The 72,089-nt window shown below is 25.7% G+C and overlaps 3 protein-coding genes across 3 annotated transcripts; 1 reads left to right on the top strand and 2 right to left on the bottom strand.

Moving 5' to 3' along the window:
- Nucleotides 1–7,445: 7,445 nt before the first annotated feature.
- On the bottom strand, nt 7,446–18,994 carry LOC145838635 (SAGA-associated factor 11 homolog). Its single transcript, XM_082946259.1, has 4 exons — nt 18,886–18,994; nt 13,965–14,102; nt 10,232–10,347; nt 7,446–8,179 (listed from the first exon to the last, which is right to left on the bottom strand). The coding sequence occupies exons 1-4, from the start codon at nt 18,964–18,966 to the stop codon at nt 7,768–7,770; spliced, it is 747 nt and encodes a 248-aa protein (XP_082802385.1). The 5' UTR covers nt 18,967–18,994; the 3' UTR covers nt 7,446–7,767.
- An 18,128-nt stretch (nt 18,995–37,122) lies between these two features.
- LOC145838882 (tudor domain-containing protein 5-like) lies at nt 37,123–46,359 on the bottom strand. Its single transcript, XM_082946503.1, has 8 exons — nt 46,199–46,359; nt 45,664–45,839; nt 45,079–45,261; nt 44,139–44,293; nt 43,789–43,919; nt 43,356–43,452; nt 37,405–37,636; nt 37,123–37,244 (listed from the first exon to the last, which is right to left on the bottom strand). Exons 1-8 carry the CDS (start codon nt 46,357–46,359, stop codon nt 37,123–37,125), a joined length of 1,257 nt encoding a protein of 418 aa, XP_082802629.1.
- A 15,618-nt stretch (nt 46,360–61,977) lies between these two features.
- On the top strand, nt 61,978–71,316 carry LOC145839388 (ankyrin repeat domain-containing protein 45-like). Its single transcript, XM_082946964.1, has 5 exons — nt 61,978–62,048; nt 63,772–63,948; nt 64,279–64,376; nt 64,664–64,826; nt 70,945–71,316. The coding sequence occupies exons 1-5, from the start codon at nt 61,994–61,996 to the stop codon at nt 71,049–71,051; spliced, it is 600 nt and encodes a 199-aa protein (XP_082803090.1). The 5' UTR covers nt 61,978–61,993; the 3' UTR covers nt 71,052–71,316.
- The last annotated feature ends 773 nt before the right edge of the window (nt 71,317–72,089 follow it).

Raw genomic sequence — 72,089 nt, 5'->3', positions numbered from 1 at the left:
GTTCTTTTGATTTTCCTTTATGCAGGTGAAAAATCGACCCAGATCGAAAGAAACATAGAGAAAATAAAGAAAAAACTATACCGTGCAGCCAAAACGAGATTTATTTTTAAATGCTCTTAAACGTTTGAATGCTGTTGCTCAAACAGCTATATTGGTCAAACATCTAGACACCTTGTAGCGAGAATAAAAGAGCACGTTCCAAAGTGTGTAAAAAACATATTAAAATCAGCCCAAGGACAATTATTATTGCAACTTAAAATACTATGAAAAGATAATCAATATCAGAACATTTATTTAAAAGTTTAATAAGTGGAAAAAATTATAGTTAAATTAAGATTCAAAGAATTAAAAAGTTTTAACAATATTTTTCACCTAACAAAAATTGAAGCCATCTACATTCATTTAAATAAACCAAAGTTAGGTAAGCAGAAAGAATTTGATTATTCATTTTTCTTGTTTAGTTAAACTATTTTATATTAGGTACCTTCATGTTGTATTTAATTATGTTTGTTATAAATTTTAATTACTTTTATGTTTTTTGCTTGATAAATAAATTTCTGATGTACTTACAAGGCTATATAAGTTTAAAGATTTTTTTAAATTTGTTAAAACTGTATCACTGATGAAAATTGATGAAAAATGTTTGTGTTAAATAAAATGACTTGTTTGTTTTATTGTTTTCTTTTAAAGTTTAGTTCTAAAATATTAAAAAAAAATCTTTACCGTTACTTGTTTAAAAATAATTTTAAAACCTAATTACAACTTTTATAGTTTTTAAAAAAGATAAGAAACAGTACTTGTTATATTTGAACAAAAATACTCTTTGTAGAAAATCGTTTGATTTTAGCTTTTACGATTGTTTACTATAATGCTTTAAGCTATTTAGATACTAATTAAACTTGTTTAAATTTCAGCAGTTTTATATAGTAAATGTGTAGTTTATTGAAGACGATATACTTAAAAATATCCAAACAGAGTCAAATAAAAACATACTTTTAAACATAACAAACTTAAATTTCAAAATAAAAATTAAGAATAAAGCAACATTAAAAAAATGTCTAACGTATGTTAAATCAACATGAGTAAGTTATTGTTTTAAAAGAACTCTACGGCAATTTTTGCCCTTATAATTGATAGAACTTTGTCTTATTTCAAGCAAACCTTCTTTAAACTGAAACCAAAATTATAATTTCTTAAACTAATTAATTCTATTATCAATAAACCTACTATTTGATTGATTCTATTTTGCAATAGTTCTCCATAATCCCTACTAAAACTTAGTATTGCTTGATTTATAAGCTTGATCAAATCCCAACTATGTGCTTATTTTAACTTTATGAACTTTTTTATTTGGTGACAACAAATACAGTAACCTCTCGGGAATCTACGCACTCGTTTGGTTACGACTCGTTTGGCTACGCACTTGTTTGGTTACGCACTCTTGTTTAGCTACAAAGTTTAGAATTCTCAAAAAATACAAAAAAATAATTTGAAAAACCTTTAATTTGTAAATTTTTTGTATGCATTGGGTTAGAAATATACTTAATTTTATATATCTAAGTTTAAGTGGTAACTCACCACTATATTTGGATAGACTTTGTAACATTGTATTTTGTAATGTTATTTTTGCATTTTTATTTTGTACCTTCCATAAGCAACCTACTAAACTTTATTACTTTGCTCTTTATATTTTAGGTGTCTTGCTCCCCCCCCTTTATACTTTTTAATCAAACAAGATACAGTTTATCTTAATATTTATGGCATAAAACTTAATTTCAAATCAATAAATATTTTATTTTTAGCTATTTTGTTCCTTGTCATGTAATTTTTGTCGTGTTTTTTTCTTTTTAAACTATGCAAGACAAGTTTGATTTTATTAGTGCAAGGAACAAAGTAGAAAAAAACAACTTTGTATACACTTAAACAATCTTTATAAAAAAAACTTTTCACATACATATATGTACAACTTGAATGAAAACTATTTTTGTTAACAAAAAAGCTGGAAAGTCTCCAAACTGTATTTAATCAAATGCTTTACAAGAGAATCGCCAATATAGTAGCTACAACTGCTATCTCTCGTTTAGTCACGCTCTCTCGTTTAGTCACGCACGTTTGCTGGGACACAGTGTGCGTAGATTCGCGAAAGGTGACTGTAGTTTATATTTGTGCTTAACAAATATTTCGAAATGAAAAAGCAATATAAAATTATAAAAAAAGCTAAATCCGTTGAAAACACTATATCATTTGGTCTTCTTCAAAAAATTTTTTGGTGCCCAAATCTGTGTGATCATGCTGATATAGTTTTGCTGATTGTATATTTTAAATGTTTAGTGTCAGATAACTGCTTTTCGAAAAATAACAAGTTTTAAATTAGTTTAAACTATGTATTTGAAAACTTTCGTAAATTTTTTTTACAACTCTAGTAGTTAAACGAAAAAGTATTAACAACAAAGATATTAAAATTGTTAAATTTTCCACATTACTATTGATGTATTTCAATCGTTTTATGGTTCGTTGCTTCCCTATAAGATTTAATTTCGAACTTTTTTTTACCTTAAAAATTGTTAGTTAGCACTATTGCTTGACCGTGCTTTGGTTTGTTGCATCACAGAAATGAGTTAAACTGCGTTTTACTTTTTATAGCACATCTGTAGACACGTTTGGAAAATAGACGTCAAAGAAATGAGGTTGTTTTAAATACTAAGCAACTGTAATGATTCCTATAGAAGACAAACGTTTAGTATACCTTCACTATATTAAACAGCCACAGTAAAGTAGTTTTCTGACTCTGCAAGAAATAAAGCTCCGTTATCAGCCAGAAGTTTATACAAATTCTAGGCTGAACTCATCAAAAGTATCACTTTGTTAGCGAAATTAGAAATATCCTTAGATGTATGACGACGTTAAGAAAACTATAGGACCAGTGCAACAAAAGACCTCTGTTCTAAAAGCGTCTACTGGTGTGATATTCACGGAGAAAATCAACGGAACGGACAGAAGGGTGTTGCATTAAAGAAACCTTTACTTTTATCAGGTCACCGTGTCTACAGAAACTTTTGGTTCTAAAGAGTGCCTTTAACTGTGTATAAGTTAGATTACGTCCTATTCGTCGTATTAGTCAATATAATCATTGATTGTAAATCCAATGGCAAGTCAACAGTAACTAATAACATACTAAGTTGATGAATTTATGTGAGTCCGCCCCGCTACTAGAATTGCATGAAGTTTTACTATATCACTAGAACTTTCTCTGTCATTGTTGTCAGGAAAGGAAAATCCCACAGGTGCCAAAATATTCCCTTTGCATAAAAACAAAAGGGAGAACGAAGTGAATGAAAAGGAAATTAAGGCTTTTTTTTTAAGCACAGTGGATGATGTTTTTACGCGTGTTTTACTTTCCTGATTAACCAACTTGCAAAAAGTAGATATCCAGAAACACAATGTGGGTTTCGCTTAGGCCGATCAACGGTTGATATGATTTTTTTAGTCCTTCAGCTGCAGGAAAAAAAGCAGAGAACAATTTATACTCTTATATATGTTATTTATTAATATCACAAAAGTTGATATAGTAAATAGAGATAGTTTGCCAAGATTCTTACCAAGATAAGATAAACTTTCTAATAAAAACTATTGTAGAATTTTTCTAAAACTTTATTTTGGTTGTTTTCCAGTACGATTGTAATGCGTTTGAGCTTATTAATATTCAAAATAATGTCAAACAAAACTTTGTACTAGTTCAAAACCTCCTTAAAAATTTTTTTGCTGCTTCTCAAGCTTTCTTTTGCCACAGCGGAAGAAGGTACATAACTTTTCTAATTAAGATTTGCAGACAACTTTAAATACTCTGGATACATACTTAATAACGATAGATAAGTTAATAGTACAAATACTACTTATGCTTGAAGACATGGAATACGTGTATGGATAAACACTGACAGATAAATAAGGCCAAGGTGTGTATTTTTGCGTTCTTAGTACGGAAACAAATCGTGGTAATCATATGCCTCTCAGGAATAAAAATGTACCCCCACCCTTTTGCACTCATTAAGAAAGCTGCTTGGGGTATATTGGATAGGGAGCCAGGTCAATTCTAACTTGCAATATTTTCAAACTTGTTAATTTTAAAATTCTACTTTTCTGAAAATTTCGTTCATTCATTAACAACAGTAAATTTAAATTAGTTATTCTTTCCATTAACGTGAGTGCTTTGTTAATACTATGATTTGTTGTGTATTTTAGTTTACTTTACTTGTTTTAGACTTAATTATTACAAACATTATATAGATTTATAACAGTCGGATTTAACATTAAGTATTTTACCTATTATTAACTATTATCTGTAGAAATTATTTTATTTTATAGAAAAACATGCATACACCCACTTTATTCTATGCTTCTATTCTTTCATTACAGTAATTGTTTTTTTACAGAACCCAGTTGAAGTGTGTTGATTCGTTAACACACAGAAACATATGTTGGTACAATAAAGGAAGATTACTGTACAATTTGTTTTTATATATTAGTATAGTTATATATCCTAAGTAAAATATATTCATTTATTATTTGTATATTTATTTCACACATGTCACTTTCTATTCTCCGATATTTCATATATTCACGTTACCCTCAGACTATAATTCTTCACATCTTTATGTGTTAAGTTCCAAGTTGAACTGGAAGCCTGTATTTAAATCACAGATAAACCGTGCTATTTACCTACTACGCCCAATAGAGCTAGAGGTTTTTTACTGCAGGTTTATACTTAGCATATGACCACCTTGTTGTTTTATGTTTTAACTAGTGATGTACCGGACCCACAATTTTGGGTCCGGCCAGACCCGGATTCGGACTTTTTTTCAAGTTCCGGCCGGACCCGGATAGTTTTTAAAATTAGAATCCGGCCGGAACCGGATCTTTTTTTCATATTAAGATCCGGCCGGATCCGGACCTTGAAACTAACCTGAGTTTTTATAAAAAACTAAACTAGCCTGGGGCAGCCTGAGATTTTCAAAAAATCCCAAAAATTTTCAAACTAGTAGGGCTGCCACTGTTTAAGTCAAAAAAAAACTAGCTAGAGTGAGTATAAACTAGCCTTTGTCAGAATGAGGTTTTTAAAAACTGAAAAAATTACTTTAATCTAATAATCAGTAGAACAGCTAGCCATAAGGTTGACAATTTGGTAGTAAAGTTTTCAAATTTACAACATAGGTAAAGAGTTGCATTTCTGAAATGTTTATTTCATAGTTTAAATGTAAACAAATGTAAATTAGTCACGTGTACAAAATGAGCCAATCACGGTAGGTGTTTAATTTTAACTGACGAAAATGACTCTTTTTAATTTACAAAGGGTTTGTTTTTGAAAAAATACTTTTTTGTATGCTCTATTTTACTAACTAGATCCGAATCGGCCGGATCTCTGTTAGGATCCGAACCTTTTTTTAAAATGAAGATCCGGCCGGATATTTTTTTAAATCGAGATCCGGCTGGAACATATCTGTATGGGATCTTTAATTTAAACACCCGACTGCTCCTTTATAAAACAACAATCAATTATTTTAATAATTATTATATACAATGTATATGTAATTTAAGTCATTGTGATTTTATGTATGTCGTTGTAACTTAATTATCGGTCAGTGCTTTGTAAGATTAATAACAAGTTTGTTTGTTTTTGTGCTTTGTTTTCTTAAATTTTTACATTTAAACTAAATCTGCTTCCTAATTGTATCTAACTTTGATTTTGTTACAATTTTAGATTTAATCATTACAAACATTGAATATATAAAACACACGTTATACCCTTTTATTGTCTTTACCGTTGTTAAATTTTATTGATTCACTTATTAATAGTTGCTATTTCATTTTTATTCATAATAGATTATAGACTATTTTTCATATTAAAACGCTTTACTGCTGTCCTAAACATAAAGACTAAATTTTAACTAACTTGACAATACAAATTAAATAGCTGCGTTAATGTTTATATATATTGTGACGTAATTATTGGAAGTATTTTGTTCAATCATAGGCAACGGTAAAATAAATTTGAATTAGTTATTCTTTTCATTATAGTTAGTGGTTTGTTTATATTATGATTTGTTGTGTATTTTAGTTTGTATACTTATTTTAGACTTAATAATTACAAATACTATATAATTTTATAACAGTCGGATTTAACATTAAGTATTTTACCTATTATTAAGTTTTCACGTGTAAAAATCTGTAGAAATTATTTTATTTTAATGTAAATATGTATACACCCACTTTATTCTATGCTTCTATTCTTTCATTACAGTAATTATTTTTTTACAGAACCCAGTTATTCGTTAACACACAGAAACATATGTTGGTACAATAAAGGAAGATTACCGTATAAATTGTTTTTAATTATACTCCAGTGAACTTGTTTTACTAGGATCTTTTGTTAGCAAACGATTAAATCTATATTTTGAACAGTTATATGTAGAATTACTTAACTTTTAACAATTTACAGAAATTTAAATAACAATATTTGTTTATACTGAAGTAAAAGCTCTTTCTTATAACAAAAATAATTATTAAAAGTGATAACTTTAAGTTGATTTTTTTAGGGTTAAAAATTTATATCAACATCGTAATTTCGTTATGGATCTAGCTACTAAAAAACAAAATTTTCTATTTCAACTATAACTAATTTTCGTATTCGTACTTCTTTATCTTTTGGAATAACAAATACTTCAGTAAAAAAAAAGTTCATAAAAGTTAAGTACTTTGAAATTCCAAAATAATCAGAATAATTTCAGATTGAATGAAAAAAAAAGTAATATACACAGTTTAATTTGCTATGAAGTCTTTTTTTGCAGAAACCAAACATCTAATATGAAAGTTTGAAGTGTTACATTAAATAACTTGAAAATTTTATATGTAGTTGTAAAACAAACTTAAGTACAATTTTTAAACTTGTACAGTGAAAAATTGTTAAAATAAATATTGTCTCCTTATTTTTCATTATTTTACAAAAAAAACTATTAACTTCAAAAAAAATTTATACGGAGTTAAAAAATACTCTGAATGTTTAAAAGTAATTTTAATAAAAAAACTCATAAAAAACAAAATTTACAAATATTATACCTTTTTAATCAAGTGGTATATAATTTTTATTTATCAAATACTTATTTTATTTTTACTTTATTTATACATTTTTGATTTAGCACAACTGTTTACTTACACTAGACCATTTTTGTTTTCATAACAACATAACTTTTTTGTTCTTTAAATTATCTACAATAATATCTTATTATTACTTTCAATTTATGGTTTCTGGAAACTAAAAGGAATTTTTTTTTCAGTTTTAAAGTTATACTTTTTTAAGTTATAAAATGTTATAAATGTTTATGTTTTTTATAAAATCATAAATTTTTAAAGATCATAAAAAGCTTCTTTTGGCAGAAACATCTCTTAACAAGGTAAGAATTTAAAATGTACAGAGTATTTGTTTTTCAAAATTAATAAAACAGTAACTTAACTATTTTTACTGGTCAAAAATGTTTTTAAACAATTTATTTCAATAATGAAAACATTACGAAGCGACTCGAATATTACTGCAGTTAATTTCCTAGTAATTACAAACAAACACTTTGCTTAAAAACGGTGGTACAACTACGTTAAGTGCAACATGAGATAGATAAAAATTCTTCAAAATGAAAAATTACAACTGCCTTACACAAAACATCCACTAAATCGACTTTCTATTCGCTTCCATTTCAACTGATACCACAAATTAAACGTTCAGTCATAACCAGATTTTTGTTGCTTTTTCTTGTTCTTTTTCAAAGACGACGAAGACTTTCCAGGTTTTTTCCCACTTCGCTTTGACACGCTTAATTTTGAGTCTATGTAGTTTTTGCTCAGACTCTCGCTCGCAACGCTGTTCCAATGCATCTCCTCGCCCTGCTTCGATTGCGAAATTTCCGCGATGCTCTTCACCGCCGAGTTTTTGCTTGAAGGTTGCACTCTCGGTGAATTCCCGTTGTTGGAACTGTTAGTGACGTTCTTGCGCTTCTTGTTCTTGTGCTTGGACGAGTTCTGGTTCGGCTCGTTCCTCCAGTCGAGGTCGTCGTCGAAGCCGTCGAGAGAGCCTCCGTCTCCCAGCTGGCCGAAGTCGGAGGAATTTTGAGAGGAAGGCATCAGGTTGGCTTTGCTGTGAAAAACAAAGTCAGGTTATTTTTATGAAAAGTATTGTTTTTTGATTGTAATTTTTGTTTGATCAAAAAAGTTGTGGCAAAAGCTAGTCTCAAAAAATGCATAAAAATCAGATAGAGATTATATGTTTTTTAAACATTGTACTTTTTATTTCAGTTTAGAATAATAAACGTAATTAAAAAAAGCATTCAAGGAACTATGGAAAACTTTCAGTACATTTGTAAGTTTATTATAAGTTTTAAGAATATATATTAAGCTTGTTTTTTATAATTTAAAAGTATAACATGGTTTTTTGAAAATTAAGTAATTTCAAAGATCAAAAGTTTCAAGTTTGTCATATGTATAAGTAAATAAAAAAACTAGTTACGTTTATAGTTTTGAGAAAAAAAAAAGTAGGTAATTTCATAGCAAAAATTCATAAATAAATTTTTATTATAAAATCATGGATTGAATTAGTTGTTTGTAATTTAAAAATATATGTTTTAACTTCTACTAATCCATAAAACTAAACTATTATGAATGCTAGTTACAAACTATTAAAAAGTAAGTTACACATATATCAATGAACATCTCGCATATAGCATATAGTACATTTATAAGATATATTTAAACACTTATAGTTTAAACACTTAACAAATATTGCAGGGTTGCCACTCATTGAGTCAAAAAAATTGCTCTGAGTGACCATAAACTGCCCTGAGTATCCTGAGTTTTTTGTCGAATCCATGAAAAAAAAAATTTGCCTCTGGCGCAAACTACTATAATTCATGTTCAATTTTTTTCTTAATAATTAAAAAGAAGGTTATATGTGTAATGTGTATGCTTCTGCATTAGGTATTAACTAAATTTATGGGAAATACTGTTTTCAAAGATTCTACGTTTAAGTTTAAATCAATGGAGATTAAAAATCAAAATTTGTGGATAGTTTTATGTAACCATGTTAATAACCTCATATATAAAGAAAAATACCTTTTTTTTGACATTTTAACTGACTTACTTTAATCTTATCACATAAAGTACTCACCTGCATGAATAAACTCAAATATGATAAATAGTATTTTAAAATTTAAATAAAAAACTACAATTTTAATTCTAAAAATAGTGGAAAACTAGCCGCAAGGCTAATAGTTTTTGAGGAAGCATTTCAAAATTTGTAAAAATCATGTTCTTGAACAAAATTAGTTGTATAAAATAATAAAATATTGAAAACTGATTAAATAAATCTAATTCTAGATCGAGAAAAAATATGTCCTGAACTTTTCTTAGATTTTATTGAATTTAAAAACATACCCTGAGTGTGCGGCAACCCTGATATTGTTCAAATTTTTACTGCTATGTTTTTCTAAGGTATTTTATAATATCAACATGTTTACAGAACTCTTCACTTTAATGTTCAGAGAAACAACGTAAGGAAAATTAAGTATATACATACTGAAAAACTTACTATATAAAAGTTACCACAGATGTTCTTGTGCTAAAACTTTATTTCAACTAACGGCGTTTCACTGCTCTCAAATAAATTTAAGAACAGATCTACGGAGTCTATAAAATATTAACACACATTAGAAAAAAAGCGGAAAAAGCATGTATAATTATGTATAGTGTTTATGTAGGTAGTAACTATAAATGAACTTTATGGTTTAAAAACAAAGTTTGGGATAAAAACATAAAATTATAAAATTGTCTACAAAAACTACAAAAAAGAACAGATCTACGGAGTCTAAAAAAGCTCTAAGAATCCGTATTTTAGACTCCGTAGATCTGTTCTTAAATTTATTTGAGAGCAGTGAAACGCCGTTAGTTGAAATAAAGTTTTAGCACAAGAACATTTGTGGTATTTATTCCGATAAGCTTAGCTTATCAGGATCTCCAGGATTTAACGCCTTTTAACGTTACATCTTATATAAAAGTTATTTCAGTATAAATATACTTATTTTCCTTACGTTGTTTCTCTGAACATTAAAGTGAAGAGTTCTATAAACATGCATATATTATAAAATAAAAAACAACAAAAATAAAATAAAAGGTCAAATAAAAGCAAACAACTCACGATGCGATTCTGGCCGATGCGGCTCTACTTGAGTTTCTTCCTCCCAGCATGCACTTGTGAAGGTGAGGCGCATACTTGGTTGCTCCAACATCCCTGCTGCACATTGGACATTTCACCTGATTTAGTTAATTTTTCTATTAAATTAGTAAGTTTTTTTAACACTGTACTATGGGCTAGTCTGCAAACATAAAGAATAAAAGTAAGCTAATAAGTTGTATTTTCTGTAGATGTCACCATGTAGGTTTTACAACAAGTTAAAAATGTAATACATTTTCATTTCATCACCAAGTAACCTGTACTATTAAAGTGTTAAATGAAACTGTTGGTATTAAATAAGTTAAGATTTTTAAAACCATGTACAAATATTTTATAAAAAGATTCAACAGTGTCAGCACTAAATTAAATTAATCTAATGGTAAGTAATAACAGAAACAATTTGCACAGTATTTTTCTTTATTTAATTAAGATATTTTTCACAGAAATTGATAGAACTGTGGTAATTATTTAACCCATAAAAACATAAGTACGGCAAAAAAGAATAGAAGACAACGAAGATGAATATGCAATTACTGTGCAAATTGTTGTAATTATTATGAATTCTAACGAGTTTGTTAGGATCTGTATTAACAAACTATTAGCTAGTAATTGTTGAGTATTTATTACTAATGGTAAGTATAACAAATCTCGAAATACACTATTTTTTCTTTTTTTAAGATACATAAACAAAAAGTACATATTAAATACGGAAAAAAATGTAAAATTCAATTTAAGTTTTATAAACTAACAAATTTACAATTAAGAGGTAAATGGTAAACATAAATTTAATTAATTATATAAAAAGATTGACACCTAACTTAGACATAAAAAGTAAACATTTATCTACTACTTCAATGACAGTTTTTATAATAAAATTTTAACTGTTTAAGTAACAATTGCACTAAAAACATGTTGTAATAAGTTTTAGCCATAAAAGATAATGCTACGCAATAAAATTAGTTAACCCTAGCAAAAACATCATATAAAATTAGGAAATACAAAAATAATAAATAGTATGACAGTGTATAAATAACCTGTAAGGAAAAGCTATTTGTTGTAGTTGTGTTTCAAAACAATTTTCTCTTAAAAAGTTTTACCTGAACTTTAAGTTTAACAAAAACGAAGTTTAAAATAATAATAGTAATCTTTCAGTTCAAGTCTGTTTTTTCTGCAGAACTTCTGGAACCAACTTCGTTTAAGTCTAAAGACTTCTAAAGATAGCAAAATAAACAACCAGTTATTTTATCAAAAACTCGCTGGTATCAATGAACTAATAAGTTTAAATACCTAAATGAAGTCAAGAAGTTTTACTCTATCATTTGAGTTAAACAACCAGTAGCTAGCATTAGTTTTAAAAACAATGTAGACAAAGGTAAATACTGAGGGAGTTTGAGGTATAATATAAACCTATTAAAAATAAAAACTTACAATGTTTTATCGTTATTGTATAAAGTACAAAAATACTTTTGTCAACTACAACAAGCATTTATTTTATTCGATTAAAACGTTTATAATATTCAATTATGAATGGTTAAAAAAAAAACCATAACTTTACAAGTAATTATTACTTACAATTACTGGAATAACATAACTACACTAGCTATTTCTTTTACTACTAATCTTAAAAAGATTTTATTATGTGTTAACTAACACATAATTTCCTACACTTTAAGCTATTATTGAGTGAAATGGTCCTGCTCCATCAGAGTTTCAATTTGCTATAATTTACATATTTTTTTAATTTTAAAAGCTTAACCAGATGGATAGCTGGTCAACTACAACAAGCTCAAGGTCTTTTTATCCAAAGTTTTATTGCAAGTTATGACTATAAAAAAGTTTTAACTTTCATGTATAAGTATTTGTAGAAAAAAACAAACTGCATAAACATTTAATAAGTGACCAATTTAATTGAATATGAAATATATAAAAAAAGTAACTGAAAACAGATAGAGAAAGAAATGAGTGATGTATTAAAAATAACTTTAAAAAAATTAAAATTGTTTTAAAAACTAAAAAGTTTTTAAATGTCTAAAGAACTAAAAATAACTTTCAAAAAGTTTAACAAGTACTACAAAACTTTTAATGATTAATTAAATTAAAAACGAACTTTACCAAATTTCTCACCAATAGGTAAAAAAATTTAGTAACTTTGAAAAACGAAATCTACTGACAGAAATTTATAAACAAATTTATCAAAAAAATCTAAATTTACAAACTTACAAAACCTACTGACAAAAACAACTTGTTATTTACAAAAAGTAGATTATGCAAATATTAGAAATAAATTTTAGGTGAAACTTAACATTCAAAACAATTGGTATTTAGAGTAAATTTTTCACATTTGTTATTTATATTAGAAAAAACTTACAATGTAAAAGTGCTGATTTTAAAGTAAGACTTTTTGTATTAATACCTCATTTTAATTTCTTTAGTACAAAAATTTTTTTTCAAACTTTGATATTCTACAATTATATAATTAACTATTTTCAGTGAGTTAGGGCATAAGGGTCAAATACTTTTTTCTAATAAAAAATAACTTTGGATTTTATATGAAAGCTTTAAGTACATACTACAAGCTATTTTTTAAAGAATTCAAAAATATTATTTAACCTTCTCGATATTTTATTTTTTGTAAAAAGTTTCTGATACAAACGTATGGACCGCAAATTTTTCGAATCAACTTTCTTGGAAATTTTAAAAATCACTAAAAATCTATCTCCTTCTTCATTTTTCAAGCAATCTTCTTCAAGTTTTCAGGAAATGATTCTTACATATAAGAAAAAAAAGTTTCTTAAAAATTTTAATAATTTAAGAAAACAAAAATTTTATGACAAAAATAAATAAAGTCTTAAAAAAAAAGTATTGTACTTAAAACTTCTTAAAGTCAAAAGTAAGTTTTTTTTGTTATTGTATAAGGATTAGACTGTAAAAGTTTGAAGAATATTGCTTGAAAAATGTGAGAAGAGATAGATTTTAAATAAAATAGTTTTTGTTTTTAGTTTTCCCTTCCCATAGAGAACCTATTATGCGGCCCGACTTTGACTGGTTATATCTCAAAAAATAATTTGAATTTTCCAAAATGGCAAAAAGCAACTTGAAGCTTAGTAAAAACTCTATAAAAAAAGATTAATTGTAAAAAAAAAGGTTTACCTCCTCTATGGCCTTAAAAAACATTAAAAAAACTGAACTATACTTGTGTTTAGTCAGTGATAAATTTTAAGGTAAAATTTATTAAAATTAAAATTTAATAACAACACATTAAGAAAAAAAAAATTTTAGGTTAATAAAATCATATAACTTATACAATATTAATATTAAGTTTTAGTTTTACTAAAAATTATAAAACTACATTAGTTATTAAAATATATTTCATTTAATTTAACTAGCTTTTAAAGGAAATATTGTCAACATTAAAATTTCAAATTATGTAAAAAGACTAACTTAAAAATTTTGAATAAATTAAAAATTAAATAGTATATTTCAAAATTTAATATCAGACTTTTGGAAAAATTAAAAAATATCTTTAAAAAAAATAAAATTAATTAATTATTTTGTAGTTTGTTGAAGATTTTTTATAAATTAAGTCTACAAAGTTCAACTAACTATTTATCATCATCAACAATTAATTTAAAACAAATTCTTATACTAAAACTAGCAGAAATTCTAACAAAAATTTTATTAGTTCAAGCAAACTAACATATTTGTTTTTCACAGAACCTAGTGGGTTACCAAATATATCTAAGCCATCTTTTTCAACAACTCGTAAATTTTCAGGTACTTTGTCCCCAACTTCATCAAACAAAAACAATGTTCCTTTTTGATATGCTCTATCAACCTTTATTAGAAAAAACATAAGAAACACTTTAGTTTTATTTTAGAACAAATAAAATTCAAAAGGGAGATGTAAAAATGTTTTTTTTCAAACATCATTTCATTATATTAAAAAAAACTTTATTAATTAAACATACCACAGATGTTCTTGTGCTAAAACTTTATTTCAACTAACGGCGTTTCACTGCTCTCAAATAAATTTAAGAACAGATCTACGGAGTCTATAAAATATTAACACACATTAGAAAAAAAGCAGAAAAAGCATGTATAATTATGTATAGTGTTTATGTAAGTAGTAACTATAAATGGACTTTATGGTTTAAAAACAAAGTTTGGGATAAAAACATAGAATTATAAAATTGTCTACAAAAAATAAAAATTTAATAAAAGTAGGCACTAACCTCAAAAAGCTCTAAGAATAGGCAAGTTTTTAAAATGAAAATTAAATTGAGTTGTGCAGAAATGTTACGTCATAATAAATTTAACAAACAACATAAAAAGTGATTATTTAATCAGTTAAGGCCATAGGGGGGTCTAACATTTTTTTTACAAAATTTAACTTTGACTTTTATTTGAAAGCTTTAAGTACAAACTACAAGCCAGTTTTTATAGAATTCAAAAATATTTTTTAATTTTTGAGATATTTAAATGTTTGTAAAAATTTTCCAATATAAACGTATGGACCACAAATTTTTTGGGGTCAATTTTCTCGGTAATTTTAAAATTCACTAAAAATCTAACTCCTCCTTCATTTTTCAAGCAATCTTCTTCAAATTTTCAGGAAACGTTCCTTATATTAAAAGAAAAAAACGTTACTTTAGAATTTTATTAGTTTAAAAAAAATAAAAATTTTATCACAAAAATAAAAAAAGTGTTTTTTTTTTTTTTAAAAAATATTTTTAATTTTTTTTTTAATTCCAAAGTAACGTTTTTTTGTTATTGTATAAATATTAGACTGTGAAAGTTTGAAGAAGATTGCTTGAAAAATGTAGGAGGAAACAGATTTTAAATGAAATAGTCTTTTTTTGCTGTTTTAGTTTTCCCTTCCCATAGAGAACCTATTATGCGGCCCGACTTTGACTGGTCATATCTCAAAAAATAATTTGAATTTTTTAAAACGATAAAAAGCATCTTGAAGGTTAGAAAAAACTCTATAAAATAAGATCAACTTGTAAAAAACATGGTTACCCCCCTATGGCCTTAATCCAGAATCATATTTCAAAATAGACTGAAACTGTGAGTAAATGTATTTACTATTTAAATTTCAATTATAATCATCTTGAAATTTAAATTATTACATAAGTAGCAGATGTGTATGGGATAGGAAAGAATTTTTCATATATAGCAAAAATGAAAAAAAAAGTAAATTATTGTAACTGTTTAAAATATAGGTTTAATCATTTGCTACAAAAGATCCTAGTGAAATAACTTCACTGGAATATAAATAAAAACAAATTGTACAGTAATCTTCCTATATTGTACCAATTTCTAAACAGTTGAAAGTTTTAATTTTATATAGAGTTTTGTTTTTTAGTTTTAAAATTATTTAGAAAAACTGTCGTTTGAAAACTTCATAACTTAAGTTGGATTTGTGTTTGTAACAAGTTTATAAAGCTTATTATATTTAGAACAAAATAATCAGACAAATTAATTTATTATACTTTAAAGAGAGGCAAAAGTTACAGTTTTTAGCCTCCATAATACAGGGCTCCAACTGAAGTTACAAAAAAAAAATTATAGGAAAATCTATAAATTATAACAAATTTATAGTGAAATTATTTTTAAAAAAAGAATTTTAAACGCTACAAACATACTTTAAAGGTACATAAAGTAAAATATGTCGTTAAGCGTTTTTAAGCACAGTCTTAATGATAAACTTACAAAAGTTCGAAGGTTTTTGAGCTCTAACTTTAGTCAATTAAACACACTTTAGATAAATTGCATTTAATATAAAGACTAAAAAAAATTACCATCTAGGTGGCACCATATAGTCACATTTTTGTACTGAATTTGGGTAGCTTCAGATTTCCACTAATGTTTTTGAGTAGCTTGAAAACCATACAAATCATTTGCATATTTGCTGAGTCACCAAAAATAACTATAAATTGTTTTTTTTTTTTTTTTTTTAATTATATACCCTTATCCCTTACCCAAACATAAAAAAATAAATCAAAGAATAAAGTTTTAATATCAAAATTAAAAACAATATAAAAATGCTAAAAATTTTGCTGACTCAGCAAATATGCAAACAATCTTCAAGCTATTCAAAAAAAAGTAGTGGAAATCTGAAGCCCTGAGATTGCAAATATTTTGATTTTAAAAAATAATTAAATTTTATTTTTACGTGTTTTTTCACCAATCTTGGCTTTCAAATTTCAATCATTAAGCAAAAAATGTAATTTCTAGGGCTTTTCACTTATTTTTTATTTTTTCTAGGGATTTATAAGGAAGTGGGAACCCTGATAGTACTATTTTAATATCTAAATTTTTGAAAATACTAAATAAACACTTTCTTTTTTTTACAGAAACTTTAAAAAGTCTCATGAACAGTGATAGAGTTGGAAAAAAAACTAATAGGCTTTAATGAAAAATGTGAGACATTATGCAATTGTTCTTTCACACTAAAATCTTATAACAGGGTTACCAAAATTTTTCTGACTTTTATAATCTGAGGTTTTATAAATTTCTTCCAGGTTTAATAAAAAAATAACTAGTTTTTTGGTCCATTTTTAGTATGAAATTAAACTTAAGATAAAAACTGTCTTAAATAGTATTAGAACATTGAAAAGATGCTGTATATTTACTTTATTATTTTTAATAAATAAAATTTTAAATGATACAAAAAATATTATTTATTGGTAAAGTTAATGCACCTAACCGAAATTCATGTAAAAATGGTTTAAATGTCCAGGTTTTTTAGTCATTTTTATTCAAAATTCATGATTTTCAAACTTTTATTCAAAATTTCTCAATTTCCATGTTTTTTTGCCTAAATATTCAAATTCTAAGTTTTTCCATGACTTGAAGTTTTTTGGCAACCCTCTTATGAGATACAGTACTTGTCAATAAAATTAAAATTTTTAAAGAGTATTATAAACAATGAACTTTACCGCAAGATCAACAACAACAGCATCCGAGACAATCCTACGACCGGTATCGTCCGTATTAGGACTCATCAGGCAGGAATAGTCGCGAGAAATCGCTATTGTGATCTTAAACAAGCGGGCTTAAGTACGAAGTACTGAAGCGATCGTTTGTGGGTAAAGTTGAAAAAATGACACAGCTAAATCATTCACAGCCCAACGTCTCAGTTTGATCAAACGAGCGCAGACTACAATCTCACAACAAGCTGACAATGTCTGAGACGTTGGGCTGTGAATGATTTAGCTGTGTCATTTTTTCAACTTTACCCACAAACGATCGCTTCAGTACTTTGTACTTAAGCCCGCTTGTTGTTGTTGATCTTGTTGTTGTTGATCTTGCGGTAAAGTTCATTGTTTATTATCGATTGCATAAAACATCTCAACTTCGTTGATGATGGCCAAAATAAATACTGGCTAAAGAGTATTATGAAATGCAAATAATTTTTATCATAGAACATTTAAATAATACTTCAATACATACACAACAATTATTTTAAAACTGTATAAACTGTACAAAACTTTGATTAATAACAAAGTTAAAGCTTTAATTTTTTAGTAAATTAACCTTAATTTATGTTGTTTTTGTGTTTATTTCTTTTTTTGGCTTTATAAACCAAGTATAACAGTAAATAATTTGTGTAGCTTAATGGTGTAGGGCAGGAGTCGGCAGGTCAAAAAGGAACGGTTTTTTATGTGATTTAAAAAACTTATTTGAAAAAAAAAAATTTGGGCAATAAATTATTCTTTAAATATAACACTAAAATTGTATTTTTGTGTTTTCGAGAATATTAGTATATTAAACTAGCCGCAGTTTGCTGACCCCTGGTGTAGGACCTAGATATGGCTTTAAAAAAATCTCTGAGTTAAACACAGCAAAACCAAAACCCAGTTGTTAACTAATACACAAGAAAATACTTTATTAAGTTTTTTTCAAGTTTACATATTAAATGTTTGAAAAATAAAAACGGACTAAAGGGACAAAAACTGTTTATAAAGTAAATAACTTACAGCAGTTAACCAATTAATAACATAGTTTATAAAAGTATTTGGTTGAAATTACGATTAGCTTTTAGTTTACTAACTTATAAAAGTTTAACTGAACAAATCATAAAACAACTGAAAGAACATTAAAGTAAAATCTCAATATATAGCTTTTCAGTTTAAGTTTAGTTTTTCACTTTACAAATAACAACCAGTAAAAAATTTTTTAGTACTTAACTTTTCAAAACTTTTAAGAAAAACTTAAGTTGATATAATTAATTTAGGCCAGGTATCAGCAAACTGCAGGCAGCAGGACAAATGTTTACTTTTCAGTTAAAACTAAATTTTCACACTTTAGCTATTAAAATAATAGTTAGTAAATGCTAGTGTTTTATATTTGCATATTTTATAATATTTTTTCTGTGAAATATTTTATTTTATTGCTATAAAAATGTTAAATAACTGCAGCCCACTAAAAATCATTTCTGTACAGTGCTGCCCAGAAGCAACTGGGAAAGCTAGCCAATTACTTGTAACAATCTATCGACCTCTGACTTAGATTAATAAAAATAAATAACTGTAAATATATTTATCACTATTTAAAAAAATTTGTTAAGAATAGCATGATTAAAACAACAGGAGTCTATAAACAAATGTACAAACTTCAAAAAAAACTCCAAGTGCAACTTCATCAATTAAGTCATCAAGTACTTCGTTTAGAGCAGCCTCCTTTAACTTGCTCATTTCTTTAATATCTATTTGTTAAAGTAAATCTGTATAAAAGTTACAAACTTGGTTATCATATTACAAACTAGTTTGTAATTTTTCAAATTTTACAAAAAATAATTTTTTTAGAATGATCAAAACTTGTAAAATGAATAACTTATTTAATTGAATACCCTTGTAACTTTTATCAGGGTTACCATTATTTAAAGCAAAAATGCCAGCCTAAGTGGACTAAAACTAGCCTCAGTCAGTCTTAGTTTATAAAAGAAATTGTAAATGTCGAAAACTCAAAAAAAAAATAGTTGAGATAAAATACTAAAAAAAATAATAATAAAACAAAAAGACTAAACATCATAAAAAAAAAGTTTTACATTAAGAAAACAAGCTAAATTTGAAGTTCTTAAAAACAGCTTGAGATCTAGGGAGTATATCAAATTGAGCCCAAATTTATAAAAAAAACTAAACAGGTCTGAGTTAGCCTGAGTTTTTCAATTAATCTGAAAAAGTTTAAAATTTGCTAAAACTTCTTTTTTTTTTAGCTTAAAACTAGCCTGAGTGTGTGACAACTTTTTTTTTGTTCTTTAAAAGTAGCATTTACCAATTCTATGAACAAAAATATAAGTTATTTTACAAGTTAAAAACTATATAGTTTTATTAGAAACATAGTATTCTTACTAACAAAAATAAGTATTTAGTCAAAAAACTCTGTAGTTTATATAAAAATAAAAATTTTCATTATGTACATTATAAATTTAAAATAGATTTAAATTAACTATATAGTGCAATAAAAATATTAAATGAAAATTTTGTGTATCTTAAGCTATTTTTGAAGGGAACTGGTCTAAATTGCACCAGGTTACTTATTTGCACAAGGGGACTAAATTGCAGAAGAAAAAAATTGCAAGAGTGCACAAAATTGCACAAAGCCAAATTTGCACAAGGGAACAAAATTTGCACAAAGACGATTTTGCACCAAGGGTAAATTTTGCACAAGTTACATTTTTGCACAACAGTAAAAAAAACAGAAAAATAAAAAATAAAAGATAAAAAAAAAATATATATATAAATTACTTACCTAGGGTAAGGGTTAGGGGTAACAGTGATAGTAAAATAACTAATAAAAATTATTATTAAAAAAAAAATATAAAAAAAGCTACCGACCGAGGGTAAGGGTTAGGGGTAATAGGGATAGTAAAAAAAAAAAACAAACTGTTTTTTTTAAGTAAATATTTTAAAAAACAAATAACAACTAGTAAAGAAAAAAAAAAAAGTATTAATTAAAAAATTTAATCAGTGCAAAAATGTCTCCGCGCAAAATTGTCTGCTTGTGCAAAAGTGTCTTTGTGCAAAAGTATCTTCGTGCAATTTTATCCCCTCCTGCAAAAGTGTCTTTGTGCAAAAATATCTTTGTGCACTTGTGCAATTTTGTCCCCTCGTGCAATTTTGTACACTCATGCAAATTTGATAGCTACCCATTTTTAAATGTTTCTATTGAAAAGTATTAAAAAATAGAATAGATGAAAACTATCCTTACAAAAACTAATGAGCTAATAAACTAAAAAACAAGTTAGGTTTAATAAACTTTTAACTTTACTCATGATATATTGATGCAAATAGTTAAAAGTATGAAAGCTGGTACTAAAACTGTACTCTTATAATAAAAATTAGTTGTTAGAAGTATGTTAATAATATGAGGCTAAAAAAGTAACAAACTGGATCTAGGATCTTAATTTGTAAAATGATTCAGGACCCAATAAATTTAAAAAAAATATTCTGGCCAGATTCTTAGTTTGTGGATCAAGTAAATCACTAAATGTTTTACATATTTATCAAAAAAAAACAACACTCATGAACACTAAATAATATTTATAAATGAAACAAAATTTATGTTGGTTGCACAAAATTTAGGACGTACCAATTTCATCATGAAGCTTACACTTAATATTCTGGAGTTTATCATGTAGAGCAAAAAAGGGTCAATGATATATTTATGGGGAATTTTTAAATTTTCCTATAGATCTTGATTTTAGAAATAAAACTGGATTTGGTCAGATCTTACTTTGTGGAGCAGGTAGATCACTAGCTTATAGAGTTAAGGTAGAGAAAATTAAAAAAAAATGTTATGGCAAACTAGAATTATCAGAAAATTTATGATTTGCTCAAAATTAAAAGTTCAAGAGTTAGTTTGTTCAAAAAAAATATCATAGTTTAAATACTAATAGAAATAATCTGCTTAGTTAAGTAACGCATAGTTCAAAAAATACAAAAAAAAAAAAAACAATATTTACAATAAAAATATTGAATTTGTTTGATTAAAGCCACGTATGTGTACAGTTATCTTTCTCTAATCCTATCTGGTGGCATAAAAAATACTCATTTATTAAGCAAAAGAAAATACTAAATTAACCCATAACAAATAGCAGATTTTTGAACATTGTTAGTTTAAATAAAAACTAATTTTCTATTATACGTAAAACCTTAAATAAAAAAATTTCCTCTATTTTAAAATAAAAAAAAATTAGGGGCAGGTGGATAGATTTTGTGGAATTTGCTTCCTTAACTTTTCAACTAGTTTAATATATTAATATTCTCAAAAAACAAAAATTAAATTTTAGTGTTATCTTTAAAGGAAAAATCTTTTTTGTTCGAAAAAATTATCTTTAAATATGTTTTTTAAAGCACATAAAAAACTTTCATTTTTTGACCTGCCGACGCCTGCTCTAGAGAGAAAATTATGTGATGTGCTGATTTTTTCATTAAAAAACAGAATACTCAATGACAATTAAGTGTTACCAGAACTTATCACTAATAAAACATAAATTTAAGTAGATATACATCACATTAAAAAATAATTATTGAGAAAATACATATAAAATATACTTTAGCTAACCCTTTTCAATAACTACTGTAAGCAACTAATTTGAAAATTAAATTTTGAGCAAGTAAACAATTTAAAGTTACATCAGTAATACACATTTAATAAAACTAAGCTGAATCAATTAGAAATGGATTAACATTTTATAATTACATTGAAAATACAACAAAAATTAATTAGTAATTTAACCAAAGATAAGCATAAGTACAAAAAGGTAATACACTCACAAAGTAGACAAACAATTTATAAAACTTTAAGAGAATATATTTATAATTATACTGTTGTTTGTATAACTTAGGTCTAAACATTTTCACAATTAAAACTTATAAAACACTTAAATGATATACATTACATACTTTACTTAAAATAAAAAAAACAACAATTACTATAAGTATTTGAACATTTATAGTTATTTAATAAGTGTTTAGCAATTGCAGATGACAAATTAGATGGTTTATTCAAACAATTATCCATCCAACTTCTAAGGGCATTTGATACATGTTGGTCTCTTCTTAAATGAAATCTTTGGGAAGCTCTGCCAATGTTATCACTTTCACAGTAGCATTTAAATTCAAAGGCAAATTCATTTTTCTCTAGATTGGTAGTGATAACTTTATAGATTCTACTCAAAGGTTTTATAGTTAAATGGTTTATTTGTAGAAGGACAGATCTAAAACTTTAAATAACTGTATTTTTTACGTTCTTCTGAAAAGCTGTTGCTTCTTTATCCAAGTATGGCAGTACTGTCCTAAATTCAAGCATAAAATGTAATACATAATAAATTTTTACAGGGTTCGTGCGCGATTTTTTTTCATTTAGCCTGACTGAGACCAATTTAGCCTGACATTTTTTTCAAAGTAAAATCCCCTCAGGGTTCGTGCGCAAAATTTTTTTCATTTAGCCTGACTGAGACCAATTTAGCCTGACACTTTTTCAAAGTAAATAAAATCCCTTTTAGAAGTCATTTTAGGTATTGGGGGGTTTTGATTGTACTATTGTAGTCTCTGACTTCAACCAGCAAATTATTTTGAACTTTAAAAATCTGCAAAAAGCAACTCATAGCTTAGTTACTACTCAATAAAATAAGACTAAACTGTGAAAAAGGTTATTGACTCCCCTCTATAACCTTAAAATAACAAATTTAGTGATAAGTTTTAAAATAAGTTTTATATCTATTCTATTACTAGTGTAAAAATTTAATATATATTACTAAACACAATTGTTCAATTTAATTAAGCACTAAGTAAAAACATTATAACAAGAAGATTTTTAATAAAACGACGTGAATTGTTGTGTTTTAATAAAATTAAAAATGAAACGCTTACACGAGTATAAAATTCAAACAAACAGCTAAATTGTTGAACTAAACTGTAATGTTTAAACTATACTTTTTTTATGAACTTTCATAATCATAACGTATATAATCTACTCAAAACAAAATAATGAAGAATAGATTCTTAAAATTATTTTAGAGATTCAAAAAAAGGTTTTCAGCATTCATTTTTATAAACACTGACTGCTTTTGTCTTTAATAACTAAATCTTCATTTAGAAATAAATTCACATCTCAGTTCGATCTTAAAAAGATTTCTCAATTTATTTTTATCAAAAATTTTCAAGCATTTGAATAGAGAAAAACTGAAATTCTCAAATTTTTAAATGAAAAACTGATTTAGCCTGAAGTTTTTCAACTTTTTTCAAAAAAACTGATTTAGCCTGACTTAGCCTGATTTAGCCTGACGCGCACGAACCCTGTTTTTAGCTCCTTTTGAGAAACTAAATAAATACAAACATTTTTTTTAAATCTACCATAAAAAAACTTTGAAAAAATAAATAGAGCTTATAGGTTATACAATGACTTACTATTAACAAAACATAAACTTTATTCTATCATTTTTCTTTATGTTATTTTAGTGCTATTCTTAAAATTAGTAAATATAACCTATTTTGCTGATATATTATATTTGAGTTAAATTGAAAATATTTGATAAAGTTTTTGAAAACCTTATTAGTAACATCAAAACTTTTCTTTATACTCATGTTACATTTAAAGGCACTATTTTTTTCGTCCTTCTAAAAACTATAACTTAAAAATTCTACAAATTTAAGTATTTAACTGTCTAAATGCATGGAAACTGTAGTACTAAACTTACTACAAAAATTTTTAGTTTGGGGACTACCCTAAAATAAAACTTTCAATATTTCAAACTTCATATAACTTTCTTTTATATTTTAAAAGCTTCATTAAAATTTATTTGAATTAATCTATACACATGAAAAAATGATAAAGGCCAGTTTTTTTTATTAAATAAAATTTTAAATATACTTAAGGCATGAGATAAAAAGTTATAAAAGCACAACCTAAATAGCTTAAGTTTATTTCTCATTCCAGGTTTTCATTTTTTTCTAAAATGAATAATTATCACTTTGTTTTAAAATAAATTATATAAAAACACTTTAATAAAGATGATATAAAAGTATCGGTACCCATAACATTATGTGCAACTAATTTTGTAACTTGCAAAATATTATAACGGAATGTAAAAATTGTCAAAACAAAATTATTACCTAAGTAAACTTAACAGTTAATAACAAAATGATACTTTTAAGTACATTTTTATCACAATAGTTATTCCCGTAAATTTTGCTACTTTTAATGAAAGAATAGAATATGTATAAGCTTCTAATCATATTTGTAAATTTTACTAAAAACAGAAGAAGTAAATTAAATGCTGTAGTAATATACTAAAATAACATGACTTCAATTTGAGCATTATATGAAATATTTTTGATTAATTAGTACAAGTGGTCTACCGAATCAACAACTTAAGATCCTGCCAGATCATGATTTTTTTTTTCATTTTAGGATCCGGATCCTTTTCAAAAATTAATACCTGGCCGATTCCGGATCGTCTTTTTAATAATAATCCGGCTGGATACGGATCAAAGCAAAAAATGGTCAAATCTGGATCACTACTTTAAACTATTGTACTTTAAAACTATTACCATTAAGTGATTAAATACACAGAGTACTTTATGCATATAAAGATTAATTAATTAAATTTTTTTTAATAACTACTAACTTTGTCAGAGATTTCTTTTTAATTGAAATTTATAAACTAATTATTTTTATATTACATAGTTTTAAAATCAAACGAGAAAACCACTTGTAAACAGAAAAAGGTGGCTTTTTAAGAGTAGAAACTAACTTAGTTAAATAGTTTCAAAAGCAATATATAAGTATAGATCTGAAAAAATTTATATACAATATACTCAAACGAAAATTTTCTGAAAAAAAAGTTGTATAACGTAGGTAATTATCAAGCATCAGTGACAAATTTAAGTTAGAAAAACTTGTAGCGTTTCTTCTACAAATTAAATATTCTTTACTAAAGAAAGCAATATTAACATGGAAGACAAGTTAAATATGACAAGTGTAAACTTTCTTATACTTCAAAATTAAAGCCATGAAAATTTCTCGTTAGAGGTAAGCAATAATTTTAATTAGCGGGCTAAACTTAAAAGAAATAAAATATAAATAATAAACCATAAAGTCATATTTCTTATGGTAAGTTTAATACTTATCCTAAAATACCTTGTGTGAGTTTGAAACTTTAAATAATTGATTTCTTGCTTTTCATTATGGATCTCAGTATATTCAGTGTAATCTAAAAAAAAATACGTGCTCGCAGTTCGGGCTTATAAAATAGCTTTAAATTTTAGCTGTCAAATTCGCACGAGCGTGCAAAATTGCTTTAGGGGACAAAAGTGCACGAATGCACAAAATTGCACGAAGATACTTTTGCACGAAGACAATTTTGCACGAGAAGACAATTTTGCATGGAGACATTTTTGCACGGGTTATTTTTTTTTTACTATCACTGTTACCCCTAACTCTTACCCTAGGTCGGTAACATATTTTTTTCTTTAAAAAAAAATTTCATTAGTTATTATAATACTTTTATTTTTACTATCACTGTTACCCCTAACCTTACCCACGGTCAGTAACTTTTTTTTTTTTTTTTTATTAATTTATATTTTAGTTTTTTTTTTATGTATATATGTATATATATATATATATATATTTGTTTATTTTTGCAAGATTGACCCTTGGTTTAAATTTGTCTTCGTGCAGTTTTATCCCCTCTTGAAAATTTTTCCCCTCGTGCAATTTTGTGCTCTGGTGCAACTTTTGCTTTGTGCCATTTAGTCCCCTCGTGCAGATTAGTAACCTCGTACAACTTTGTCTTCGTGCAGTTTTGACCCCGTTTCCCTCTAATTAATTTGATTGAAGTACAACAAGCTATTAATTTTTATTGAATTTTATCTATACAAAATATTTTTAGCATATTTGAAAAGTTATTATTATTTTTGTTATTATATTGATTTTGTTTTGAAGTTAAAGTTTTAAGTTTTTTTTTTGATTGGTAAAATACTATTTTCCATAACTGTTACATATATTTTTAGATTTTTATTTAAGCACTGACGAGGTCTTTGACCGAAACTTAGTTTGCAAAATAAATTCTTGAAAAAATAAATTTATATTTGAAAACTATTGATCGCTGAATTACTATCATTTTTCCTTTATAAAAATCTTAATGAACAACTAGAAGCTATTTTTCCTTTCAGTAAAAATTTAGTAACGCTTAATTCTCTACATTAAACATTAATTTTATTTAAGTTATATCAACTTTTGCAATCTGTTTGTAATTTTTGCTTTGATGTCTAAGATAAAATTTCCTTGCTTTAATTAACTTAAATTAACATTAACTTGTTCTAATTTAAGTAATCTTTTTGTTAAGTTTAGACGATTTTCAAGCAATTAAAACAAATTTTTTGTTTAAACAGAATAATAATAAGTTTTAAAAAACAAAAAAAAATTACTTATAAAATATTTAATCTTTTTATTTAAGATTAAAGTGTGTAGCTAAAAAACAAATGAAAGTTTTCAAAAAAATTTATAAAGTAAAAACAAGTAAATACTTATATTAAATATAAAGTAAAAAGCTAAATTATTACACATTAATATAATCTAAAAATAGCAAAATATATGGTAATAAAGAGCAAGTAAACCACAAGTGTTTAAATATTTAATTAAGACTTTTGTAAGTTCTATAGCAACTAAAAACGATTTTTAAATGTTTGCAAACATTGTATTATAATTAAAATTTGTAAAAATAAGTAATTGTTTTTGCTTGGTGGTAAACTCTTCTACTATGAGGGGCTGAAAAAAAGACGTTCTGTTTTTATAAAAGATGAGTTTTAATTTTTTTAATTATTGGATCTGGATTCAGCTAAATCTCGACTAGGATCCGGATTCATTTTTAAAATCAGAATTCGGATTATTTTTTTAAATTTGGAACCTGGATGGATCCGAATCTTTTTTTAACTAGTATCTGGATCCAAGCATAAAACGACCGGATCCGGATCTTGGATTCGGTAGACCACTAAAACAATAAAAAAATTTAACGTTTTAGATTACTAATTAAATACTCTTCAAAGGTTTAAAAAATATTCTTAATATAAACCTGGTTGTTGTACAATTATCAAAAGAAATCGTTTTTAAATTGTAAAACATCTTTAAATGTTGAGTATGGAGTTTTACATTATTTAGAAAAAAATTAACTTAATATATTGAAATTTTCAAAGTTTCTAGAAAATGGAGAACTTGTACACAACTAGACAAAACACAAATGTTTTAAACAAAAATGGGTTAATGCTCTACCTCTAACGTAACTACACACAACACAATATTTTTTTTTCATGGATTTACAGTTTTAGACGAAATCCTTGCATGAAAATAAATTTTTAAATAATATAGAATAAATTCAAAGATAAGAAAAAGGTGGTTTTCAGAATGAAAAAACAGCGAAGTTACTTCAATATTTGTTTAAGAAAAAGCACTAAACTACCTAAGTAAGACTTAGGAAATTACAACTTCTAGAAACTTTTAAAATGATATTATAAAATAATCATAATTAAGCTTAGGCTTAGATAAAACTTCAAAATCAATAATGAAAGTTTGAATAAGACTATTCTAAAAACCCCAATTCAAAATAAATTAAATACATAACGGACCTATTTAGCTATTAACAAAAAAAAAGTATAATTCGAATTATAGCAATTAGCAAGATAATAAGTCTATTTGTTCTTTTATCTTAGTATATTTAGTAATATAATGATAAACTCTTGTTAAGCATATTGCATTTCAGTAATAATCTTAAGTAAAACTTACATTTTTAGAATTAAAACTATTTGAATCAGAATCGCATTTTGATAACCTGTTCAGCGGTTAAACTTTTTAACTTACAGCGGACTACACATAGAAAATTTCTTGATTTTTCTTTTAAAATAGCGCTTTAAAAGATCATAGCGCGTTTAGAGCTTTAAACTAATTAAAAAATTTCCGTTTACAACAGAAGTTATGCCAATTTAAAATGAAGAATTTTTGCAGAGGTCAAATTACATATCTTTAAAAAGTGAAAATAAATCGTCTAAGAAAAACCCTATAAAACTTTAAATTTGAATGAAGTTTTTTTTTTTTAAGTTTACCCAAGATATTTAAAAGTTTTTTTTAATAAGTTCTATAGTGTTTTTTTCAAAAAAATACTTTAAAAACCAGTTACAAAATTAAAAAAGAAAAAAAAAATCATATTGATTACTTTACGTATTATCCTCAAAAGCTGGATATGTATATATATTTTAAAACCTTGGCTTTATTAAATCAAGTTTAAAAAATAAAAAATTCAGCTTTAGAGAATAATACGTTTGTAACAAAATATATATGTTTTATTGTTTTCTTTTAAATTACTGCCATAAGCGTTAGATGATTTTTTATGAGATCATTTTATAAAAAGTAAAAAATATATGTTTTTGTACTCTGTTCAGGCATCACTGAGCAAGAAGCACATCACAATTTAAGACTCTGTATTTAGTAAGATCTACTTTTACATTTAAGATTATGACGTCTAAAAATTGCAAGAACATTTTAACTTGTAGAATATTTGTGTTATTAGTTATTTATTTTCGTAGTTTTATTCTACCATTAGATCGGCTGTTTTGTCACTTGAATAAATTTATTTTATTAGAAATATATACATACCAATGATTTTACAAAGTATATAGTTAACGTTATGAGTCAAGAAAATTGAAGTAACATAATTCCTAATTTAGTAAGTATTATTCTAACACAGGGGTCGCCAGGTAGTTGGTGCTCGCGGGCCAAATTTCAAGTTTCCAAAATCTTCAAGAGTCGCAGTTTTAGTGACATTTAAATAATATTTTTGTTTTAGTTTTAACCACACTGAAGAAGGTTTTACTTTTATTCACTTTATTATTTTAAATGACTTTTAGCTACACATAGAATGCCTATCTAAATTATAAATATTTATTGGATTAAAACTTACATTGACTAATATACTTGAGCCTTAATAAACTATGTACTTTTTTAAACACTTAATAAGTTAAACTTAATAATTTTATTATTTTACTTACAACCTAACTCTCTATAAACACCGAGCTGCTTGAAAAATATATATGGGTCTTTTTTTTACACTTTCAATTTTATGAACCACTTTTTCATATTTAAAAAATATTAAGTTTTGAAAATAATTTTTGCGTCTTAAATAGTTTGCACTCGTTAAAAGAAATAATAATTGATTTACAAAATAAAATTAATTCCTATTTGTATTTTATAAAAGCTATAATAAGTTCTTTAACATAATTAATGCTCGAATACTTTAATAAAACACCCTATTGGTAATTAATTAGTCTTTTACATGGTTGCCACTTAACAAGCAAAAATGTCTGAGTTATACCAAATCAGCCTAAGTTTATTAAAAATAAAAAGGCTAAAAACTTGCTTAAAAAAAAAAGCTTAAATACCTAACTAAGGTATCAATTTAAGAATTTAAAAATTTACTCAAAGTGTTTGAAATAAAGGTTTCAGACACATTTGAGTTTTTATTGTCTTAGACAAGTTAAACCTAGTCTGAATTTTTAAATTAGCCTGTTTATTTGGCAAACCTGTTTAAAATAAAATCACAAATTAAAGAAATAACGAAGTTTACTAACAATGATTGAAATATATAGAAAAATAATATTATAAGTCAGCTTCATTGGACAATTAAGTTTCTTAAATATTTTTAACAACAGTATAAAAATTTATTAAGCCATCAATGAAGAAGAAAAACTTATTTTTTATTGAGCATTATAGCAATTTTTTATCTGCAACGAAAATATTGCATTTGAAAAGAGTAAATGTGAAATATAAGACGACCTATAAGAATAAGAGTTTAAAAACATTATTTAGGAGTTATTGCGAGAAACGAAAAGAAAACATAAATCGCTTAAGTCAGTTCTAACAAAGCACATGATTGTCTTCAATAACTACATACTGATCAGAAAACATTTTAATGCAAGTTATAAAACAAAGATTTATAATTACTACAAAGAAGATACCGTTTAGAATTTTTAACATTCTTAAAGAACTTGCGTTGGCGTTAGTAAAAAGTTTTTTGTATATTTCTTCAACGAGAACAAAAAGTCGTGTTTAGGAAATGTCTGAAGATTTTAAAGCCGCGTAAATCAAATTAGGACTTTAATCGGTCTGTTAAGATGAGATCACTGATACAACAAATATTGCTCATCTAAGAATTTTTATTAGAGGTGATTTTACCAACTTTGACAGAATAAGTTTTTGCTCAGCGGGCCACATTCCATTCAAAAAAAAAACGTGCTCGCGGGCATAAATTTACCCTTTGCGGGCCGCAGTTTGCCGACCCCTGTTCTAACACAGGGCTTAAAAAGGTCCTGGTGGTGTTCAGCCTAAAAGAGAGAGACAGTTAGGTATAATTCACTACCTGGTAAATTAACACATTAACAAGCCTCTACCATATAATTCTTACTAGCTTTAGCTTTCTACATACTAACAAAAAAGCGCAAACCCATAGAGATAATAACAGTAGTTTCTACCTAAGCCTCTCTAGGACTAAACGTTAATTATTTATAATTAATTAAGGGCATTGCAAGTAATATATTATTCTTTACAATTTGATCTTTTCTTTTGAGTATTTAACAAGCTACAAATTGATTTTTTTGAGATATAGCCGGTTAAAGTTGGAGAGTTGGTTTCTTATAGGATATAAGTAATAAAACGGCGAATAAATAGAAATCTATCGTTTTCTACGTTTTTTGAGATAAATACCTCTAATTTTCAGGAAATCCTCCTTGCAATGTTTATAAAACTCTGAGTAACATTTTTCTTTAATTAAAATATAAAAACAATCAGATACAAAAACAAAAGTTTGTTTTACATTTTCGTGATATTCCTTTTGCAGCTTTTATTACCAAAAAACCTAAGTTTTTTTGGTATAAAGTCTGAAACAGCTTTTTAATACTTTAAGTATGCCATAAATTACATATTAGATAAAAATAAGGTGTGTTCACATAAGTTTCTTAGGTCGTATAAGCCTATGTCTAGTAAAGCGCGATTCTAGCCCACTATGTTACTATCTAATTTTGTAATAAATAATTCTTAATATATATATATAATAAATATATCTTAAAATTTAGATAAATTCTAAAATTTTATTTCTAAAACTATAAAAAAATATTTCTGTTAATAATAACCTCAAACTGTTTTTTCTGCTTGAAATGTTAAAAATATTACTTTAAACAAACACATTATTTATTTAAAATATATAGATACTTTCGATATAAATTATTTTGTACTAATTACATAAGCTTATTTAAATTTTAAAAGTTTAGCTATAGAGAGATTTTACTATAAACCAGTCAAAGAAATAATACGAAAACAAATCTATTTATTTAAGTCTACCCATACGGCAAACAATAAGTTACAAAGATTGTAGTAAATCCAAATCTTATAATGAAAACAATTTAACTATTCGATATTGAAAGAAGAAAAAAGGAAATTTCAAGTATGATACTAAGTATGTATATTTTATAGTACTATTAAAGAACAAAAGAACTTTTTTTTTTTATCAATAGTATGTTAGTTCATATATATTCAGTATACACTGGTCTTTGAGAAATTTTTTTTCAGGTTTTCGAAAGTACACGTTTTTGTGTCTATTTTTAGTTTAAAGTTGAGTTTAAGGTAAAAAACTGTGTTAAATAGTATAACGACCTTAAAAAGATACTGTGAAGCTACTTTAAATATGTAACCTTATAAAAAGTGATGATGACCAAAAATTTTAATTTATATTATAGATTTTTCGTTTAAAATCAAAATTATACTACTTAACATGTAAAATTGTTTAAAATTCTAGGTTTTTTCAGTTATTTTTTTCAAAATTTCTCAAGTTCCAGGTTTTGTGGCAACCCTGTATATTGCTCATTTCTATAGAATTACAACAGAATTGATAATAAACTGTACTCATTTGCTCAATAAGTTTTATAAGTTGGAAAAAAAGAAAAAAAAAAGATAAAACAAGATTTACTAAACGAAAATGTTTATTAGAAATTTCCTAAAATGTTCCTACTATATTTTGATGTACTTTTGATCATCTTGGTGAACACTGAAAAAAAAAAAGATTTTTATACTAAAAATAAATGCAGTTAAGTTTTCATTTGAACATGAAAAAAGCTAACTTTTTGCATATAAGCTGCTAATCAAATAGTATAAAAAAGTTCACCTTGTTTTTAAAAGTTAATCTTATTAATGTAGAGTTTAATATTATCTACCTGAAATTTTAAATAGCTTTAGAAACTTTAAAGTAACTTTCGAAATATAAGAGATCTAAGTCGTGATCTAAGAAGTAATAATGAAAAGTGCAAATTAAAAGCGCATAAAAAGACTATTACAATAAAAAGCTATCTTCTTTATTTTTAAAGTAATTTTTATAAAAAATTTGCAGTAAGTATATTATAGTAAAATTTAAATATTTTAAATGTAGCAAAAATTTTAAAGAATCATACAAAAAAATACATTATAACGTTTCAAATAAAATTGGATAATTCTAATTAGCTTATCTTAAAAACAACTTATGAACAAGCCAACTTATTTTTTGCTTTGTTTGTTCTTGTTTTTGGTTTTATTTTATGGCTATTTTTTGTTATTTGTTAGTGGTTTTTGTTCTTTTAAAAAACATATTTTGATTGTGGAGACAGGGTTGCTGCCTTTCTTTTCTTTTATTTAATGATAAATCTTTTTTAATTTTTTCGATTTCGTACTTTTCTAGGCAACATAAATGGCATGTTTTATTGTTTTTCGGTTTTGTTTTAGTTCTGCAGAGTATTTCCCATTTTTATTATAGTCTTTGATTGCGTCTTTTAACTCCCATATATAGTTCGATAATTCGGTATTGTGTCTTTTTAATTTGTTAGTAAAGCTTGTATTATGGTTGCTATATCTGTTTTTAAATGTCGTACTAGTTGAGCCAACGTAAAATTTTGTTATATTGCCTGTTTTTATAGTAGCTCGGGAGATTATACTTTTTGATAGGCAGTTATTGTTTAAAAGGCATTTTTTTATTCCTGCAGTTGCAGGTTTTTTCTTGTTGTTTGAAGTTTAGGTTGTTTAATGTTTTGCTATTGTGTTTAAAAATTTTTGTTTTGAAATTTTACATACAGCTGTAAGAAATTTTGAGTGTGTTCCTGTTAAAAATTTTGTGGTATGGGTGGTTTGTGTCAAAGTGTTATTTACTAAGTTTAAGAATTCTTTGCCTATTTTATTTACTACAGTTAGGGAAAAAGGTGGGTTGAAAAAAATAATTTTTCTTTTTCTTTGCTTTTTTGTTGTTTTATTTGCCTTTTGGTATGTTAAATTGAATTTGTAGTTGGCGGATTTTAGTGCTGATTGATAATTATGTTTTATACGATTAAATGATTCTTCGTTACTTGATAAATTGTTTAGTCTTTCGTTAATAGTTATAGGTAATTGTTTTAATATTTGATTAGGATGGTTTGATTGGTTGCTCACATAAAAGATATCCGAATTTGGTTTTCTAAATGGGATGTATGTTCTGTTGGGTAAGTATAATTCGATATCTAAAAAGTATGTTTGGATTAGGCCTGCATCTGTTTTTATTTTAAAACTCCCTTTGTTAAAAATTTTGTGTAATTCTTTTGTTGTGTTTTCTGTGGTTCTCGGCGATTTAGATTGGATGACCGCAAGGCCATCGTCTCTTTAGATACCGAATTCTTCTTCATTAAATATATTATTTTTTTTAATTTCGCTTAGCATGAAGAGTCCGACCATGTCACACACTTCGGCTCCATTGTAGGATCCCATGTTAACGTTAAAGAGGTCAGAGGTGTTTATTTTTTTCCATGTTTTATTTTCGTGAAAGATTGTAGACTTGCAGGACTGTAATATTAAATTTTGGTCGTTGTCTGTGATTGGTGTGAATTTTTCAGCAAATTTTAATGAGTAAGTTAAAGTTGTTTTTGTTATAGATGGGTAAAATTTAGTGATATCGAATTTTATGAATCGGGTTTTAGGGGTTATTTTTAGTTTATTAAATCAGTTTATAACGCTGTCAGCGTTTTTCCATTGATTTAGTTTTGAGCCTATTATTGTTCTTTAATTTATTGTGTCTAGTTTAGCTTTTGTGAAATTGTTGAAAGGGGATTTGGAGGGGTTCAAAACTCTACAGTTTAGTTTGTTTGGAAAATCGTTCTTGTGGTCTATGATTGTAATGAATGCAGGTTTATGTTCTATTTTTTAAATTTTGCCTTTTACATTGTATTCGTTGATCAATTGGTTGGTTTATTCATTTAGTTTTTCGATTAATTCTGGGCCTGATTTTTTGTAGTCTGATGTGATATTTTCTTTCAAAAGTTTATTGTAAGTGTTTTTCTCTATTTTGTAAATGTTAGTTGATTTGTCAGAAAAAATAAATAATTTGTCGGAGGATGTTATATTTTTGATAACTTTTTTCATGGTGTTTAATAGATTGTTGTTGTATTTTACAAATTTAATGGTACTTATTAATTTATATATAAGATTTATATATTATATTATATAAGATATAATTACAAGAATTGTATAAAAATGCTTAAATCAGTCTAGGACACAGTCAATTTTTGTAAGTTATTTTTCTACAGCATCAATAATTAGAAAAATCAAATGGCAGTTTTGAGAAATCTACAAACTTTTTTTTACACATTACATAAGTTTAAAAAAATTTTAAGATTTATAATCCATCCTAAAAAAGCTTTCAATAAATTATATAAGGCAAGTTTCCTGAAAACTTGAGATCTATAGCTTTAATATGAAGGAGATTTTAACAGGGTGGCAAACTGGTTTTTGAGAAATTTCTTCCAGGTTTTCCAAAATGTTTCCAGGTTTTTGAAAGTAACACGTTTGTTGTCTATTTTTAGTTTAAAGTTAACTTTAACTGTTAAGGTAAAAAACTGTATTAAATAGTTACTGTAAAGCTACTTTAAATGTGTTTTTTAGCAAAAAAAAATAATGAGGACCGAAAATTCTCATCTATATGATATGTTTTTCGTGTCAAATCAAAATTTTACTACTTAAAATGTAAAAACTCTTTAAATTTCCAGGTTTTTCCAGTTTTTTTAGTGATTTTTGTTCATAATTCCCGGTTTTTCCAGGATTCCTGGTTTAGTGGCCACCCTGTTTTAAAGATTTTTAGTGATTAAAAATACATTTGAGAAATCTGAAAATAAAAAATTTCTATCTTTACGTTTGTATGAGAAAATTTTTACAAAAATGTTTATATCTCAAATTTCAATAAAAGTTTTTATATACTTTAAAAACCGACTTATAGTTTTTACTTTTAGCTTTAATATATGAATTAATGTTAAGCTTTGTAAAAAAAAGTTCTGACCCCCCTAAACTATTAATAATAATAATAAAAAGTTAAAGACTTGTGCGTTTGGAGGACAACATTTTTAAGTTTTCAAGAAAGTATTAAATTATTAAAATTGAATGGATTTAAAATTAGAATAAAATAAGCAACAACTAGTAGATTCAACATTCTTGAACTTACTTCTATGAGCTAATTAGTTGCAGTAGAGTTACGCAGAAACAATCTACCCCTTCCAATTGGTTTTATCACTATTTGTTTTTCCAATGCTCGTTGTGATGTCATAGTTGATGTATACGAACATGTACTTTCGCCCGATGAAATTTTTGAATTACTATAACTTGATTTCGAGATTGTATACATTTCATTTCTAGAAAAAAAACTCTTGTACTTCTTGATAAAACTTGGATTGAAGTTATGAAACTAAAATAAAAATTTCTAAAACTATCTAACTATTTTCTACATATTAGCTATGATATTAAAATTTAGCTTCAAAATGATTGTCTTTGTAGATTTTTTTTACATTTTGAGATCTTAAAACAGTTTCTTTGAATAATAGTTGAAACTAGTTGGTGAAAAAAAAGACAATTTTAATTTTACAAATAAATATAAAAAATTTATAGAAAAATTAAACAAAAGATTTAACAAAACCATTCAAAAGCTAAATAAACCTGTTTTTAATATTATCACCACATGCAGTAATATAACTTGCAGACGTTTCTTGAGGTGTTTTCATGTCAAAACTACTAGTTTCATTACAGTGAACTAATAAAAAAAAAACAGGTGATAGTTGTTCATATGAAATAAAAGTTTTCTTAAATAATTTGAGTTAAAAAAAAAAAGAAATCACCACAAACTTCAAGTGAAAATAAAAAATATGTGTATAGGTTTACTTCGACTTTGATTAAAACTTAGAAATTTAAACAACAATAGAAACTGGAAATAACCTTTCTATTAATGTACTAAATTATACTAATGTTTATATAACACTACTGAAAGTTTATAAAAATTACTACTCAAATAGTAAGTTTTTAAACTTTAACAGTTATTTCAATAATATATAATAATGTTTAATATATAATTATTTATTAATATAGTAATGCTTTTAATCAGAACAAATTATTTATCCTAGTATATTTTAACTTACTGTGTTCTTCTGTTGAATTTGTTTCTACTATTTCTGATCCTATACTCTAAAAAAGTTAGAAATAAAAGTTAATCTTCTTTAGTAGAAAACTAAATGTTTTAAGAAAGCTTTTTTTAATAACTTTAAAACAAAATAAGTTTAAAAACAGCTTTGTAAAAATATATAAACAACTAATTTAGTTTTTACTACAATTTACCTTTATTCTAAACATAAGATTACTTTAAAATACATTAGTTTTGAAAATATCAATTTAGTTTAAATTAGAGAGTAGAACTTTATAAACAAAAGACATCAACGGAGCAAATACAAATATCAAACAATATCCGGAGCTGTTAAATTAATATAGAAAACTTTTCATTAAACCTGGTAATCGTAAACAGCAAGACCCATGTCCACTAAAACATCATTAATGAATTTGTCGTTGCGGTGGTCCGTTGTGTCACATAAATTTAATTTTAACTTTTTACCTCTGGTGTAATCTGCTATGAGAAATTACAAAATTTTCTCGGGTATCAACAAAAAACTATTTTCAAACCAAGACGTTTAGCATGTTTTAAAGCCAAAAGTAAGTCAATCAATATCGTTAGCTTATTTTAAATGCTACAAAATTTGAAAACTTAGAAAGTAAGGAAACAAAACCTTCTACGCTAGCAACGAGCGTCTTGTATTTGCAAAATTCGAGCATCTCTTGTCTCGCTTCTCTGCTCCAATCTTTTGCGCCAGCTTGCGGTGAGATGTTGGCTAAAGAAGCTTCGATCATGAGGGCGGGCAAACAGTTGAGGTATTTGCATTTCATCCAGAAAACACCAGTGACGGGCACCTGAAGCTTGTCTCCGTAGTCAACGAACAGCACTTCCACGGTGTGTTTGTTCTGTTGGTGTTTCTTCGTATGAGATTTGTGAGCAGTTTTATAGATACTTGCGGCACAGCATAAAGTTTAGTTTTGAATAGAAACTAGGCAATGTATAAATGTTTCGAAAAAAAAAACAATTTTCAAGACATTTTGTCCTAGGCTTTAGTTTTGAATTTATCTACATAATTGTTCTAAAATATTAAACTTTTTTTCGCAGCCATGGACGTCAGAGGTAGTAAGATTGTTATAAAATAAATACCGATTTTACAATCAAAGTTGTTTGCAGGCCCAATTTTTTTTGTAAATGTTCAAAAGCAAAATGTCGAACTATAAGAGTAATAATCAATTTATTTTCAAATTACAAAAATTAGTACAAAACTGTATTAAAAAAACTTTATCTATATAGGATAATATTAACGATAAGACTGTATCTATTTGATAATAAAAAGAAAACTATTGTTTAGAAAGTCAACTAATTCACAAATTTAAAAATAATTGATTTTAGGGCGATTCTAACAATTTTTTACAAAAAAACACATGCTTTAAGAATTTTGTGAAAGTCATATCTCAAAAAAAAAAACTTTTTTATCACGTAAAAACTCAATCAAAGGAAATTTTACACAAACTACATTGAGTAAGGGTGGGTAATTTTTTTCTAGTCGGCGCGCTAGATTTACAGCAATTATTTTTTTGACTTGCTAAAAAGTTTTAGCGGGCAGCGTAACTTTGAAAAAATTGACTACAAAATTAAAACTCATTAAAAGTAAAATAGCAAGGACCATAAATGTGTACTCAAAGTCAAGATAACAGCACATTTAAAAAATACTTGATATTCAAAGGCTCAGCTTTTTTTTTTCACAAGTTATCATTAAACAAAAATAGATCGCTGACCGGAGATTTTGATGGCTTACCGTACGTTGCCAACTTCTAATATAGATTTATATGTGTAGAAATTAATCTTGTAATATCAAAATATGAATAAAATCAATCTACGTATCAAAGTTTAAAGAACAAACTTTTAAGTAATACTCTACTTTAATTCTGACATTATAATAGTCTAAATAATTTAATAAAATATAGTAACCTGCCATTTATGTACGCACTGTCGGTTGGGTACGCACTTTTTGAGTAGCTGTCTAAATTGCGCGAGCGTACAAGATTTCACGAGGGGACAAAATTGCACGAAGATACTTTTGCACAAGAGCGCAAAAGTGCACGAAGATAAAATTGCACGTAGACAAAATTGCACGAAGGTTCACTTTTGCACGAGCGTATATTTTTGCACAAGCAGACAATTTTGCACAAAGGGTCATTTTTGCACGAGTGAGAATTTAGCACGGAGGGTCAGTTTTGCACGTATTTTGTTTCCTTCCCAGGGACGGGTCAAAATTGCGCGTAGACATTTATGCACGAGTGGACAAAATTGCACGAGAAGACTCTTTTGCACGAAAAATTTTATATAATATTTAAAAAATAAAATAATCAGAATTAAAAAAATTTATAACTAAATAATAGAAAAATACGAAAAAAAAATTGTATAACATTTTGAAAAAAAAAAAATTGAATTAGAAAATTTAATAACTAAATAATAAAAAAATTAAGAAAGAAAAAAAATTAAGTAAAAAATTTAAAGTAAAAAATAATAAATTAATTAAAAATAAATAAATAATAATAACTAAAAAAAAAAAAGGATATATAATATTTTTAAATGAAAAAAAAAAATTACTTTTAAGTAAAAAGTAAAAACTTTTGTGAAGTAGATTAAAATAAATTTTAAAAAAAGTCACAATTTAAAAAATCAAATAACTAAATAATAAATAAATTAAGAAAATAAATAAAAAGAGTCAAAATAAATAAAATAAGTAATTAATAAATTTAAAAGAAACAATAATAATTAAAAAAGTCAAAATGAACAAATTAAATAATAAACAAAAATCAATTAAAAAAAATTGTATAAATAAAAATAAAAACTACATTATAAAATTAGATTCTAACCGTTATTAAAATATAATTAACAAAAAGAGTTTTGTTTATATTAATAAAATTTTTTAGTTAAAAATAGAAATAAACTAATTGTAGCGGTTGTATTATTTTGTTTGTTTCATTTTAGTCAAAAGCTTGTATCTCCTTTTTCTTCTAAAAACGTAAGAAGAAAATTGCTTCTGACAGTTCTTTTTCGCAAGTCTGGGTTAGATAAAGAGAAAAAACAGAGCAGGAGAAACTTAAGGGCTAATTAGAGTAAAACGCGTGCAAATAGTGATGCAACTAAGATAAAGTTTAGGCAAATAGAAAATAATGATATATAAATTATGTTTAAAACTTTTATATAAAACAAAAAAAAACAATTTTAAGTATAATTTATGGAAGTACACAGCCGTAACAGAACTTTCTGTGCAATGCACAAGAAAAATTTCATCAGACGGATTTTCTCCTTTCTAAATTTATTTAATTGTCTCACTATTTCGCATGCTCGTTTTTTTCTGTGCAAGAGTATATTCGAGCAATTTTGTCCCCTCGTGCAATTTTAACACCTACCCATGTAAATATTATTTATTTATTTTTACTTTTAATCTTGTTTTATTTCATATTAAAGTTTAGTATAATTTTAATTTTATTTAAGTTTACATCAATACATGTTTATTCTTTAATAAGGAATATTTTTATTAAATTAAAATTCTAGTTTAATTTTTATAAAAAATTTTTAAATTTATATTAGTTTTTATACACAATAATTTAGTTTCAATTAAAAAAATCTGAACAATTAAAAAAATAAAAATAAATATAATTAATATAAACCTAGTTAAATTAAAATTAATTACACTTATACATGCTTATTATTTTTTTATAAAATATAAAGGTTTAAATATATTTTTATTTACTTATATTGTTTTTGTGCAAAATTAACTCTCCGTGCAAAACTGTCTGTCGTGCGAAATTGAGCTTCCGTGCAAAATATTCTTCGTGCAATTTTGTCCCCTGTGCAATTTTGTGCCCGCGTGCAAACTAGCCTTCGTGCATAGTATCTTCGTGCATTTTTGTACACTCGTGCAATTTTGTCTTGGCGCAATTTAGACCCGTTCCCGCACTTTTTAGTCGAAAAGCGCTGCGTTCATAATGTTTTTTTTTTACTTAAAAATAATAAAAAAACTTTAAAGTTGTAACACTAAATTGTTATATTTTAAATAAATCATTTGTGTAGCTGTCAAATTTGCACGAGCATACAAAATTGCACCAGGGAACAAGATTGCTTGAGTGCACAAAGAAACTTTTTCACGAGCAGAAAATTTTGCACGGGTTGATTTTTTTTTAAATTTAGTTTTTTTTTTTACTATCGTTGTTAACCCTAACCCTCGGTCGGTAACTTATTTTATTTTTTTTTACTATCAAACTTACCCCTAACCCTTACCCTCGGTCGGTAGCTTTTTTTTTTTAATTTTAACTATCACTGCTACCCCTAACCCTTACCCTCGGTCAGTATTTTTTTTTTCTTTTATTAATTTATATTTTAGTTTTTTTATTAATTTATCTTTTAGTTTTTTTTCTGTTTTTTTTATTTTTTCTGTTTTTTTCTACTCTCGTGCAAAATTGACTCTTGGTGCAAAATTGTCTTAGTGAAATTTTGTTCCCTCGTGAAAATTTGTTCTCGTGCAATTTTGACCCGTTCCCAAATTATATAGTATAAAATTCAAATAAATTAAAACTAAAAGAACCAGAAAAAAAAATTATGAACTTAAAAATTGTATATCAAGTCCAATAGTTAAAAAAAAAATATATAACAAATTGTTCTTTCAAAAATTTATTTTACAAACAAAGTATCGGTCAAAGACCTCGTCAGTGCTTAAATAAATCTAAAAAATATATGTGACAGTCATGGAAAATAGCATCTAATTAATTAAATTAAAACAAAATTTTTACTCAAAATTTTTACTTTAGAAACTAAACAAATCAAATTTTAATATTAAGACTGAGTTTTAGGTAAAGCTTAAATTTCAGTTAAGTTTTAAAATCAATATAACAACAATAATAATAATAAAAGCTGTATGCAACTTTCTTTTTTCTTCTAGTTAATTTACAGAGTAAACATTGCTAAGCAAAAATGTAATTAATAAAGTGAGCCTAAAATTGAGTTGAATTTAATGTAGCTTATTTTAATTGTGACGCAGCTATTGAAAATTTAAACAATCTTGTGCTTGTAATCGGTTTGTTTTTACAGGATGTTACAGGATTGTTTAAATTTTCAATAGTTACGTCACAATTAAAATAAACTACATAAATCTCATCTCAATTTTAAGCTCACTTTATTAATTACATTTTTGCTTAAGCAATGTTTACTCTGTAAATTAACTAGAAGAAAAAAGAAAGTTACATACAGCTTTTATTATTATTATTGTTGTTATATTGATTTTAAAACTTAACTAAAATTTAAGCTTTACCTAAAACTCAGTCTTAATATTAAAATTAGATTTGTTTAGTTTCTAAAGTAATAATTTTGAGTAAAAAATTGGTTTTATTTTAATTTAAGTGTTTAAATGCTATTTTCCATGACTGTCACATATCTTTTTTAGACTTATATAAGCACTGACGAGGTCTTTGACCAAAACTTAGTTTGTAAAATATATTTTTGAAAGAATAAATTCATTATTTCTCCTCCAATAGTTGAGATCTCTCTATTTGTTTTTTTAAAACCAAAACATATAAAAACATATAACAGTTTATTTAAGGAAAATAACGAACAGTGAAATTTAAATGTTAATTTCCCATGATTAAAACATAGCAATAAAAAATATTTTAAAGGTTATAAAAAAAATATATAAACGAAAATAATGTACAGTGCAACTAACATTTACATACCCCATGATTGAAACATAAATGAAAAAACCGTACAAACATCTAAATTAAAGTTTAGATAAACGAAAATAATGACATTTACATACCCCATGATTGAAAATAATTGTAAAATTCTTATAAAAAAGCGATATTAATGAAAATAAAGAACATTGCAAATAACATTTACATACTCCATGATTAAAACACATATGTAAAAGGGGATAAAAAAAGATATTAATGATAATTAACGTGCTTTGGCTTAATGTAGGTATACCAAAACCAAAATTTCTTAGGTACACATTGCCGGTAGGTAATGTTATGTTCAAAGAGCGTACCTAAGCTGTAGGTTAATGTAACTAATTTAGACTAACTTTAAAGTTTTTCATTACTTTTCTATAACTATTTATAACAGATGCAAAAAATGCTTTGACTATACATGAATTTTCAAGGTTGTTTCAACTGTAATAAAATGTTCATTATAATTTAAATTTTTATTACTAATTATTTTAAATACTAACATAATAACATAACACTCTAGTAAAATAAAAATAATTGTTAAGAATGTTTTGAACAAGGTTGATCTATTTAACTAGTGTTAAACGTCTACATCTTTAAGCTCCGAAACTTGCTATTAAACTCTTAAACAATCCTTTATGTTTGATATCAAACTGATATAAACTATAAAAAACTATACTTAAAGTAAGACTAAAAACTAATTAACATTTTAGTTTTAACTTTATTGTAAATTTATTATAGTATGAGACAAATATACTAATTTCACCATGTAACAAATAACACTTGTGCTCTATTCTTTAAATCTAAACTCCAATTTTTCAACAATTAAATTCTATTACCTTCATCTTCAAATAGTCTTAACAACACTGAAACAAACTAACAACAATAAGCTTACGTTTGACTTTTTAGTTATCATGGCGCGGTTGCAGCTCATATCTCCAGGAAAGATCGCCACACAGACTTGTCCAACTTCCATCAAGTCCAGCGGCATTCTTTTCAGTAACATAATTTAACTTTGTAGGCGGCTTAAACCAGGTATTATTAATCAAATGTTATAAATAAAAAACTATTCACTAATATCTTCACTATATTACAAGTTAAAGAGTAATTCTTATAACAAAACAGTTATCAATAAAATAAAACTTAATCAGTTCTTCAAAGTTTTAACACTAAACTATAAAAAGATTACACGTAGAGAAAATCTACAATACGTTCATTTTATTTCAATTAAAAAAAAGCATAATTTTTGGTATATCTTGATACAGAAACAATGTAGCTGTTCTTTAAAACAGTTTAGCTTCTAAAAAGTTCAAATAAAGCTTACTAACCGGTATTTTTTCTGAGTCAGTTGTTGCCCGTAATCAACTTCTAATTCATCCATTATTCTAGCTAACAAAGTTGTGGTTTCTTCACTAACTAGTTGTACTATAAAATACGACGGCGATAACACGTGTGATACCTGCAAGTACACATTTCCAGTTGTTATAAACTAACTTAAACTTACTTTATTGAAAAGTTTGAACATATTAAAACTTAAATATTTAAATAAAAAAATTGTTGTGCAAAAGTTATCCTGCAGAAAAATAAAACTATTAACTTTAAGTAACTCCTACAAGCCCAGTAAAAAATTATCTTTGTTTTTAGTTATTAAAAACACATTTTTCTGTTTGTAACCTACTTTTACGTCAAAGTAAGATCCATTAGTGGGGGGCATTTGTGGTAACTTATAAGAAATACCTTTGCCCACAGCATCACATGGAGCTTTAATAAATAAATCTTTTACTTCTTGAGTCAACTCTTCAATGGACTTTCGTCTTGTTATAACACATTTATCTAGAATAAACAACCTTCTAAACATTGATTAAATTTAAAATTTAAAGTTTTTGTATTACCTACTAAACATGAGCTAATGATGGCACAAAATAGTATGTATTGTAACTTGTGTGATTCTTTGAACTCTTTAGCTTATGATAATTCATAATGTAAAGAATGAAACAAATGTCATAAAACAGTGTAAACAAATCTTTAGCATATTTATTAGTCTGCATAATTAAAGTAAGTTGTCAAAAATAAGGTTAAACACTTTTTAGACTTTTTACTATGAGCTAAAGACTTTTTTACAAAGTATTTTTAGAATAAACTGTTTCACTGAATTTTATATATTTTTTGTATTATATCAGTAATATAAAATGTTTAAACTAACTAAAATCTATAATTATAAAATATTAAAACATCAAATCTTTTAAAAATTTTGATAAACTAAACTTTTAAGAAAATCAAAAGAAATGTGTCTATGTTTAAATTCGTTGGACTAATACGTTTACTTGCTTATTCGCAAATAACAGCTCAACTAAACCCTAAATGTATTTAATTTTCACTTTTATAACAGTAAAAACTTTTAAGAACTCATTAAGTTGTCTATTAATGAAGCGTAATTTTATTTTAAAATAAACTTTTACATGGTAATAGTAAAATAACAATTAAAATAAATTTTACAATGTATAGCAACAAATGTCATTTAATTCGTAAAAATACACTTTTTATAAAGTGGAAATGTTTTATTAAAATTAAGTTCTATATTAAATATTTTATATTTATATATTTTTTTTTAATATTACCGTTCTGTATTTCAAAGTCTATGATATCTGCAAGCCGAATCAATAGCTGTTCAACACAGCTCATTTCAAGAGACTTGAAGTCTAGAGCAACTTTATATTGCAAATGGTAGACATCACAAAAACAATCTGCTTGTATACCGCTTGGAAACTTTTCCATCAACTTGTCGACTCTGTTCTTAATTTCTTTGAGACGATTTGTTTTTTCCGTTGAACTTAATACTGCTTTTTTTGATGATAAGGCTAAATTTAAAATAGAACTCATTTATTTATACTTTTTAATGGTTATAATATATAAAGAGTAAAAACATACATTTAAATTAAAAGTAAGTTTTAAACTTTAATTACTTTGAGATTAATGATAATCGAGATTATTTTTGAAATAGAACAGTACCCAATATTTTAAGTCGAGAATCAATTTTGCGCTTATTCAAGGTTCATACATTTAAAGAGTGTATAAAATACTAGGTTACTAATTATATTTTAAAATGTAATTTTGTAACGTATTTATTAGTTAAAAATAAATAAACCAACTATTGTTTGACGAGTTTTTAAGGCAAAATTGTTGTAAACTAAGCATCCAATCACCAGTTGGGGAAAGGCGTTTCATGTAAACTAATTCGGTGAAGCGTGACAGGAAGTCAGTTATGGAGAAAAAGCCAAGATCGATGATGTCAAGAGGCTCATTGTAAGTTTGTTCATACAGAAATGTCAGTTTGGCACACATTAGCCCTTGTTGGTGCTGCTTTAGTATGTCAATTATCCTGCAAGTTTATACATTTGAAACTCATTAAATATGAGATAAACAGCTTTATACGAAAGAAGCGGAAATTCACATAGCAGCCTACTTTTAATTTTTTTAGATTGTTTTAAACGGATACCACCAGTTAACATATTTTCTTTCACACAAAAGAAATATAAATTGTGACAGCTAAAAATGAAAGTGCACAACAATTAAAAGCTCATAAAATACAAAGTAGTATTTGTGAGTAGCAGGTGAAAAAATTATAAACATGTTTTCAGAAAATACAAGTTAAAAAAAGGTTTTAAAATAGTTTCAACATCATTTATAGGCAATCTTTTTAAAAGTATACATAAGTATTAAAGTATTGGATAAGCTCACCTGTTCTTAATAATTTTAATTTTATCACTGTCTGTGAGCTTTGTAGGAACTGAATCTGTTCGGTTATCAGTGCTATTTGTGCTTGTCATACTTGCTGTAACACAGTCACGATGTACTTTTTGAGATTTATCATTGTTATTAGTTTTTCTTGTAGCATGCATAGTATTTTCAGGACTTTTTTTGATGTTTGATAAAATTGTTTCTTTTATTCTATTGTTAAAGTTTTCTGAAATATTTTCAAATCGTTTTTTTATACAATTGATTTTTAAAACTTATTTATTAATAGTACTTTTAATAATTAAATATATTTAACTTATTTTATGAAATTCGAAGTTTCATAAATAATCTAAAGTAAGTCCGACCTTATTTTAAGCTATAAACAAGATTTTAATTAGATTTTTAACGAGTTATAAACTTTTAACTATACACAGTTGTATTATTTTCTTTTATAAGCCAACTATCTAAATCAGGGTTTCCCAAAGTGGGCGATATCGCCCCCCTGGGGGCGATTTTAGTAATTCGGGGGGCGATAATTAGTAAGGGGGCGAAAGGGTGGGCGATAACTAGTAAGGGGGCGAAAAGGGGGCGATTTTCAAATGTTGGGCTGTCATAAGATTTTACTTTTTTTCTTGCTATTTTACTAATTTTAGCTTGCTATTAATTACTTGACCCTGAGGTAAAACTTAAACAAAAAAGTTTATTCTACTTATGTAAAAAATAGAAAAAAAAACAAGTGCTTATGACTCCTACTTTCAAGTAAATACTTTATTTTTATTCATATGTTTCCTTATTTAACAATTACATAGATCATAGACGATTGGAATCCCTCTCACTATTTTGTAACCTGACATATATGTTATTTGGGATCGTAAATGATTTGTAAAAATCTATGTTATTTATTATTAACTATGACCACATGATACTTCCAGTTGTTTTTTGAAAAGTCATTTAGTTAGACTAAGAAATAAAACTATACAGCGTTGCCAATTTACCTAGAAACCTGGAATTTGAAAATTTAGGAAAAAAAAAAACTGGAAAAAAACTGGAATTTTTAATAATCTAAACAAATTAAGTAGTAAATTTAGACTTGACACAAAAAAGCTATCCTATAGATAAAAATATGGATTCCTTCGAGGCAGATACTTTTGAAGTAAACGACTTACAGGAAACCTTTTCAGACTTACAAACTGACCTTTAAGTTAAAGTAAATTCTTCCAAAGAACGATATGAAAGCTTTTGGACTTAACAAAAACTAAGGCAAAAATATCCAATAATTTGAGAGGAATTTAGATTGTTGTTTATAGCTTTTCCTTCTAGCTACGTTGTTGAAAAAACTTTAGTTCATTATCAACATCTTGAGCAAAAGATCTCATCTAGATATTTATAAAGGAGGTCACTTAAGGCTCTATTTTACTGATTAAGAATCAGGTTAGAAAAACTTGCAAGCAGTCATGAATCTCATCCTTCACTTTATATTAGACTTCGGTCGCAGACATTATTTTATGAAAATTTTTAAATTTTGTTTGATCTTTTGAAATATTTCTTATTTAATCTGGTTTGTATTGTATTTGAGTAGTCTTTTTATAACAACAACTTTATTATGCTATTTATTCTACAACAGGTTTGCATAATGCCTAATAAATATTAATTACGGTAGACTTCCGCTTGAGTTCGCACTTTTCACCCAAAAAAGGTGCATATTTATATTTTCCTAAATTTAACTAAAGTAAAGTCTATTACTAACTATATATTAATAAAACAAAAAAAAATTAATATTTAATAGATTATATAGGTCTATTTTTTTAATAAAAGTTGGTTTTTTGTTTTAGTGGATTTCATGTTTATTCATAACATTATTGCATATAAAATATTGAAATTTGTCATTTTGTAAAAAAAATATGGTAATAGTTTTTTAAGTTTGCACTTTTTAATTTTTTTCAAAGTGCGAACTCAAGCGGAAGTCTACTATATTTATTAAATGGTTTATGTTTAAAAGTTTTTAATAGTTTTATTTTTACCTGGGTAATTTTGAAGTTCATATTTGTCGTTTTACATTACACTAAAAACTTTTATAGCATAGTGATTAAAACATTTTTTTGAATTTGACAGGTTTTATTTATTTGACAGGTTTTTGTTATTACTTGTTTAATCTGTATATAACTTACATCACTATATAATTATTATCTGATTGTAAAACTTTGATAATCATTAAAGTTTTTATTTCTAAAAAGAACTTTTTGGTTTTATAAGAGTATAAATTTGAGGTTTCTATTTGAAATGACTTCTACTTTTTCATTTGAAAGTTTTTTAAACTCAATTTTATTTTCTAACTTGACTTATTATTGTTAATAAATTTATTATTATATAAGGAGATTTAAACTATTAATACAACTGTTTTTTGTTGTATCTTAATTCAATATATATAAGCAAATAGAAAATACTTAGTTTATTTTAATACTTCAACACTAGCTTTTAGTTTTTCACTATTTTCCTCTGTTAAATTTTTATAGGCTAATAGCTAGAAAAAAAAAACTTTTTAAACAGAATTAAATAAGCCATCAAAATGACTGCTACAGTTACAAAACAAAATTTTAACCTAGTTAAAAATTTTTTTTAATTGATTACTTTTTGTTCACAGAATTAACTGTAAAACATTGGATTTTTTTTTGAATTTAAATGAAGAAAAAAATAATAGAATTCAGGTTTAGTTCCCTAAAGATTATTCCAAGTCAAAAACTATTTCATGGTATTCTACTACGAAACATATAGTTTAAAAAGTTTAAAATTAAATTTCAAACTATACAACTAGCTTGCTTACATATATCTTAGCATTGAAACTAATAAATTTACTGCATTGACTGAAGCTGTTGATCAAACCACTTTTCATATTAGATAATCAACCAGTCGGTCAAACTTCCTCAATCAAGATCAGAAATTATTTTTTAATTTTTATTTTATATGTGTAAAATAAACTGTTCATTTTTTTATAGGTTTTTAATCTCTGGTATAGTAATTTTAGAATATGCCTATTTATGAAATAATTTAAGTATTTTATTTGGCTTAAATAAGTTACTTAGTATTAACTTCTAAATGTCCGAAATTTGTTAAATGAGATACTATTATTATGTCAGGTTTCAGTTAAGATTTCAGATGGGTAACCTACAGCTCAGATCAAGTCGCAGATCCAGTCGAATTTCGACCCGCTAAGTAAACTGAAAACTACTTGTGCAAAATAAATAAAATTTAGTTTTTTGATACTTAATATTTTGAAACTCGCTTTCATTTCGTTTTTAGTTCACAATAGTATTTCATAGATCACAATAATACTAAATTATTTTATTACAATTTTGCTCGAGTTTTTTATTTTCTTATTTGTTATTTTTTTTAAATTATGCAGCCCGCAATTACTTTTTTTAAAGACTTGAAACTAGAAAAGATTTTTTAGTAAATATGAATTGCTGACTACAAAAGTTGTCCACCACTGACCTAGAAGTTTCATTAGTTTCTAGACAGTTAATATTTAAAAATGATTGATAACAGATTACACAAGACTTTTTAATAATTAAGTATTTTAATACACTTTACTTGGCTTCTAAGAAAATAACTGTAAATTATTTTCTCAAGCCTTGTAACGACTTTGAACACAAAAGTTCGTGCATAAGAAGTACCAGACTAAATTACATTTCGAACACAACTTATTTTTAGCCCAAAGGTTTGTACTCAAAAGAAAAACTACTTTGTAAAATCGTGGGGGGCGATTTTTTTTCAAATTACTGAAAAGGGGGCGATTTAGTAAATGAGTTTGGGAAACCCTGATCTAAATAATACATTTATATTAGTTTCTTAATCTCCATTTCTAATTTTTCGACTTTTATATACACAGAGAAAATTATGCTTTTGGAAACTAACTACTAATTATTTAAATTTTTCGTTTTTATGCTTCAGAACTCAAAATAACCTTAAATTATCTGTTGAAATATTAAACTTTCTTTGAAAACCATTAGTAAAAAAATTATCTAAGTTGTAAATCTTCAAAAATTATGTTTACAAAAAGTACAAAATTAAAAAAAAAAAGCCAAGCAACTACCTCTTATAGAAAATAAGTAATTTTTCCGAAATACAAGTCTTGAACAATGAAATTCAAACAGTTTAGGTATTAGCTCATGTATGATAAACATAATAACTTTTTGAATATATCCTCATATGTCTTAAAAGAATATTAAACTTACTAAAATAGTTGTTGGGTTGATATCTATATGGATACATATAAACATTAGTACCATCTCTTCTTCTATCACCATAATCTAACCGAACAGTTGTGCTCATTTTTTTTGCCATATCTAATACAGAATTGAATCCATGCAATCTTAAATTTGAGCTTGTTCCTGTAAATGGATAATTACTAAAACAACTTATATCTAATTAATTAAATAAAGAAATAAAAGTTTACTTTTAAAATAATTGTTTTAATAAATCTAGATTAATAAACTAAGTATAATATAATTATCTATATACTTTTACTTATCAAAAAAGTTTAAAAACATCATTTTCACCCTTTAATAAACCTGCTTTAAATCAAAGCAACTAGGTCAGCTTTTTTAACTTGAAATGCAAACAAAATGAATTCATTTTATGTTTAAAAAACTATATTTATACTGATCATGTCATATTTACTCACCATTGACTTCTTTAAACAAACTTTCAAACTCTGAAATTGGAAAGCCACTTTTGTAAACACTCAATAAATTATTTACTTTGTCTCGTAGACTTCGACTTGGTATTGTCCCTGATAAGTTGTTTTGCTTTCCTTTATGATATCCATAGCTATTTGGTGTTTTCGACTTAATAAACCCACCACTTTTTCTATTTTGGCTGTGAAAAATGTAGTGCTTGAGTTTGAAAATAATGTTTTCTGTAATATTAGTCACAGTAAAATCAAACTAATTTTGTTTTCAAACAGACTTTTATATTTATTTATAAATATAATGCTAGTTAAATCAACCTTATATTATACGTTTTATTATTGTGTAATTTTATTCACAAAAACAATACAAACGTAAAATAAAATTCAAGTTTTTTAAGTACCAAAAAATATTCGTTATAAAATTAGGACTTTTATATAAATTAATGCCATAAAACAATTATCAAAGAATAAATAAGTAAGTTAAACTTTATTTAAAAGTAATAAAACACAAAGGCTTTTATTTATTTAAAAAACAAAAATTTAATATTATGCTATATTTTTTAATGCAATACTTATTCTTAGTTAGAAAAGATAATTTTGAATAGGTTTATAAAACAACAGTTTTGTAGACTTTACTTTACTAAGATTTCAACTATGATTTTCATGTTGTATTGTAGTAATAACATAAGCAAAACAAAGATAAATGTACATTAATAAGACTTATTTATATAATAGTCCATAAACTATAAAAATAGCAAATGTTTTAGTACTATAAAAAGAAATCAACACTTACTAGTACTATAGAGAACGAATAATAGTAAAATAAAAATATATAAAAACAATTATGATAAAACGGTATAATATAACAATTAAATATAAAAAAAAATTAAAAAATAATGCAAAAAACTAGACAATTTAGATGTTGACATCAAACAAATATATATATAGACTTGTTGATTCAGTAAAAATGTAGATTGTTATTTTTTATAAACTTTAGTTGCATATTGTAAATTAGTATTAATTGATGTTTTACAGAACTAAAGTCTTTTAACATAACATTTACTATTAATTTTTAATATGAATTGCTATAAATAAACGGTATAAAGTAGATCAAACCTTTTATTTCGATTAATATAATTTTCAACTGATCCAAATGAATAAAATATGTTATGATTAGTATTATGATTAGTATTTATCTTTTTTTATTCTCTTATTAATTTTATAACTAATCTTTATGGAAAAAAGTGTTTAATTAATATTAGGTATATCACAAAAATTATTACTCATTTCTTTTGAAAAATTTTTATTCAAAATATAGCTATTCTTTTTCTAAATAGATTAAAAGTCATCGAATTTTTTACAGTTACTCAACCTTAATCAAATTTTTTGAATGAAGTTATGTTATAAGAAAATGTTGGTTATAAACATAATGATTTTAAAAGTATAATTTTTTAATTTTGATATAAAACTTAATGATATTTAAACACAGTTAAATTAACTATTTAGTTATACATATATAGTTATTGAAAACTATTTAAACTTAAACAGAATCTAAAAAAAATAAAGGCTTTATTTTTAAAAGTATGTTTTTGAAAAATTAAAAACAAAATAAATAAATAACTTAAATCAGAAGTATTTTTTAATTTTATTCAGTTATAAAGTAATAATTATGTCGTTTTATAAGGTAAATTTAATAAATTTCTTACTTCTGAAAACCATACATAGGTTTATTGGTTGTAGCTGACTTGCTTCTAGATCTTTTAGAGTTTTGTCCCTGTACAAGTTTATAAATTTTCATAGTCGATTCTGTTGGCTTTCCATATAATATAATTTTACCATCACGCTGGGTAGTTGACTTTAAAACATCAGTCAAGCTCTGAAAAAAATCTGAAGCAGTGTAATATCCAAAACTTTGGTATTTTAGTTTTTCTTGTGTTATCTCTTCGTACTCTTTTACCAATCTTTCTGGACTTAATCCTGGAAAACAAAAGTAAAATAAGATTTAAAAAAACTATCTAGACTTAAAATAACAAAAACTTTTCATACACAATAGGTACAAATATATTTTTCTAAATAACAAATATTATATGAACACTAATACTATAGAAATTTTGCACTTATAAGTTTTTTAAGCTGCTTTTTTGAATATTTCAAATTCTCTGTAAATGTTAAACCCTAGCATAATGCACACATATTTAATTTTTAAACAAGTATTAATTTTATAACCTTTATAAAAAACACAACACTAAAGTAAGTTGCTCAACTAGTAATAAATCTAAAAACTACATTGAATTGCATCCAGATCGTTATACTATAACTAAATTTTCTATTAACTTGGTTTGTGTTAAATGTAAACTTTAAAAAATTACAACAAGTTGAGTAAATTTATAAAAATAACATTTTTAACAAGGCATAATTTTATTATTCAAAAATAAAACAAAACTAGCCTGTTTGAGAGGAAATTAACAAGCTTCTAATAATTTTTTTGACTTCATCTTTTTTAATTTCTGTTACTGACATAATTTTTTAGTTTTAAAAACTGTTAAAAATGTGGGTAAAAATTTATTTATTAAATCAAAAGTTAAGTTTCTAAAAGTGAAAAAAAAAAGATTTTATACTAAAACATAACATAGAAGAATATAATGCACCTTTTTGCTCATCCACAGCTTACATAACACATGTTATTCTTTTTAAGCCATTTAAGTACATTGGAATGCAGGAAAATAATTTAACTTAAAAAACACAGTCAAATTAGTATCAACAACATATACCTTTTGCTTATTTATTTTAAGTTTTAAAATTTTCAAAGATTCAAAAAAAACTTAGTGAGGTGTCAAGCTAACTAACAAAAAAACTTTAGGTCTAGTCGTTTGAGAAAGGATATACAGAAAGGAGATAATGTTTGAGTTTGAAACAATAACATTGGGATTTATTTCAGGGTTGCCACTCTTTGAGCCAAAAAATCTTCCCTGAGTGACCAAAAATTTCCCTGAGTAACCTTAAATATGACAGAGTTTCCCTGAGTATTTTTCAAATCTTAAAAAAAATTTTTAAGAATTCCATTGAAATTTGGATCAAATTTTTAAGGTTTAACTCTTGAATTTTGGTCAATAGGGCTTTTTTCAAATTATCTGCAGTACAGTGACCTAAAAATGCTGAAGTAAAATATTGACAATGTACTTTTTTTTTCTTCATGCATCTCACCACCAAATCTATTTGAGTTTTTTGCAAGACTTTATTGAAACACTCATCAAATGAAATGGAATAAAAAGACGAGCACAAAACTGTTTTTTTAAGACATCTTTAAAAAAAGGGGCTATACCAAAGTTTGTTATATATGAATATTTGGTTCTATTCATGCAGAACTTTTTTGTAATTTCACTATCAGGAAATATGGTAGTGAATAAAGTGTTATTATTATCGCAAGAGTTTCCTGACCAGTTTTCTTTGGTACACTTGAGAGCCCAATAAATTTCAGCAGCTGTTGAAGAAGTTGCAGCTGATATACTAGTTGAACTATTAGCCCCACCAAAATAAGAAGTAATTGCATTATTTTTACTCTTAGAGGCTTTCAATTTAAGATGTTTTTTCGACATACTGTGCGATTTCAATGCCCTTATACCCATGTTGGATAAGGCCATTGGTGTATCATAACCACACCACTTACATTTAAACTTCTCTTTGTCTACATCCTCAAGTAACCAATCTTTGAAGTCTTCATGGTTAAGCCAACTTTTTTTAAACAAGGTTTTAAACTGTACTTTACTCATAATACTTAAAAAAGCTTTTAAATTAAATCTGCAAAAAAGTTGTAAAGTATATTAAAACATTCACACTAAAAAATTAATTACCATTACTGCTACTACTTTTGAAATTATTATTTATAAACAAAAATTTAACCTCTATCTTTTTAACAAAAGTAATACAACACTAATCTGTATTCATTTTAATTTTTTTTACTGAAAACAAGTAGTTGTAAACAAATAACTTTATTATTTAAAAAATAAAAACTAATAGTACAACATAGTGTTTTTTAAACTACGTAAGTAACTAAAAATAAAAAGTTTATTAGAACTTTTCAATGAATAGTTAACAACAACTTTCATTTCTCTAAACTGTTTGATTTTACTTAAGTAAATATAAATTTAAAACTTAAAAAAACTACAATGTTAATACTAAGAATATTGAAGAACTAGCCGCAGGCTAAAAAAATTCTAAATAACCACTTAAAAATTAAAAATTACTACTTTTGAACAAAATATTGAAACTTGATTAACTAAACCTCATTCTAGATTTAGAAAAAAAATTCCCTGAGATTTTCAAAAACTTCCCTGAAATTTAGAGAAAAAATCAAAACTTCCCTGAGTTTCCCTGAGTTAAAAGAAAAATGCCAAAATTCCCTGAGTTTCCCTGAGATTTTCTACAGTTTAAAAATTCCCTGTGATTCCCTGAGTTCCCTGAGTGTGTGGCAACCCTGTTATTTCTAAAACTACTATATAAGTTAATGAAAAAATACTATCTTGAATATTTAGTAGATGTCTAATCAACCTGAATTACTGCATCGGCACTTGATGTAAAATATAAATAATAAAGTAAAGTTTTTATTGATGAAATTTAAAAAAATATGCAATTAACAATAATAAGTTTAGTATTGTTATATTTTTACTAGACTCTGCCCACAAAAATTTCACAATGCTTATTTATTTTAGCCTGTTTGGTTAAATCCAAACAGTATTTTATCGCAACTATGCCTGCCTAAAGTGTCATAATAAGGACAAAATTGGTTGTGGGTTGTCTCAGATAGAATTGTTGTTGGTTGTGTGGTGAAGTTTATTGTTTCTGATGTTTTACTTTGTAAAAAAAAATTCATAATTTTATAATGTAGCATAAAATATATTAGAAATTATAGTTACTAAAACTGAATAATAAATATACATATGATATTTTTCTACAAGTAGTTCAAGTTTTTAAATATGTTTATGTCTCTGATCTACAAATGTTACATGACAATTAAAATTCTTATAAAAACTTTTCAAGGGCAACATCTCAAAAAGTAATTGGTGTTTGAAAAAAAACTCATGTGGGCTTAATTCAGGGATCAGCAGGCATTTGGTTGTAGCAAGCCAAATTTCAAAAATATATATTTGTGGGCCGCTGTTGTAGTTTATTTTTACTTTGCATAACAGACTGGAAATATCTATTGTAAGTTTTAAGTTTCTGATTGGGACTTAATCATTTATTTTGCTCTTCCTTCCAAACCTCAGCAAAGATAATATAAGTTTTTTAATTTGCTTCTGCAGTCCAAACTTCCAAGTTAAAAGGCCACAGTTTAACCCTTTATGCTAAAAACATGTTTGCAAACCAAGTTTTATCTTTTGCAGACTATTTTGCCTACCTCTGATTTATTTAATAAGATATGATGTTCAAAAAAACTGGTAAAAACTGCAAAAACCATAGTTACTAAAAACTAATGTATTTAAGTAAATTTTAAAACTTATTTTAATCATATCTCAAAAATTAATTTAATTTTGTCAAATTTTGAACTTATATGCATCAATCTGCAAAAGACTAAAGCAAAGTTAAACAAATTTATAAAAAAAACAAGCAGAAAAAGAACTCAAAATTAATTTTATTTAATTTAGTTATTTAAATTAGTTATCATTCTTTTATCTATCCTTTTGTTGTACCAGTGTTTTTCTGTATTTATAGTAGTTTGATCTAGTACATGGTTAATATTTTGAGAACAGCATACATAGCCAGCTTTTTGGCAGATTTACTAGTATAAATATTGTCATTTTTGTGTGTCATGTTACTAAATACAAAACTAAATCTTAAAAAGTATGATATATTAATAAATTTTTTGAATTAAGATTTTTTGAATTTTTAAGATATTAAGAGCAACTTCTTTTAGTTATATACTTTTATATTATGTTTAAATCACTGACAGCAGGACTGTAAATTTATAATTACACAGTTTACAAATACCTATCAAAACCACCTTTGTTAAATTTTAGTAGACCAAGACAAGAAGCAAAAAATTTTACAAAATAGTTATTATATCCAATAATACTCAAAAATACAAATTTACGCGTTTGTTATCAAAAGATCCTATTTAAACAAGTTCACTGGAACATATAAAAGATTTTTTTCACTGGAGTATTTTCTTGATTTCGTAGCTCCCTTGAAGTGTGTTAATCCTTTAACACACAGAAACATTTGTTAGTGTAATAAAGTAGGGATACTGTATATTTTGTTATTATTATACACAACATAAACTAACAAATTAAGGGAACAGGGCTGTCCACAATGATTTTTACAAGTTGATCTTATTTTGTAGAGTTTTATCTGAGCTATCATACATTTTAACCGAAAAGTCAAAGTACCTTTTGAGATACAAGCAAGATTTAAGCAGAATCAATGGAAAATTGTTTGTTTTTTGGAAAATAAAAAGTTTAATAAAAATAAACAACCCACTTTTTTGTTTTTTATGTAAAACTTTAATATTTAAAAAAAATTTTAAATTGCAACATTCAAAGTTTTTTAAATTATAAAAGGTATGTTTCCTGAAAATTTGAAGTCTCAAGCTCAAAAATGAAGAAGATAGATTTTCAGTAATTATCTTAATTTCCAAGAAAATTGACCCTGTAAAATAATATTAAAGTAATTAAAAGATCTCTTATAGATTCTTTTTTCAAGCAAAAGCAAAATTAAAACGATTTGAACATTTTCAAAAAACTCTCAAGTAGCATAATAGAGATAATTCTATTTCAATAAGAATTTAAACAACTGAAGATCTTGTTTGACTAGTTTCAAGCGAGTGAAACATTGCATTGTTAATAAAATTTATAATTGATCAAAGAGATGCGATAAAATACATATTTTAAATACATATAACCTTTAACTATTAGAAGTCACTTAGTTTTTTTATTAATAAGTATTTTAGTCTGAAAAACAATGAAAGCTATTGTGTTTAAAAATTTACTTCTAAGTACTTTTTTTACAAAAAGTCTAATGTCTCATAGTTTGCTATTCGAAGTCTGACTTTAATTAACTTAAATACAACTTTTTAAAGTTTTGAATTTATTTTAAAATTGTGTCTCAACAATAAAAAAAACTTTACAGTTATTAAGTTATCATTACAGTTATAAAATCTTTACTTGTACATACAAACTTTAAAAGTAAACCTAGGGTAAACATTTTTTAATTTATTAGTCAAAAAAGTAAATAAATGGAAATAAATTTTAACTTGAAGCCTTAAAAACCAAAAAAAAAAAACTTGAGTTAATGTACTAAAACGATTTTTGAAAAATTTTATATTAGTTGCAAAAATGGCTACCTGTATTTTTGAACATTTAAGTTAAATCTAACGACAATAAAAGTAAATTTCACTTTAATGTCGTTGTTTCTAAATTGTCTGTTTTTGAGATTTGAAAAAAATATATTAAACAAAATAACTAAAGTATATAAATGAATAACAAAACAGTAAGGTAAAGCTTCATAAAATTCAGTATAAAAATAATCAATGTTAACAAGATTCAGTCAGAAACTTTAAAATAGCTAAACCAAACTTATTAAAGTAATTAACTCATTAAGTCTTTAATATATGAGTATGACTAAACTTGTAGCTAGTTTAAATATTTTTAAAAAGTAATACAAACTTATGTTGGTAATAAGTTTTTGCTAGTTAAGTTTTTTTTTTTTTATAATACTAACATTCGAAAAAAATATCTTAAAAAAATTAGACTTATTATAAATAAAACTAAACAATATTGTATGGCTAAATATAAAAATACGTTTTATTATACTTATATTTATAAAAAACATCTAGTTTTCGATAAATTTTTGCCGTTTTTATGCTTTAAGCGTATAATTAGAACAATAAAAAAGTTTATTAGCAAATTTCTATAGAACTTTAAAAATAAACGATATAAAGTGTCAAATAAACTTGAACAAATTGAGATAGCTCATTTTAAAAAACAACTACTTATGAAAGTTAATTTATGTTTTGTTTGTTCTTATATTTAGTTTTGTTTTATTGATTTTTATTGTGTTTTTTAATGTAATTGTGTTTTATTATTTACTTTATTGCCTATTTTTAATCAACTTTCACAAATAAAATATAATCGTCTAATACTAAGTTATAGAATTTTATACACGTCCATTCAAACAAGTGCTTTGCAAAAAAAAAAAGTATATGCATACATTTACTCAGTATCTTCATACTATGCTTTACCGTGAATTAAAATACCCAATTGAAAAACTATGTTACTAAGAAAGCTAAGACTAGGTTATAGGAAGCTAATATAAGAAAAGTATAAATTATTTTACTCCAAAAAATTGAATTATGTTACAATACTTTGTATTAAATAAAACTTAACAAAGATATGAATACAAATTTTCAAAATATATATTTCATTACTTCAATTAATAATTAAATAAAGCGTTTAGTTTTAGTTTTACTGTAGTATGTTCCATATAATACTTTTTGTTTTACAAAAATATTTTTTTGATTTTTGTACACTTTTCAAGACATAAACCTGAACACTTAATAGAAGTAAGTGCTAATTAGTTTTCTGATTAAATTTTACTTATAACTCGAAGTGTATATAATACCTACATTATCAAAGTTTATCAGACTGAACATCAAATCTTTAAATATCTGAATGTCCTCTAAATGTTTTAATGTTTTTTTTTAATAAAATTAACAAAATACCAGCAAACTAAAGTAAGAAAAATTGTTATATTAAACTTATATTTTATAAAGAGTGATAAGAAACCCTGTATTTTTTAAATAATTTAATAAGACTTTAAACCAATAAAATTCCATCTACAACAAAGAGTATGTTACTTAACAATTTATAAAGCACAAAAACTATACTTTTAGAAAAATATAAAGCACTTTATTTGCCAAAAAAAATTTATACTTGATTCTCTTCCTCTAAAGTCTAAACCATCTACAACAAAGATTATGCTACTTAAGAATTTATAAAGCACAAAAAATCTACTTAAAAAATATGAAGCACTTCATTTACTAAAAATAAACTATTTTATCTTTGCTTCTCTTCCTCACACAACTATATACTTATAAGGCTAGTCATAATTTTGCAAGATTATTAATATTTTGATTTAGTAATCCAGAGAACCCAAAAGCTCACTAAAACTTTTTTAAAAAAGAATAATACATAACACTTATTATGCTTTAAGAATATTTCAAGTTAAAGTTTTGTTTCAACCCCAAAAAGTAGAACATAAATAAGTACAAAAATTACAATTCCACAATACATGATCAAGTTAACTTTTAATTTTTTTTTATTTTTGTCTTTTAGATCATATTGTATTTACCTAAAATTGTACTTACTTAAAATTGATTCTGATGTGCTTTTTTGTTATTAAAAATACTAATAAACAAGTTTAAAATTAATAAGTAGTTTTTTTAAAGCATGCTTTCAAGACTATCATTTTTTGTTATGTTCTTTAATAATATACTTTAATTCCTAAGTTAAACGATACTACTTCTCAAATTATAGGGGTTATATATTTTAATTAAATAAGTGCTATTTGTTGTGTTTTTGAATTGTTTAAAAATAAATCTTATTTCTTCAAGTATAGATAAAAAAAAATTAAAGTTATATATTTTATGGGATTGTTAGAAATAATTAAAGTAGCTTATTTTTAAAGATTACAAAACTTTTAAAGCATATATGTAAAACGTTTATAAATCAAAACAATCATTTTATTTCCAAGTATGAGTGTAGAAGCAAGTAAAACTATCTCTGAGACCGATATAGACATACATACAAGTTGTGACAACTTTTTTGAAAGTCAAATTATGATGCTTGTAATGAAAAACAAGTTTTCAGAATTAAATAAGTTTGTTGAAACAATTAATATAATATTAAAATAGCTGTTAAAAAAATATTTTTTCGAAACCTTAAAATATTTTTGTTATTGTAAAATCTTATAAAATCACCAAATTAAAAAAGTATTTTGACAAAAAAAGCTAAAGAAAGAGTGAATATCATAACTTTTTAGGTTGTTAAAACCTAGTATTACTGTTAAGGGTCAATTATCACTATTTGTTGTTAAATAGTAAAGTAATGATAAATACTCTTTCTTTTTTATATCTTTCAAAATAGTTAAGGGCTAGGGGGGGGGGTCCAACATTTTTCACTAAAAATAACATATGATCTTATATGAAAGCTTGAAGTAAAATCTACAAGCCAGTTTTTATATAATTAAAAAAAATTATTTAACTTTTGAAATATTGTAATTTTTTTAAGAATTTTCCGATACAAATGTATGGACCGCAAATTTTTCAGGGTCAATTTTCTTGGAAATTTAAATGATCACTAAAAATCTATTTTCTCCTTCATTTTTTGAGCTAGAGACCTCAAACTTTCAGGAAACCTTCCTTTTACAGTTAAGACTTTGAATGTTTGAATTTTAAAAACATTGAAAAATAAAAGTTTTAATTAAAAAAAAAAAAGATTGGTGGTTTTTTTTATTAAAAATTTTATTTTTCAAAATAAAAAAAATTCCTGCAGTCAGTCTTTTTAAAATTTAATTATACACTTTCTGTGAAAATTTGAAGAAGATTGGTTAAAAAATGAAGGAGGAGATAGATTTTTAGGGAAATTGTCTTTTTTTGTGTTTTTAGTTTGTGTCTTCCATAAGGGACCTATTGAGGTCACCAACTTTGATCACTCATATCTCGAAATTTTTTTTGAACTTTTTAAAGCTGTTAAAAATGTCCTAAAGCTCAGACAAAACTCTATAAAATAAGGCCAACTTGTAAAAATGAAGGTGGACCCGCCTATGCCCTTAAGTAAGTAGTTTTTAAAAGATAATTAGTTTAAAATACCTTACAAAAGTAGTTGTAAAAATAAAATTACTTATTATTTTTCAGTAGAGTAATTGTTTTAGTTGCTGTTTGTTATGGTTTAACAAAAACAAAGTTACCTAGATTTTTAAAAGTACTTAAACAATTTTTATTAAACACTTTTAGTTTGTTTGATGGTCCTGAACATCTCAATACAAAATATGAAGTCGCACAAAGAAGTTACTTTGGAAAAACAGCTATAGAAATGGCTTGCTTACTAGGGAGAACAAAAATGTTGCAGCTTTTTGCTAACAATGAAGTTAACCTAGATGGTCTCAATGAAAGTGGTAAATTAGAAAATGTTTTTATTTTAGGTGTAAACTTTAAATTTTACTGATAATTACTTATTTAAATTCACAAGTAGCTGAAAATTGCAATAAAAACATGTTTTTATTGATAATATATTAACTTTATTTTGTTTTTAACTTTAGTAAAAGCAGCTTGTTTGTTATAACCTTATATAATTAAGTCATAACCAATTAACATTTTAATAAGTGTTCCAGACAGTTTTACATTTGATTTTACTATTGACTAAGAATTGAGTAAAACTTGAAAAGTATTAAATGCATATATTAAAATAAAAATTTTAGTGGTTTAAAATGCAAATGGTTTTTAAATACTACAAAATCCCTTCCAACAATGTAAAAAAAAATATATATTTTATTGTATTTTTAAAAACACTTTAACATAGGAACAACATTTTTATTTTTACATATAAAGCCTTTTAAAATATAATATTTTAGTATATGAACACATTAGTTGACCAACAATATTTCTCTATCTAACTAAAGTTAACACTTTCCATTGTTTAAAAACCCCAGTAATAATTAAGGACAACATTTTATCAACTTAACTCTATAAAACCTTAAAACTTTTCATTTTTATTTAAAATATTTTTAGATTACTGAACTGACTTGTAACCATCATAGAAACTTTAAAACCTTAAAGCTTAGGGATTATGGCTAAGTGTTAGGTTTAAGTGGTACATATTTGAATTTAGGATTTATGGACTAGGGTAACTATGAAATATTTCAGTTCAATGTTAACGTAGACCTAATAAAAAAACATATGTCTGATTTAAAATTTGTGTTAATTTATACTAAAAATACTTTAAGTGTTTACAGTTTGTCTAAAGTAGAAACTTAAGACTACAAACAAAGTTCAATTCAAATTTAAGTTCTTACTCTCCTATGCATTTAATACTATTAGCATAAAACAATAAATAATCATTGGTTCTAAATGAGTTTTATAATATAAACTAAGTTAATTTTTTAGATGATTTAACTTTTAAGGTATAATGAGTTTTGTAAAAAGCCTTTATAATAATTGTACAGAAGGCTAGTTTGTTATTTTCTGTTTCCTCTAAAGTTTTTTATTTTAGAAATAACATTTCATCCTAAGTTTTATAAGTAGAGCTTGAAAACTACTAGATGACTATTTATAACTTTATTATAATTGAAAAACATAAAGAGTTTAACTTCATAGATTATTGTTTAAAAACTAGTTTAAGTTTTTAAAAGCATCTATTTTATAAGGGCATAGGGGGGTCCAACATTTTTTTTTTTTCACTAAAAATAACATATGATCTTATATGAAAGCTTGGAGTACAATCTACAAGCTAGTTTTTATAGAATTAAAAAATCTTATTTAACTTTTGAAATATTGTAATTTTTATAAGAATTTTCCGATACAAACGAATGGACCGCAAATTTTTCAGGGTCAATTTTTTGGAAATTTAAAAAATCACTAAAAATCTATCTTCTCCTTCATTTTTTGAGCTAGAGACCTCAAACTTTCAGGAAATGTTCCTTTTATAATTTAAAATTTTTTTTTTGAATTTTTTCAAGTGGTTAAAAGTGTCTGATAGCTCAGATAAAACTCTATAAAATAAGACCAACTTGTAAAATCGAGGTGGACCCCCCCCCCTTAGCCCTTAATGTAAATAATAAAAAATGTTTTTTTTGCCAATATTGCTCTTAAAAATTAACTTGGTTCTTATTTTTTCACAAGGTTATGCTTTAAGCCACTTGGCTGCTGGTTGGGGTCGCATCGATAGTCTAAAAACCTTAGACCAATGCAGCCCAGTGGACATTGAATGGACTCTTAAAAACAATTTGGGTGAAACCCCTATTGCTATGGCTAAGAGGTACCAACAGGAGGAATGCGTGGTGTTTGTGCAAAAAGCAAGTTTGTTTATGTTGCTGAAATTTTCATTTTAAAAGCTAGACTTAACTTATCATTTTATGGTCAATATTATTATTTTAAGTATTTTCAGACTAAATTTATATAAAATAAGGTCATTATTTAAACTTGAACACCTTCTACAGAGCCCACTTGAAGGGCTTTTAAAAAACTTATTGGAAAAGTATGATTTTAAAAGTACTGGTACATATGTTTCATAAAGCTAAACGCTTAAATCATCAGCCAGTTGAATTTAAAATCATAATCATAATATATATATATATGTATTAGGAAAATATCTTAATTCTATTTTAATCGTTTTCGACTTTTTATCAGTTGCAAAGTCAAAACTAAAACAATGTGTGTTGAGAATGCGAGAAATTTTGACAGATTCGGATATTTTACTCAGTGTAAAAATGAGCAAAGAAGAAAAAGTTAGTATCTTATAATAAAATATTTTTTCTATTTCTGACGTTAGTCCATCTATGTTTATTTAACAGAATCTTTGTTAGGAATTAATTTAATTATTTTTAATGTGGTTTTTTTAAACTATACATAAAACATTACTTTTAGTAGTACTGATACCATTGGTTAGAAATTTTATCTTTTAAACGTTTATGTCTACAATTTTAATATTTAACAAAAAGAGTTACTATGTATTTATGTTATTAAAAGTTATTTATTAAGTTATTTTTTAGTGTGTATCACATCTGTTTTACAGTCAGCTTGGAACAGTTCTTGTAAAAGTGTTGTACTTATGCTAAATGAGGCTTTTGATTGGTTACCAGAATGCTTAGAAGATACTGTAGAAGTCTCACAAATAGATAAAAAGCGGAAAAATTGCGAGCAAGCATATAAATCATTGCTTGAAAAGTTCAACCTTCGTGAGTTCATCTTATATTTTTGTCAAATTTAATACTTCAGTAAACTATAAAACAAGCATAGATTTTATTAATTTCATCCAACTGAGAATGCAGAGAAATTTGATTAATGCTTTTTGTAAGAATACAAAAATTTTAATAAAGTTGTACGATTAAATTAGTTTTTTAAATTGTAGTTTAGAGTACTTAAAAACAAGTTTCTTAATTAAAGAATAAAGTTTTATCAAACTGTTTTAATTTAACATATTCAGAAAATTTCACTAAACAAGAAACTTGAGCTAACAACTACAATTTTCGTTGTAACTTATTTTAGAACAAAAAATAGGATAAGTGTTATATATATATATATATATATATATATATATATATAAGATGTAACGTTAAAAGGCGTTAAATCCTGGAGATCCTGATAAGCTAAGCTTATCGGAATAAATACCACAGATGTTCTTGTGCTAAAACTTTATTTTAACTAACGGCGTTTCACTGCTCTCAAATAAATTTAAGAACAGATTTACGGAGTCTTAAAATTAGAGATTCTTAGAGCTTTTTGAGACTCCGTAGATCTGTTCTTAAATTTATTTGAGAGCAGTGAAACGCCGTTAGTTGAAATAAAGTTTTAGCACAAGAACATCTGTGGTATATATATATATATATATATTGAAATGGCGATTTTAAAAATTCTGGAACATATGTTTCATAAAGCTTTAACTTTTCATAAAGCTTTAATCATCAGCCAGTTAAATTCAAAATAAAAAGCACTGTACTAAACAAAGATACAAAAGTTGTGCAAAAAAACAAAAAAAAGTATGACGTAATATTGTACATTACAAATATTCGGTACAAAAATCGATCTACCTTCTAACTAATCAAACAACTAAAATTAACGAAAACAACAGTTAATTGACTATAAAATGCTTCAAAATTTGTTGTGTTTTAAGAGAAGCTTTTTTATATGTCGACAAGACGATATAAATTCGCTCCTCTTATTTAAACAACCTTCCTTTTTTAACGCATACATAACGGCTGTTGATTCTTTTAAGCACAGCCTACAAACAGGGTTGTTACCATCTGCTATTGGCTGTGCTCTTTTTATCACCTCCCAAGTTAATTTAAAATCAATGTTTTTGCGCTTAAGGCCGCAAACATACTTCGAAAGCTCAGTTTCATTTTCGTATACACCACCTTTAAAGGATTTTTTATGGTTGGCATACCGAAATCTGAATTGAGTGGAGCATAAGCCGATGTAGAACTTCTTTTCAAGGTCAGAGTTAACTGTTGCCTTGTAAATAATGTTCTCTGACCGGCAATTGCCCCCCTTCAAATTGTATTTACAGCCACCGGCGCAATTACACTGATTTTTGATTGAATTACTTTTCTTTAAAATCCTTTGATTATGTGACTTAATTAATCTCTCCACACATAATCATAATAAGTCACATAATAAGTCACATAATCAAAGGATTTTAAAGAAAAGTAATTCAATCAAAAATCAGTGTAATTGCGCCGGTGGCTGTAAATACAATTTGAAGGGGGGCAATTGCCGGTCAGAGAACATTATTTACAAGGCAACAGTTAACTCTGACCTTGAAAAGAAGTTCTACATCGGCTTATGCTCCACTCAATTCAGATTTCGGTATGCCAACCATAAAAAATCCTTTAAAGGTGGTGTATACGAAAATGAAACTGAGCTTTCGAAGTATGTTTGCGGCCTTAAGCGCAAAAACATTGATTTTAAATTAACTTGGGAGGTGATAAAAAGAGCACAGCCAATAGCAGATGGTAACAACCCTGTTTGTAGGCTGTGCTTAAAAGAATCAACAGCCGTTATGTATGCGTTAAAAAAGGAAGGTTGTTTAAATAAGAGGAGCGAATTTATATCGTCTTGTCGACATATAAAAAAGCTTCTCTTAAAACACAACAAATTTTGAAGCATTTTATAGTCAATTAACTGTTGTTTTCGTTAATTTTAGTTGTTTGATTAGTTAGAAGGTAGATCGATTTTTGTACCGAATATTTGTAATGTACAATATTACGTCATACTGTTTTTTGTTTTTTTGCATAACTTTTGTATCTTTGTTTAGTACAGTGCTTTTTATTTTGAATTTAACTGGCTGATGATTAAAGCTTTATGAAAAGTTAAAGCTTTATGAAACATATGTTCCAGAATTTTTAAAATCGCCATTTCAATAAATTATTTAAAAGCCCTTCAAGTGGGCTCAGTTGAAAGTGTTTAAGTTTAAACATTAACCTTATTTTATATATATATATATATATACAAAAAAGTTTATTTCAAGATGTAAAACTCAAAGGACTCGAGTTTCGTGCCTATGCACTCATCAGCTTCAAAACAAGTTTAAAATAAAGCACAAAACAAAAACACACAAATGAAAGTTAAAAAATTTATCATAAAAAGATTATGACATAATTTTGAAACTATCAAAAATCATGCAAAACGGCTTGTGCAAAAATTAATTTACCAATCGACAATAAACTGGCAAAAATTCATAAAACTTCAGTGAGTAACTATATATTAGGACAGATAATTGAAAGAGATAAAGATAAAATTATGGTACAAATTGAAATTTAGATTATTTTAAGATGAAATTAAAACTTGTTAAACTTTGAAAGCGTTTTTTTTATTTGTAAATAGATTATAGACGATACAAACTCGCTTCTTTTATTTAGGCATCTCTTGTCTTTCAGTGCATATACAACGGCTGTTGCTTCTTTGAGACACAGCCTACATATTGGGCTATTGCCGTCAGCTATAGGCTGTGCTCTTTTTATAACTTCCCAGGATATTTCAAAGTCAATGCCGCTGCGCTTTAAGCCACAAACATACTTCGAAAGTTCAGTGTCATTTTCATATATGCCGCCTTTAAAAGATTTTTTATGATTGGCATACATGAATCTAAACTGAGTCGAGCACAAGCCGACATAGAACCTCGTCTCAACGCCAGAGTTAACTGTGGCCTTGTAAACGATGTTCTCTGAACGGCAATTGCCCCCTTTCAAATTATATTTACAACTACCAGCGCAGCCACATTGACTTCGAATTCCTGAGTTTTGATTTAAAATTTTTTGGTTGTATGCCTTAATGATATTCTCCAATTTCGCCGTACACGAATAACTTATTCGCATATTATGTTTGTTGAAAATTTTTGTTAGCGGGTCTTGTTTATTGAAGTGTTTTTTGACTAGGTTTATAAATTTTCTTCCAATATTAGTTATTACCGAGTTGCTAAAAGGAGGGTTGTACCAGATTACATTTCTTTTTATTTTATGTTTTTGATTATTTTTTGGTTGTTGCTCAGGTGTTTCAAATTTAAGTTTATTATCATATCCGCATTTTTTCATTATTTTTTCATATTCATCTTTTGTCTTTAGAAAATTTTCTTCTTTACTTGATCGTTTGTTTAAACGTTGATTTATTATGTTAGGAATTTGTTTTATAATATTTTTAGGGTGGCTTGATTGTTTGTTGACATACACAATTTTGGTATTTTGTTTTTTATACGGCATATAAGAGATATCATTCAAGTTGAGCTTCACATATAGGAAGTCAGTTATCACTTTCATTTGTGTGTTTTTGTTTTGTGCTTTATTTCAAACTTGTTTTGAAGCTGATGAGTGCATAGGCACGAAACTCGAGTCCTTTGAGTTTTACATCTTGAAATATTTTTTTTTATTAATAAAGCCCTTAAGGTGGGCTCAGTGTGAAAGATTTAATTTATCAAGTTAAATAACTTAATTCTATATATATATATATATATATATATAATTTATTGAAATGGCGATTTTAAAAATTCTGGTACATATGTTTCATAAAGCTTTAATTTTTCATAAAGCTTTAATCATCAGCCAGTTAAATTCAAAATAAAAAGCACTGTACTAAACAAAGATACAAAAGTTATGCAAAAAAAGCAAAAAACAGTATGACGTAATATTGTACATTACAAATATTCAGTACAAAAATCGATCTACCATCTAACTAATCAAACAACTAAAATTAACGAAAACAACAGTTAATTGACTATAAAATACTTCTAAATTTGTTGTATTTTAAGAGAAGCTTTTTCATATGTCGACAAGACGATATCGGGAGGTGATAAAAAGAGCACAGCCAATAGCAGATGGTAACAACCCTGTTTGTAGGCTGTGCTTAAAAGAATCAACAGCCGTTATGTATGCGTTAAAAAAGGAAGGTTGTTTAAATAAGAGGAGCGAATTTATATCGTCTTGTCAACATATGAAAAAGCTTCTCTTAAAATACAACAAATTTTGAAGTATTTTATAGTCAATTAACTGTTGTTTTCGTTAATTTTAGTTGTTTGATTAGTTAGATGGTAGATCGATTTTTGTACTGAATATTTGTAATGTACAATATTACGTCATACTGTTTTTTGTTTTTTTGCATAACTTTTGTATCTTTGTTTAGTACAGTGCTTTTTATTTTGAATTTAACTGGCTGATGATTAAAGCTTTATGAAAAATTAAATCTTTATGAAACATATGTACCAGAATTTTTAAAATCGCCATTTCAATAAATTATATATATACATATATATATAGTCTTTAGTAATATAATGTATATGTATATATATACCACAGATGTTTTTGTGTTAAAACTTTATTCCGACTAACGGCGTTTTACTGGTCTCAAATGATAAATAAATTTAAGAACAGATCTACGGAATCTATAAAATATTAACACACATTAGAAAAAAAGCATATATAATTATGTTTAGTGTTTATGAGGAATAAAAACATAAAATTATAAAATTGCCTACAAAAAATACAAATTTAATAAAAGCAAACAATTACCTCAAAAAGCTCTAAGAATAGGCAAGTTTTTAAAAATGAAAGTTAAATTTAGTTGTGCAGAAATGTTATGTCATATTAAATTTAACAAATTGATCAATAATTTATGCAGCTTAAAAACATGAAGTATTAAATTTGCAAGTGTTTGTGATTGTAAATGAATGTTGTGAAATAAATAAGTGCATAAGTAGACAGAGTTATTTAAAGTAGAATCATCGGTTGTGGGGACAAACATTCGATAAATCTTGCCGCTTATTCAGAAGTAGGTCTTTATCTTCTGCTGCAATTACTGCTTTTTCTGTATTGCAAGTTGGGCAAATTCTACTTACTCCGTTGGATGCATGTTTGATCTTTGAAACAATACTCCACTCCATGTTTGGCATTTTACCGTACATGTGAAAAAAGCTCCAGACATAATCCGATAAACGCGTGCTTTGTTTTTTATTTATATTTTTAAAAGTATGTTTATGGTTAGCATATCTATACTTGAAACTACCTGCTGTACTTCCGATATAAATTTTATCTGGGGGCTTACTTTCAACTTAAACTTTATAAATTACATTTTTAATTAAACAATTACCTTTTGGTGGGCAGTTAACTTTATTTATTTTACGGCAATTACATGTTTTAGACATATTACTTAACTTATCACTATTAGGCTTAGGTGGTTTTGAATATTCATTTATAGATTTATTGTTATGCATTTTACTTATACTTTTAGCGCTATTATCACTTACTTGTTCTAAGTTTTCTTTTATCATTTTAGAAATACTTCTAGTTATACGTTGATTACTATAATCTACACTATTATTAGTACTATTGATATGAATATTTTCAGTATCATTAATATTTAAATTATCATTACAGCTTATATCTTTAATGTTTAAAGTTTTAATATGTTTTACATTATTGTTATCATAATTAAAATTACCACTATTAGGATTATCATCATTACTACCGTTATTATCACTACTATTAAAATTATTATTTTTATTATTACTGTTATTATTAATATGATTAGTATAATTAGAAATATTATGTATATCTACGTTATTACTAACTTTATTACTAGAATTATTATTTGTATTAGCTTTGATATGTCTATTTTTAAAGTTTGAAATTACTTATTTGTTGTGCGATTGTATTAAAATTTTAACTTTACTCATGCAACTATTAGAAGTTTTAACTGTCTTTCTATTAAAAATTTTATTATAAAAGTGGCTATCGGGGACTAATAACTTTCATAGAATTCAGTTCAGCATAATAAACATTTCATGAATATTTTAAAAAACTATCGCAGCAACTGACTATCAAAAGAAGCCTTCACAGTCAGCACCTAACAGCAGAAAAACTTCAGCAGCAATAAGAAAAACCAAAACAGGTGCCAGTCCAGCAAAAAGATTTTAATCTTGTAGCTATAAACTTGTCGTTAAAATATAACCCGTCTTTTTAATTTCTAATTTTTTACGATAAAATATTAAATACTGTCATTAAAAGATGTAAGGCAAAAGTTATATACTTGTTAGTTTTTTATTTTTCTCATTTAGTTGTTTAGAAAGCTATATATGTATATATTTTCTTAAAATAACATTTTTTGTTTTTAAAATTGTTGGTAGAAAACTTTAATTTACTACTAAAGCAATTAAAATAAATCTTATTAAATTTTGATAATTGCTCGATTGTTTTAGTAAAACGGTTTTGTAATTATTTGTTAAGCATTTTACTGGTCGAAAAGCTTTATATAAAAAACTAATACCTCTTAAAGCTTAAGTTTGGTTTCTGTTTTATGTTTTTTACTGTCTTTATAAAATAATTAATTTTTGATGAAATAAATTTATAAATAGGCTACCTATTTAATTTTATAAATAGATTTTTAAAATAACGAAATGAGCCTCAAATTAAAAGTTTGAGCTACACATGATTAGAAATTCAAATCAGCTTTTGTTTCTATGTTTAAGTATCATAACAGTTTAAACTAAATACTACTAGCTTATTACTAAAATCTACTATGGGGATAAATAGGTAGAAAGATTTTTTATTAATTTATGTTAGCAAAAGCTGGTAATCAACTAAATTTTAGTTTTTACAGTTCTATTTATTATTCTTGTTTCATGCAATTAACTGTTACAAGAATTTGATTAATAAGCTAAATTTTATATAATGGTCAATCCGTTAAGTTTACTATTTGTAGTGACCGTTTCTCTTCTTTATATTTACTGCATTTCTTATATAAAATATTTATTGATCTATTTATTAAGTTATTAGATGTTTGACTTTTAAATAACTTTGCTTTTTAGTTTTCTATTAAGTTTAGTTGTATTTTTTCATACAAAATTTTTGTCTATCATTTTTAACTTCACTTATTTTTTACTGGCAAGTCTTAAGGTATCCCTATTTTTTACTTACTTTAGTTATTATTAAAACGATTTATTGAATGAAATAAGT

This window comes from Thalia democratica, chromosome 6 (genome assembly GCF_965202585.1).
Source record: "Thalia democratica chromosome 6, ktThaDemo2.hap1.1, whole genome shotgun sequence".
Lineage (NCBI taxonomy): Eukaryota > Metazoa > Chordata > Thaliacea > Salpida > Salpidae > Thalia > Thalia democratica.
The sequence above is the reverse complement of the archived record's forward strand: the minus strand, read 5'-3'. Positions and strand labels throughout refer to the sequence as shown.

What these genes read in the sequence shown, in the direction of transcription:
- LOC145838635 (XM_082946259.1), bottom strand. Translation starts at nt 18,966, where the DNA reads ATGAGCAAGTTAAAGGAGGCTGCTCTAAACGAAGTACTTGATGACTTA. An exon ending in GTTCTGTGAAAAACAAATAT is followed by an intron (nt 10,348 to 13,964) that starts GTTAGTTTGCTT and finishes TAACTAAATCAG; the next exon opens with GTGAAATGTCCAATGTGCAG. An exon ending in GCATCGGCCAGAATCGCATC is followed by an intron (nt 8,180 to 10,231) that starts GTGAGTTGTTTG and finishes TGTTTTTCACAG; the next exon opens with CAAAGCCAACCTGATGCCTT.
- LOC145838882 (XM_082946503.1), bottom strand. Translation starts at nt 46,359, where the DNA reads ATGCATGCTACAAGAAAAACTAATAACAATGATAAATCTCAAAAAGTA. An exon ending in ATTAAAATTATTAAGAACAG is followed by an intron (nt 45,840 to 46,198) that starts GTGAGCTTATCC and finishes ATAAACTTGCAG; the next exon opens with GATAATTGACATACTAAAGC. An exon ending in AGACTTTGAAATACAGAACG is followed by an intron (nt 44,294 to 45,078) that starts GTAATATTAAAA and finishes TGTTTATTCTAG; the next exon opens with ATAAATGTGTTATAACAAGA.
- LOC145839388 (XM_082946964.1), top strand. Translation starts at nt 61,994, where the DNA reads ATGTTGCAGCTTTTTGCTAACAATGAAGTTAACCTAGATGGTCTCAAT. An exon ending in AAATGAGCAAAGAAGAAAAA is followed by an intron (nt 64,377 to 64,663) that starts GTTAGTATCTTA and finishes TCTGTTTTACAG; the next exon opens with TCAGCTTGGAACAGTTCTTG. An exon ending in GCTTGAAAAGTTCAACCTTC is followed by an intron (nt 64,827 to 70,944) that starts GTGAGTTCATCT and finishes AAACTATCGCAG; the next exon opens with CAACTGACTATCAAAAGAAG.